This window comes from Mauremys reevesii, unplaced genomic scaffold (genome assembly GCF_016161935.1).
Source record: "Mauremys reevesii isolate NIE-2019 unplaced genomic scaffold, ASM1616193v1 Contig76, whole genome shotgun sequence".
Lineage (NCBI taxonomy): Eukaryota > Metazoa > Chordata > Testudines > Geoemydidae > Mauremys > Mauremys reevesii.
In genome coordinates, this window is record NW_024100891.1 from 2,939 (window position 1) to 74,003 (window position 71,065).

The 71,065-nt window shown below is 47.8% G+C and overlaps 1 protein-coding gene and 1 pseudogene across 1 annotated transcript; both read left to right on the top strand.

Annotated features, from left to right (window-relative positions):
- The first annotated feature begins 4,540 nt into the window (after positions 1 to 4,540).
- LOC120394733 lies at positions 4,541 to 37,422 on the top strand (annotated as a pseudogene).
- Positions 37,423 to 52,617: 15,195 nt separating this feature from the next.
- On the top strand, positions 52,618 to 66,756 carry LOC120394725 (maestro heat-like repeat-containing protein family member 2A). Its single transcript, XM_039518928.1, has 14 exons — positions 52,618 to 52,740; positions 54,416 to 54,538; positions 55,428 to 55,590; positions 56,130 to 56,228; positions 58,242 to 58,327; positions 61,314 to 61,406; positions 61,878 to 61,947; positions 62,064 to 62,177; positions 63,219 to 63,292; positions 63,555 to 63,677; positions 64,955 to 65,038; positions 65,412 to 65,556; positions 66,023 to 66,063; positions 66,387 to 66,756. The coding sequence occupies exons 1-14, from the start codon at positions 52,618 to 52,620 to the stop codon at positions 66,567 to 66,569; spliced, it is 1,521 nt and encodes a 506-aa protein (XP_039374862.1). The 3' UTR covers positions 66,570 to 66,756.
- Positions 66,757 to 71,065: the final 4,309 nt, after the last annotated feature.

A 71,065-nucleotide genomic window follows, 5' to 3' on the forward strand; every position in this document is an offset into this window, starting at 1 on the left:
ACTTTTAATGGCTTTGAATTGACCCATAGCATCCAACCAACTCCCAAGTCATATTTAAACTGTCCAATAGCATCTGCAAATTCCTGAAGTTTTATTTCATTTCATATTAATCAGAACTCACCCACCCACCTCCCTTACCATGGGTGCACACCAATCAAATTTATCCCTATGGCAACAACGATAAGTAGTCACAGTTAGCTTCGCTATTCAGTGGGGGTGTGGTTAAAACCATTCAGGTCAACAGGATTAGTCAACTCTATTGTACTCAAACACATGTCTGAACCATCCCTGTTTGTTTTACTGTTGTAAGCAGAGTCAGGATGAGATCTACCCTGACATTTGGTGGTGAGTTGTGGAAAAGAACGTCAGGGGTTGATCTCGTTTGCACAGGCACACGCACCCCGCCTAGCATGAGCCCACAGTAGCCCAAATGGTCACTTTGGCTGCTGTGGGAACCCCAGTTTCTCTGTTACTGAGGCAGAAAGAATAAAGTGTTGTTATCCTGATTATGTGAATCAAGGACAGTGGACCTGTACTTGGCCTTTTATGGCAGAGGGACTCGCCATCAACTAAGTAGCACTCGCTAGGCAGGGGACGTGGGTTCCAAAACTCAGCAAATTGAGAGAGGCTGGGGAGAGGTATTTGTACCTGGTGAGCCCCAGACACTAATTCTATCTCTTCTTCCTGTCTCCACTGTGAAATGTTAGTGCTAATTTTGATTCCATGCAGAGTCTGATTACAGACTGCAGAGCTGAATTCACTTTGGGCTAATGGTGAACCAGCACTGAGTCCTCCCTACTACTTAACACAGTAAGTGGTGATTTTGGCTTGTAGTAGGGGAGCCTCAGTGCCCACTGGCTGAGGGCTTGAGCCAGTTTTGCATTGTGTTATTGGAATGGAGTTCCTAGCAACTGAACGCAGCTCTTGTTGCTGCCAACTCTGATGGGCAGAATGGTTACACTATAAACACATTTTTAGGATTTTTCTCCTCCCACAACATACATTTCAGCGTTTTGCTGTAAATGGGTCTTTTTTTACACAAAACCACAAAAGTTAGATTCTCACAAACCATTTTTATTTAAAGACATACAGCTCCTTGAAAACAAACCAAGAGGCTCCATTAAAACTTTTAGCTCACTTAGGGCCAGAGACCTACTAACAGAAATGCAGATAGTCACAAAGCCCTTTTCAATAGATGTTTTTTAAATTTACATATTTAAATTGACAAATTTACATATAAAGTTGAAGTCTAAATCACACAGTCATGGTGCCGTTGGGCTGGGGCATCTATGACATAGCCCTCACAATCTTCAAAAAGCTTTTCCCTAAGACAGTTATTAAGAACAGCATAAATAGCAATGCATACAATAGTCCACATAAATTTTACACTCACAATGTGGCACTGGCTCAGCGAGTTCCATGCCAAACCTTCTCTTAAACTCCTTATAACCTTCATCCTCGAAGTCCTCTTCAACAATTTTTAGCGGCGTTCAGCAAAAACAAGGCGGGCCAGTTCATCTTTGCTGCTTGATACAACGTTGTCCAGGGCCTCCGGGTCCTCTAGAAAGGCATCATCGAGCTGTCTCAGACAAGAAACAAGTGTAAGTTCTCACTGCTTGTTTTTTACATTTACACAACCCCAGGTTCCTAACCTCATTACACCTCATCATCAACTGTCACTTCTTAATCATTCATTTACCTGAGCGATGTCTTTTCCATTCAGCTTGTCCGCCGGTAACTCCCCCAAGCAATGATCGCCTTCCTCCTCCAGGATGGTGGACAACGAGAGGCCACCATGCTCATTGGTGTGTCTCGTGAATGGTTGGGCTTTGGGTTCAGGTTCTGGCGTATCCATCAATGGCTGGGCCAAAGGAATCCCCTTGGCTGTTCCCTCATCCTCTTTGGAACTGTTGCTGCTGTAGCACTTTCTCCACACAAGTCCTAAGGTCCGCGGGGCTAAAACAAAGTCTGAAGTTCTCAGGGGGGTGGTAAAGGAGTCCACGTTTCCTCTCAGCCTTTCCACAATTTCTGAAACATGTCGTCTTGGTAAGAGATAGCCTCCTCTGTCCAGCTCTGGGACTTGTGCGGTGATGGTGCGGCACTCTGATTGGCAGAGGGCATTGGGAGGAGTTCTTAGAGGGGTCACACAACCCTCTTCTGGGTGGTCACCCCATCCCAGAACCTGCCCTGTTTTGGTCAAATCTCCTTTCAGGGCAGTCCTCTGCAGCCGACTGGTAGAGGGTGGTGGGACGAGTTCCTAGAGGGGTCACACGAACCACTTCTGGATGGTCACCCAGCCCCAGAATTCCCCCCAATTGGTCTAATCTCCTCTCAGGGTGCTCTCTAGTGGCTGAAGCCCCTCCTGATTGGTAGAGGGCAGTGGGAGAAGTTCTTAGAGGGGTCACACAAACCCCGGAACTCCCCCTGGTTGGTTAAATCTTCTCTCGGGGCGTTCCTATCGGGGCAAAATCTATCCTGATTGGTATAGTGGAAGGAGTTCTTAGAGGGGTCACATGACACACCTTGCTTCCGGTCATGTGTCCGCCTTGACGCCTAAGTAATACCCCCATGCGGTGAGGCTTCTGATGACCAGTGGGCAGGGCTTATTGGGTCAAGAGGTGGGGTTAAGTTTTGATTGACAGTAGGGCCCTTATACTCCTCGCTCCCGCTACCCAAAATTGGAAGAAGACAGAGACAACTATAATCCTGGGCAGTATTCGCCGTTGTCCTACTGCTCAGATGCTGTAAGTGAGAGAAGGATCAGGCCCTGTAAAGTAGCCTGGGTTGATTTTTATTACTCAAAGCGTTTTTATTACACATCAGGACATCTAGTCATTCTGATGGACATGCAGCCTCTGGACAAGCTCATTGATAAGCATGTACATTATACTGCTTGCTCAGGGGTCATTGCTATAGTAACAGCCAAGTACTGGCCCAGATCCTCAAATACACCTGAGCTCTAGACTCTGGGCTGTTCTAAATTACGCTGTCTTGTAACAGCCATTGCTGCACTGGAGATAGCTGTAGCACAACGCACACTGTGTGTGCCATCTTCTGTTCCCAGCTCACACACCATATACTTGGGTAGGAAGCTAGGAGTTGGTGACATACAGCCAGCTACACTGGCTGTGAACTCTCTGTGCTGGTTCTCTGGGTGTTAGGGATTTGCACATGCTGGGGAATTCCTAGCTGCCTCTTAGGGCAGCTTTATGGCTACTTTGCCCTGCTCCACTGCAACATAGGGCAGCAAAAGGGTGACTTTACAACTAACCCCACCCCTATTGATGCACCTACCCGTGGTTGTTAGGAGTCTGTGTTCAGGTATCCGGGTTTGGAAAACCCACTCCCCTGGCATAAAGTTGTCTAATGGCAACCAAAGGCCAAATATGCCTTTAAACATCAGTCCCCTTGTTTTTCAAATATCTATTTGAAACACCACAAAGCTGATAGAGATTTAAGTGCCCTAATCAGCACCTCTGCAGGTGGCTATAATGGGTATTTAGGCTTCTACCTGCAGATTTTAGTGCTTAACTTTAGTCACCCAAGGCCTTTGTATTTGTCTTGCCCAAGCCTATGAGTTGCTGAGTGTTCTCAAACTCCCACTGATGTTATTGGGAGATAAGGATGCTCTGCCCTTCAGAGAAGGCGCTCAGCAGATATAACTCATCCTCCAAAGTTAGCTACTATGATCCTTCACCTCATATAAAAAGGTCACTGAATGGTCAGGTTTCTAGTCTCCATCACCACCTCATTCCCCAGTTTACTGTCCCCTTGGGTGCAGGGCTTGTGAGGATTCACCAGGCAGCAGTTAGCATAGGAGGGCGAAAGGCAGAGGGAGTCTGGGATGTTATTGCTTATAGTTCTCAATGGGGAGACAACGTTCCTGTAACAGTTGAATATTGGAAGGAAATCAATAGAGAGCCCTGTTGAATTGACACATTCTGCTAATTCAAAAGTGACTATATTAAGTAAGATGGGTTCCCCTAATCTTGTAGTGTTTCCTGTTTTGGTGATTGTTTTCTATACCGCATCCAGCAGCTTATTCCCAGTCCATGTTTTCATTTTGTTATTCCCTAGTATTCTGCACTCTGTTTATGTGTATTAAGGGGCACTGGACAAATACTGATGACTCTTCACATTTCTTTTCAGGTGCTGGCCATGTATCTCACAAACAAGATCATATGTAAATAACTCCAGCTCTGGATTTTGTATATACTGTGTACATATTTCCTATTAAACTGTTTGAAGTATCTGTTTCCAATTGCTCAGAGGCCTGATTTCGTCTTTCAGAGAATTGGGGCTTCCTCAATGTCCTCTGTAACCATGATGTGGGGGCTTCCTCCTTTGCCCTTTCTCCGTGGAGCTGGACGAAGACCTCAGCTCAGCGCCTCTCTGGGGTCTCTAACCACTCTTCCGCAGTCCCCACAAAGCTAGCTCTAATCCCTGTAGTTAGTGGCCTGGGGTTTGGTTCTTAATCATATTCTCATCTTTGTTTTTCTGGGAGTTCAGTGTTGCTGATGAATTCTGGGTTGTAAGTGGGATGGACTGTGTTCTGGTGAGTTATCCTCCATCCTGTCTAGCCTATTTGTGGGTCAGAAGGCTATCTGTGAACAGCGTCTGTTTACTTACAGCCTTAGGCTCAGTGCCTGTAATAGTGCGTGAGGGAAGGCATCTCTGCTTTTCTACGCCAAGTCCCTGTTTGTGAACTGCAAGACTTTATCGGAGAGGAACCATTGGATTCCCTAGCTTCCCCCACTGCACTACAAGGGAACGACTGTCATTGGGTATCTCTGACAGGGTATGTCCTGCTGTGCTCACTGGTCTTGTGGCTTCTTAAGGGCCAGCTCCTTTTGTTAATAATTCACATTGGACTAGAGCTGGGTGAAGGCTGATGGGGCATTCACTGAGGGGCTCACCAGTTAAACTCCACAGTTCAGAGAATCCTAGAAATGTAGGGCTGGGAGGGTCCTAGAAATATCATCCCAGCCAGCACTATACTTAGACCGTCCCTGACAGCTCTTTGTCCAATGGGTTCTTAAAAACCTCCAATCATGGGGATTCCACAACCTCCCTTTGAAGCCTATTCCAGAACTGAACTATCTTTATAGTGAGAAAGTTTTTCCTAATATCTAACCTAAATCTCCCTTGCTGCAGATTAAGCTGATTCCTACTTCTCCTACGTCCAGTGCAAATGGAGAACAGTTGAGCGGGGTCCTCTTTATAACAGTCCTTAACATATTTGAACATGGTTTGAACATATTTGAGGGTTGGCTAAGATAAAGAGGCCCCTGGAGGAGAGAAAGCAGGTTACAGGGGTATGTGTGCAGCTTTCTTGGGGTGCCCAGGCTCTGAGTCACCTTGTTACTCATCCGGCGAGAGGAAGATTTTCTCAGGGAGCTGATATCTAGTCAAGCATAACACCACCGGTCTGTTAGCCAGCCTACCAATCTCCACAGGGCTCTGCCAGCCCTTGCTCTGCCTTGCATGGTAACAGTTGTTGCACCGCAGCCACGAAGTCCCTCTGAAAGTGTCCCCCAGAAGCATCAGGTTACTGTCACAGGACACTCACAGAAATTACCGGGGAACAGAATCTAAACAGCTTGATTGGTACAGCTCAGGATCAGATCTTTATAACCTCACAGCACTGAGACATATGTATAGTGGAATAATCTTAAATTCATTATCAAAGATTAAGATTTAAGAGGTACTGAGTCAAGATCATGGAAACAGAACTGGTTACATATAAAATGAAAATCATAACATGCTCCTTAGAATCTAAAATCAATTATTACAGCAGTTTTTCACCTAAAGCAATCTCCCAGCAGCATTAACCAACATATCTGGGATCCAACTTTCCTGAGGAAGGAAAAGGGCTTTTTGCACACTGTTCCCAGATGTGCCCGTTACTTTGGGGGTAGGCTCATTTATCAGGGTTACTCTTCTGGGGGAGGGGCTTCTGTAATTCAATTAACGTGCTGTGAAAGTCACTTGTGTGTTCACATGGAGCTCTGCTCCTTCCTCCTGCAAGTCCCCTCCCAATGGAGCTCTCCTGCAGGACCTAGGTTCCTCCAGCCCTAGAACTAGATGAACATGTGCACACACACACTAGCAGAGCAAGTCTGAGAGGACCAGGTCAATCAGCACTCTCCAGCTGATCCCCTCATGTGTTCCTGTACTCAATGGGCTGGGTTAAGCAGCACTTTCAAGATGGTACCTTTATGTGCTCCTGGTCTCAATAGGCTGGATTGAGCCGCACTTTCAGCTGCTCTCCCCCCACCAATGTTCCCCAAGTTTAACACATCCCTATCACAATTGTACTGGTAGTAACCCACTTGATGAGCAAACCCCACAGTATTTTGGGGCACTACAGGGATCTTTAGCTTAGGTACAAGAAGCGTCGCTGCAGAGTAAATGGGGGAAGCTAAAAAGAGTAAAATTCAGAGAGAAAAGCAACCAGCTGAACCATAACAGTTATTGATTGAATCATAGTGATAACCACACCAGGAGGGCTAAACAAACATAACAGTTACATTTTAAAGGTTAATACCTGAGGTAGGAAAGAAAACAGAGAGAGAGATGGATCTCACCCACTCCATGAGGCTTGAACTGGTCAGGGTTCCCAGATGATGGTGGTAGCTCAGGGTCCTGAGTGCTGAAGACAGGCAGAGCCCCCAGCACGATCAGTCAGGAGATAGAATCCTGGAAAAATCCTGATCCTGGAAAAGCAGAAACTGGATGGGGGTCTTCCAAGAAGATGCCCCCGAAATCCGCGGAGAGATGGTTGTACGTGTTTCCTTTGACTTTTACACACCAGTCACTACCCACTTCAATCATCACAGCAATTTGTTGGTTCATAATTCAAAGGGACGTCTTACTGGGCTACATCCCAAAGTCTGTGCTCACGCAGCCTGATCTCCTCTTTCTCTCCCGGTGCAGTTACATGGGCAGCAGTGAATGGAGATTCAGGTCCAATGGGCCAGATTGTATCTATTTAGTCCTTAGTGGACTTCATGGAGTCTTTGGCACTTCTCCCTTTTTGGGGGTAAACATTCTGCTGGGGGGTAGATCATTTTTGGTTTTGTTGTTGTTCGGGGTTTAGGACTGAAAGGGGGGGTCATTGTTGGAGTTAGGGGTGTCAGGGTTGGGATTAGGGGTGCCAGGGTTTAGAGCATGTCAGTGTTAGGGTTTATTAGGTAAAAGAGGGTGTCAGTGTCAGGATTTAGGGGTCTCAGTGTTAGGGTTTAGGGTAGAAGGGGTTGTCAGTGTCAAGGCTTGGGGGTTTCAGTGTCAGGGTTTAAGGTGTAGAAGGGGGTGTTGGTGTCAGGATTTAGGGGGCATCAGTGTTGGATTTTAGGGGTCTCAGGGTGGGGTTTAGGGATCTCAGTGTTAGGGTTTAGGGATTGAAGGGGTGTCAGGGTTTAGCAGAGGTGCTGGAACTAGGGGTGCCTGGGGTGCTGCAACAACCCCTGGCTTGAAGTGGTTTCCATTATATACAGGGTTACAGTTTGGTTCAATGGCTCTCAGCATCCCCACTATAAAAATTGTTCCAGCACCCCTGGGGTTTAGGGATGTCAGTGTCTGGGTTTAAGGGGTCTCTGTGTTAGGGATCTCAGTGTTAGGGTTTAGGGCAGAAGGCAGTGTCCATGCCTGGGTTTAGGAGGTGTCTATATCAGGGTTTATTAGATAGAAGGGGGTGGGGTTAGTGCCATGACTGTTGTTCTCATGATTGAAAGACATCTCCGAAGGGGATAGTTTTGAGCATTTACTAAAGATGCTTAGACTCTGGGCTGGCCTGATCTCCCCGGGCATTGGTTCCCCAGCCAGCTCCCCTCAACTGAGAATGCCTTGTCCACACCTCTCATGCGCTTCGTCCTGGGCTTAGTGACTTGCATTGCCTCAGAGGAGCGCAGCTGTCTTGGTGCTTCACAGGCCAAAGTTTGGTTTTTGATGTCACTGGGGCTTGATCCATTAACGCACGGGAAGCTGCCTGGGAGCTAGTGGCAGGACCTGAGCACCGGCCTGGTGTGCTAAATTCTCTCACACTGGTTTAATACGAAGCATCTCTATTGACTTGGATGGAGTTCCTCCACACTGATAAAGGAGTAACAGTAACTGAGATCAGAACCTGGCCCAGTTATAGGTCTGGCCATGACTGAGAGTCCATTCTTGGGTAGCTTTCTAGGAAGCATGTGTTCTGCTATACTATCCTATGCTGATGTCCTGGGATTAATTCTTCCTTTTCATGGTACTCGGGCGACTTTCTTATCCCAAATCTGTCCTTTGCTCCCCTTTAGGGAGGGTACAAGGGGGCTGAGCCTGATGTCTCTTTAACGGCTTTTGTGCTGATTGCATTGGAAGAGGCCAAGGACATCTGCAAGGATCAAGTCAACGTGAGTATCTCTGCACCGTAGAGTCACTTCTACGTTCATACCCAGGTTTTCCCATCTTTCCATCCCCTATGAACCATGCCCCATGGTGTTATGCTTATAAGAAGCACATGAGATCTTTTTCAGGGGAAAAGGCAGTACGCCACGTTTATTAAAGATACAACAATTAACATACGCATTCAATCACACACCACACACACACTATCCCACCAGTCAATGTTATAGTTATCAGTCCAGACTCTGGATCAATCTAGTGGCCAGCTCCGCGGAAGTCTTGGAAGAACGAACCCAGAGTTTCATGGCACCCCATTTATATAGTGATTTTCCTTCATTGGGATCAATGAATTCTTCTTTGAGTGCTTGCTGATATCAATTCCAGTTAGGTGTGCGCATGCGCTGCATGCACGGCTGTCAGAAACTTTTCCCTAGCAGCTACCCGTCAGACCAGCTGGGGAGCCCCCTGGAGTGGCACCGGTATGGCGCTCTATATATGACCCTGCTGGCCCAACCTCCCTTCAGTTCCCTCTTACTGCCTGTGATGGTTGTTCGAACAGTGGTTTCTTGCTTGCAAGTGGTCCACTAATCCCTGGCTCTTCTGCTTATCTTTGTATATAGTTACCCATTGTTAGTTAATTGTTCTCTTCTAGTTGTTAATTGCAGTCTTTAGTGGTTGGTGGGGGGGGGTTCCCCTTCAATGAGTGCCCCTTGGGGCTCCAGGGCATGCAGTCCCAGGGCTTCAAACCCTATAGCTCCTGCCAAGCCTATGCCTACGGGCAACCCCCATGACTCCTGTCTCTGGTGTCTGGGAGAAGCCCATCAGGCAGATAAGTGCAAGATCTGCAAGGCCTTCAAACCTCACGCTAGAAAGGAGAGGAACACTCATTTAAAACAACTCCTCATGGAGTCAGCCCTCTGTCTGCAGCAGGACCCGGCCCCGAGTGCTTCGTTGCGGAGCACCCCTCCAGCGGTGCCGCCAGCAGCACTCCCAGGGGTCAGCGGTCTCCCAGGGCCCAGAAGTGTTCCGCTCTGCACCGCTCCCACTCGCCAATTGCCCACAAGAAGCAGGCCAAGGACAAACCTCCACAATGGCCTGATTCAGGAACCGTAGCCTCGGCAGGGCACGCTGCAGTGCATGGGCCTACAGCCGACAGACCCTCTGGTTAGGCTCAACCCCCATGGGCTCCCATCTCCCCAGGAAGCCCAGCACTCCTGGACTCCCCACAGCTGCAGGTGGAGGAGGTGATGCCACCCTCCACCAGACACTTCTGAGGCCGCTAGGGGGCTTATAGAAATGATGGCTCCCAAGTCTCCAGTCTCGAGGCCTCCATTACCCCAAAGCCAAGCACCTTCAAGAGGCAAACCCACTATGTTTGGGCCATCTACCCCCCGACCAGGATCTCTGCATCGCTCCGAGTCCCGGCGCCGCTCCGAGTCCCGGTGCCGTACATATGCCCCGTGCCTGTCTGACTCGTGGCACTGGTCTGACTCGCGGCACCAGTTTCTCAGCCCCGACCCTTGGAGCTGTTTCCGTTTGAGGTGGTCATCAGCTAACAAGTCATGGATCCTGCTCAAGGTTCAGATCCCAATCTGTGACCTCGCAGCAGCGCTCGCATCGACCTCAGACTGCATTCCCCAGTCGTCGCTCGACGGACCAGCACTGCTCTACATAGCAGTACCACTCTATGTCGTGGCACCGCACCCCATCTCGGCACTGCTCCACCTCAGGATCCCTTGCAAAACCCAGATCCAACCCCACCCCCAGTGGAGGTTACACCTGGGGCTCGGGATGAACCAGTCCCGGAAAATCCAGAAGCTGCCATGGAACCACTCCTGCCGGTAGCGTCTTCCTCATCCTCTCCTGACCAGGAGCCACCCAGATGATGGGGCAAGTGGGGCAATTTGCCCAAGGCCCTGCAGGGCCCCTGGCCCCACATCTGCCTTCCCCCATCGCCTCAGCGCACCACATCAGGAGCGGCCCAGGACAGCGCTGCAGCGGTGTGGCTCCGGCAGGGCCTGAGCTCCTCCCACTGAGTCAGAACCGCATGGTAAGGGGGCGGGGCTGCGAGCCCCGGTCCCGCTGGAGCCACGCCACTGCAGCGCCGTCCAGGAGCCAGGGCAGCCTTCATGACGTGTATTTACACTTGTTATGACTTGGCAAAGGTTCCTCCATCTACTATTATGGCTCACTCCACCAGGGCTGTTCCCTCTCTTTTATAGTGAGGGGGAGCCAGCTGACTGAGGCTGTAGCAGTACAGCATGAGGACAGAGGCAGTCATCTGTAGGGTGAGGGAAGCAGGGCCTAGTGGGCAGAGCACTGGACTAGGTTTCAGGAGACTTGAGTTCTCATCCCACAACAGCTGAGGGATCTCAGGCAAATAACTTTCCTACTCTGTGCCTCAGTTTCCTTTTCTGTAATTTGGGGCTAAAAAGACTGACCTCCTTTGTAAAGCGCTGAGGAAAAGTGTGATATAAGAGTTTGGTATTATTAGATCTTGGATCCCGGTCAAACCAGCATGAGTGGCACATGGGGACGATACTACCCTCTCTCATCCCAGGGAGGCTTGCTCAGCCACTGTACCATTCGTGGGGCTAAACGGAGGACATCCTCCAGAATTGCCTCCATCTTTCTTCTTCAGGCTTGCCAGTCCTACATTTTCTCCATATGCACTTTGTCCTCCTGGCCACTGTCTTGCCACTATTTTCTTGGTCGTCTTCTTGCTTTCTGCCTGTAAACGTTACTCTCAAACGCCTCCCTAACAAAATTCCCTTCACAAGTGCTGAGTTTTATTTTTCCCAATGGGTGCTCCACCCCTGCTCTGCCCTGAGGCCCTGTCCCCACTCTGCCCCCTCCCCTGAGGCCCCATCTTTGGTCCGCCTCTTCCTGCCCCCGCTCCCACCCCCTCTCTCAAAGTCCCCCCCACCAGCCTGCCACTCCCTCATCTCCGTCCCCTCCCCCAAGCGCCTCCCAACAGCTGCTTGCTAATCAGCGGCCAGCCCTGGGGGCTTGATCGGCGGCCAGCTGGGGCAGAACCACTGTGGCTGGTGGGTGCTGAGCACCCCCTATTTTTTTCCATGGGTGCTTGAGCCCCAGAGCACACACGGAGTCGGCACCTATGACTCTCTTCATCCCCTCTTTGTACGTGCCCACCACGTCACCTCATCCTCCTCTCTTGCAGCTTCTGTCTGATACCACAGACCAGGGCCAGATTTTGAGGCAGGCAATCCAAGAAACTGCCTCAGGTGCTGGACTTGGGGGTGGTGCTGGGCTCAGGGTGCTGTTTTTGTTGTTAGAGACAAAAAGGACAATTGATGTTTCCGGTATTCTGTACGTGGATTCATTTTTCACTAACCTACTAGAATGTTCTGGATGTATAAGCTTTGTTTCTATAAGCTTAGAGGAAACTTTTTATTTGCTTATATATGGCATGAATAAATACAGACTTACAGCTCCTAGCGTGCAAATTTATCATCTTGTACAACAGGGATAAATCATACATGCTAATCATGCAGCGAAATCGCGAAATGAGCTACAAATGCAATAAAAATAAGGTATTCAAAAATTTAACAAATAGAGGGGGGGACACCAAAGATGCTCTAGGGCGCCATTTGGGCTAGGGCCGGTCCTGCCACAGACATTGGTCTCACTCCTGCTGACATTCTGCATGTGGTCCAGAAATGTCCCCTTTTGCTGCCCTCAAATATCTCACTTCCATGTCTTCAGCCTCCTCTGTCTTTCACCAGCACAAAATTCACTGTGAAATTAAATAAAGCTGGAAGCCACTTGAATTCGTAATGTGTTAATGTAACCCACACACCTCCTGGTGTGGTGTTCTGTCCCATCTAGTGGCACTGAGACCATGTAGAGAGAGCTTAATGAGCCTGCTCTAGAGTCTTCAGGCTTTTAGTTCATGCAGTAGAGGCTCATGCATTTAGCTCCAGAGGTCCCATGTTCAATCCTGCACCCCTCCTCGGCATTAACACTACTCAAAACCTCAGCCTAACCAACGAGTTTGATTTTCTTCCGTTTTCTTTGTCACCTCCTAGAGTTTGGAAGTCAGCATCAGCAAAGCCGCTGAATACTTAGCCCAAAGGTACCAGTCTCTAACCAGACCGTACACTGTGGCTCTTGCATCCTATGCCTTAGCCATGGTGGGGACACTGGACACTGAGAAGACGCTCATGAGAGCTTCGACAGGTAAATGAGTGCGTCTTATCAAGTACTGGAAAGATGTGGCCAAGTCAGGATGGGGTTCAGGGAAGAGAAGCAAAGGAGGTTGAAGAGGGATTAATTTATGAGGAACGAATAATGGGCATAGATTTGCTCCTTTTAGCCAGATTTGAGATTGATCAGACTGGGTATAAATCCAGAGTAACTCTCCTGGGTTGAGTGGAGTTACTCCAGATTTACACCAATGTGTCTGAGATCTGGATGTGGCAGAGATGTATGGTATTACTTGACCTCAGGAGGAATCTGAGAGCTCTGTACGTATATCTAAAAGATGTAAACCCCAAAGAGAAAAAGAGAAAACGGTGGCTCAAGAGGATGTAACTGGATGAAACTGAGCAAAGGATATAGAATAATATTACCCGCAAAGAAAATGGAGTTTGCCCCATTGTTTGGGATAGTTAAAACAGGGCAGGACAAAGCTGCTGTCTAGATATAACAATGTTGTGTTGAAAGGTGCCAGGTGGGTCTTTGATCCCCAAACAGTCACAGACCTTGGCCATGTCTACAATGCAGGGACTAGAGCGGCAAAGCTATGGTGCTGCAGCTATCCTGGTATCACCCCCTATTGTAGACGCAGACTGCACCGATGGAAGGGGTTTTCCATCTCTGTAGGAACTGCACCACCATGATCAACGGTAGCTAGATCAACTGAAGCATTTTTCCATTGACTTAGCTGTGTCTGCACTAGGCGTTAGTTTGACATAGCTATAGCAAGTGTGTGTGTGTGCAGATGTTTCACATGCCCTGAGTATCACAGCTATCACAATCTAAGTTTTAAGTGTAGACCAGGCCCTTGTTCAAGTTAATGGGTGTGCCAGGCACTCTTTCAGACTCAGTGGAAGGAGAAATCAAGACTCTTTCTGTAGTAGACACAGCTAAAAACAATGCAGGGACTGCCCAAGGCACACAGCAGGTCAAGAGCTCAGGCATGTGGGCTGAGGGGTTTCCCTGATGGCAAACACAGAGGCTAGCATGTTGGTTTTGCACCCTGTGCGTTAGAGGCAGAAACCAGCTGAAAGCCTGGAGAAGTGTTATGAAACAAGCAGAGAGACATTGCTTGTTGGGCCTAGAACTCACTTCAGAGGCAGAGTTGGGGATTTCTCAGCAATGAAGTTGCCTGCTGTTGGTTTCTCTCAAGCTCAGGGAAAACGGGGCTTTCTGTGCATTTTCATAAGCAATCAGGTTTACACCAGAGAACGTACCAGAGGCCTATCACCAATTCCTCATCCTAATTGAAACAATCCTCCCAAGACCCCAAATATTGGGTAGCTGCTCACCCCTAAAAGGGGCAACAATCAGTTCGACTTACTGATCCTCCATGCGGAAAGTTGGGGAAGGAGTCAGGCGATGGTATGGTCCAGTCAGATCTGCTCAGAATGAGTGGATCTCCTTGAGGAGAGTCCTTTAGCTCACCTTCTTTGCTGCTGCCTAGAGGGAAATCGCTGGGAAGAGCCAAACGCCCACACCTTCAACATTGAGGGCACCTCGTACGCCTTGCTGAAAATGAAGAAGTATGAGTTGACTGGTCCCATAGTCAGATGGCTGAGAGAGCAGAACTACTATGGAGGAGAATATGGATCTACCCAAGTGAGTATGATCCTTATAGTCCCGGGTATCCTTCCAAGACCGTGTTTTGTGGGCAGGTCTCCCATCGGAAGGAATGGGATCCGATCACTTGAGTCATTGTAGAAAGCCCTGGGGAATGCCCAGTAGAGAACAGTCCTGCATTGCCTGGGAGATGGGCAACGTGACCTATCAGGTCTTTGCCATTGTTAACCTAAGGCAGAGACCAGCACAGGGCATGACTGAATCGTCTCACTAAAGGCTCCATCCCGCCAAGGTGATGGGTGTGAGCACATGCTTCTCTTTAAGATAATGAGTTGTCCTGGGGAGTGAATGAGCCTTCTCTTCCCATGGGCAGAAACACACATGCATCTGGACTCATTCTAGCATTTGTTGTTTTTTGGCCATTGGTCTGGAGAGAGGGTACCAGGTGTGCAGGACCAACGGACTGAGTCCAAATGACAAAGCCATGGTAGATCATGACTAATCTGAATCAATTGGGCTTTATCCACCTCTAAGTAAAACTGTAAGCTTATGTATTTTAGATTCTTTTTTTAAAACTGTGCTTACACGAAGCACTGGAGAGGATGAAAGCCCTACTGCTAGTGACAGCTAAATAAAGATGGAGTGTCCTCAGATATCCCTCCCTTCCCTGGAATACAGGGGCCACCAGGAACTATAGGGTCTGTCTGTGTCCAGCAGCCGCAGTAGAGAGGCCCCTTTACATTCCTTGCTACTGAGTCTTGTCTTTTCTCTACCTAAAATGATGCTACAAGCTTGGTTGGGAGTGGTCTGTATTTCTGAGTCACAGGCCATGTGTTCTATCCCTAACATTGTTCTTTGTGTGGCATAGATGTCTCTATATAAGTAACCTACACACCTCCTGGGTATGGTGCTATGTTCCCTGTAGTGGCACCGAGACCACTTAGAGAGAGATTAATGTGTCTGCTACAGACTTAGCTAAGGGCCACATGGCTTTTAGCTCATGCAGGAGAGGCTCATGCATTTAGCAAGAGGTCCTGCATTTGAGTCCCAGACAAGCCCCAGTTGTAATACCTATAGACCTCTGGTGTGGGTGGGTGGGATCTAACTAATTAAACTCTCTAAGTGGTCTCAGTGCCACTAGAGGGGACAGAGCACCACACCCTGTGGAGGTGTGTGGTTTACATATACATAGAAGGAGCCACTTGCTGTGCTCTGTCCAGCTGACAATTGGCCCCTGTTAATAGCTAGGCGAAGGAAGCTAATTAACCATGCACAATATATTTATTGACCATGGGTTCTAGTCCTGGCTTGGCCACTGGCTTCCTGGGTGACCCTGGGAAAGTTACTTCCTGCCCTGTGCCTCCGTTTCCCCATCTGCAACATGGGAATAAAGATCTTGTACTGCTTTGTAAAGTGCTTGGAGATCTACTGATGAAACACATTACAGAGGAACCAGGTAATATTATTATATAACCCTTTGCCTGCGTGACACCCAGTGGACCCTTGGTGTTTTCTTTCATTGTATTTTTGGTTCCTCTTCCTTAAGAGTCAGTTTAAAAGCTGTCAGATGTTCAGTGCAATAGGACAATAAGGTGTATCTCTCTTGTCTTTTCCTGGTGTTCTAGGCGACCATCATGGTGTTCAGGCTCTTGCGCAGTACCAGATAGACATCCCCCTACACAAGGAGCTGAATTTGATTGTTTCTATTTTCCTGTCACATCATTCTAGGCCTATAAAGTACAGAATCTCAAATGAGGATGCTCTAGTGGCCAGAACAGCAGAGGTATCGTGCTTCTCTATGTGATTAGTACAGATCACTGATTATAGAGAAAGAAGATTTGACTAGAACCTCCTATCCAAACCATTTTGGGAAAGGGAGGGGCATTCATATTCCCGGCACCAGATCCAAATGCATCCACACTTTTGACTCAGATTTTTAAGACCAGAAGGGACCATTGTGATCATCTCGTCTGACCTTCGGCATGACACAGGCCAGAGAACCTCACCTACTAATTTCGGCATCAAGCCCGTAACTTCTAGCTGACCTGTGAGATGTCTCTTAGGTAGATATCCAGTCTTGACTTAAAGACTTGAAGTGATGGAGAATCCATCACATCCTGTCAGGCCCTAGGTTCTAGGCAGTCAGGCCTGGTGGTTGGAGCCGGCTGGAGCGTCAGGACTGGGCCAAGGGCAATGCTGAAATCAGGGTCTGGGGACAGGCCGTGGGTCAGAATCCACAGACAAGCCAAATCAGGATTGAAGTCAGAGTTCGGATGCAGGCCAATGGTCAAAGTCAGGTTGGAATCAGTCCGAGGGCCTGGGGGGCCAGGAGGCGGATGCAGGCTGGAGCGGGACTGGAGCAAGGTCAGAGCAGGGCACAGAGGAAGCTGAAGTGGGCTGGAACAAGACTCGGGCATGGCTGGGGCAGGAACAGGAACTGGATCAAGGGCAGGCCAGAAGCCTGGGGAGTCTGTAACACTGCAAGGCCGGAGGAAGGTCCCTGGCCGTCTAGTGCTGTTGTGCACTCAGCTCTGATGGGGACAGTGAAATACTTGTGCCTGGGGATCATCTGGCCTGAGCCCTGACCAGGGATAGTCACTGCAGGCTCCGTTGCAGGAGTGAGTCACCGCAGCTGGGTGAGCAGCCCTGGGCTGGGTGGGGTTTGCCTCACACATCCTGAGGTAAATTGTTCCAGGGTCAGTGGCCTGGAGTGTGTGGTTTTGAGCTGAATCCAGAAGTAGGAGGGGTTTGGGTTGCTGTTTAGGTTTGGCTCTGGAGAAGCAATACGTCTGAAGATCAAAGAGCTACTGCCTCGGAAGTAACCTTTTTTCTCCTTCATGCTATTGTCTCTGCAGAGTCCCCCCAGCCCCTCCGGGTGAGTGACTGTCAATCTCACCAGCTTCATTTTCTTCATTAGCTTCATTTGCCCTGTCTTTTAAATTAATAATAATAATAATAATAAAAATGAAGTACAAAAGAAAATTAACCCTGGATTAATTTTACAGCTCAAATGGAATGAAGACTTCACTGTGAAGGCAGAAGGAACTGGACAAGCAACAGTAACAGTAACGATAATTTATAACGCAAAGCGAAAGGAAGATGAATCTCAGTGTAAGAAGTTTGACCTGAGGGTATCGGTTGAAGAAGCCCAGGGTGGTAAGTAACCACCTGTCTTTTCTCTTCTGAAGCTTGCTGTCAATCCTCAGATCATGGACAGCAGTGGATTTACACCAACCAAGCACCATCTCTGCAATCACATTCTTAACTTTGGAAAGTATTTTTGTGAAGCTTCTACAAACTCTCCCAGTTCCCAAGTCCTAAAAATTATACCCATAGGGCAGGCACTAAATAATATTTCCAGCTGCTACATGTTCTAAGTTGCAACCAATGCAGGGTCCTTCTAGATGCGGGAGCAGATGCTGCCTTCTCTCATCCTGGCACTTGTTAGCAGCATAGTTGGAGCATTGGATGTGGATGGGAACACAGGCCAGCTACTCTGGGTATTGTCTCCCTCTAAAGCAGAGATGAGCCCATGCCAGGAAGTCTGGTTACAGACCCAAACTTCCAGGGCACACATTTCCAGACAGCATGGGTGTGAAATCAGCATGGGACAGAGGTCAGGATCTTCAGCACCCAAAACACAAGCCTCTGTGGCTTGGTCTAAAGGAGCAACTTCCTTTACCTGGGAGTAGCTGATTGTTATAATTGCTAGGGCTGGCCAGTAGCGGGAGATATGCTGGTCTAATGCGTGGTCATATGATAGAGGGATCCAGGATTTTGGCACTGCTTTTACAGAAACAGGAGCCAGCTGTAAATTGTTCTTAACTTTCCCAGCTGCCCAAATTCACACCCACGAGTTCCCATTGTTTCAGTCTCCTCTTTCTGCTAACCCTAGACCGAAGGCAGCACATGAGCTGATATTCAGTGGCACTCACACCACCCACCTCCTGGCCACTGGTCCAGGGCTCTGCATTTTAATTTAATTTTAATTGAAGCATCTTAAACATTTTAAAAACCTTATTTACTTTACATACAATAGTTTAGTTATATGTTACAGAAAGAGACCTTCTGAAAATGTTAAAATGTATGACTGGCACACCAAACCTTAAATTAGAGACAATAAATGAATACTTGGCCCACCACTTCTGAAAGGTTGCTAACCCCTGCCCTAGACTGTATTTCATTTGTGCCACTCAGCTGGGAGAGGCTTTTTAGTTTGCGTGCCAGGGATGGGAAGAATTTTTTATGGATTGCTGGAGGGGAGGGGAGGTTTATTGAGGGATTTTTCACATCTACTCTAGGACCTGTTTGATTACTAAGCGATATTAGTACACCTAAAAAACAAAAGAGGGTTTATCTGGCATGAAATTTACACTGAGATATTAATTTCTTTTGTCTTCTGCAATGTTTCCAGTTAAGAAGCCGGATGGAGCGATGCGTTCAGTCTATATATTAAAATCTGCATCAGGTGAGAACAATGCCCTTTAATGATAGATGACAAATAGATGGACCGATGCAGGGGGTAGCTGGAGAATCCTGGGCTATGATTTTTTTCTATGGAATGGGCAAAAAAGTTATAATTAAGCAACAGGAGCTGGTGGAGCGATCGCAAAAATCAATGTTCAAGTGATGAATTCTGATCAAAAGGGTATTTTCTCTTCTCCTCGTTAGGTTCCTCGGTGTGGTTGATGCCACAATGTCTATCATCGATGTCTCCATGCTCACTGGCTTCTCACCAGACATGGAGGATCTTAAGAGAGTACGTCAGTGTAATCTGAGAACAGGGAACGTAATAAACAATGCAGTGGCTCGACTGGGGCTTTCAGATAAGAAAATCCAATGCAGCAGATGAATAGTCAGACTCCAGAGTTAAACCTGGAGGGAGACCAGACAGCTCTAAGGATTGGTAACAGCTTTAGGAAACCACAACCAGTTGTCTCCAGGTCGGGGATGGCAGTTTTGGGGCATTCATAGAGGAGATTCCAGGGGATGAATAAGCCATGAGCGCAATGTCCAAATTCACAGAAACAAACAGGGCCCTGGGCAAATTTTGCAGGTTGTGCAGGCTACTTTGAAAATCTGGCCATACAAGTTCAGGTCAGTTCAATCCTGCTTTATTGGATAGCAAATTGAGAGGCTGCTGTCATTTGACTAACAGATGTTTTGCAGCATGAGCTTTCGTGGGTGAATACCCACTTCTTCGGATGCAAGCAGGATTCCACAGGATTCTTTGCTGCTTCTACAGAACCAGACTAACACGGCTACTCCTCTGATACTTGTCATTTGACTGTGCATGCCAGAGCAGAATGCATTTGATACAGTCTCTTGTACAGTGGGGCCACAGTTTAAAAAAAAAATGATTTCCCTTTTGATCCTCTGACCTACATAGTGCAGTTATTTGGGCCTGAAGAACTGTGGATACAAAAAAAAAAAAAAAGAGGCTGCACAAAAAAATCCAGGTCCTGAAGGATTCATTGCAGTGAATTGCTGCCCGGGTATAAAATGAAGGTGAAGTTTAGCAAACAAACCCAGGGATGTTTCCAGCATTGGTGCTGGTGAACAGGGGCCGCTAACAGAGGAGTTTTGAGAGGGAGTTTGGAAAGGGAGTGATGTACAGTCGCCATTCTTGTTGGGCAAAAGTCAACATGGTTTCTGTAAAGGGAAATCTTGTTTTACTAATCTATTAGAGTTCTTTGAAGGGTCAACAAACATGTTGACAAGGGAGATCCAGTGGACATAGTGTACTTAGATTTCCACAAAGCCTTTGACAACGTCCTCGCCAAAGGTTCTTACATAAATAAGTTGTCATGGGATTAGATGGAAGATCCTTTCATGGATTGAGAACTGGTTAAAAACAGGGAAGAAAGGGTAGGAATTAATGGTATATTCTCAGAATGGAGAGGAGTAACTGGTGGTGTTCCTCCAGGGTCAGTCCTAGGACCAATTGTCCTGGTCTGCACCCTCACTTGAAACTGGGCGGTTTCAAAGTGAGGACCAGCATGTCTTCCCCCACCCCAAAATCCTAGGGTAGGTCTCCTTCGGCTGCCACCACCCGGTCAATTCCGTGGGCAGGACACCCTGTTTCCCCCTTGGGAACACAGATCAATTCACAGAGGAGGAACCTTCCCCTCCCCTCTCTTCCCTCTCTCCAGCCTGCTCTGAAGAGGGATACCTGGATTCAAACGCCTTGAATCTCTACACACAGGAAGCAGCCCACTTCCCCTCCTTCCCCTGAATTTCCCCAAGGAAGGAATTAACCAAGTCCAAAGAAAAGAAAAGAATTTATTAAGAGAACAAAAAGAAAATACAGAATCTCTATGAATCCAAGCTGGGCACTCATAGGGTATAACCTTGCTAAGTTCTGGAGAGAATCCTCTCTCTTTCTCAGTACAACCAGTACAAGCAGAATTAAGAATAATCAATAACAAACACACAGAATTGCAAACATAGGATTATTAGATAAGGACACAAAGTATCTTTCTAATACTCACTATCTTGACTAGAAGAAATTAGTTCAGAAAGGTGGAACTTGTAGGGACTTGCTTAACTCGTCTGGTCTCTTGAACTCCAAACGGCCAAAGACAAAGACCCCCCCAAACAGAGAGAAAAAGTTCCCTCCTAGGAGTTTCAAAATCTCTTCCCTGATTGGTCCTCCGGTCAGGTGCCCACCAGGTACTATGCTTTAACCCTTTACTAACTATTCATGACACGCCCCCCAAATCGTCACAGTGGGATCCACTGGCAGCGATTTCTTCCTAGAACTGTAAAACAACCAGAGTGATAAAACACATGCACTATTACATCGACTACTAAGCATGAAAACATATTAAGAACAGTGTTTAGCCACTTGATTCTGGGAAACTTTCACGAGAGAGTGCATCAGCAACTTTGTTGGAAGCTCCTGAAATGTGTTGAATGTCAAAGTCAAAGTCTTGGAGAGCTAAGCTCCAGCGGAAGTTTCTTGTTGTTTCCCTTGTTGGTGTGAAGCCACTGTAGCGCAGCATGGTCAGTTTGTAGCTGGAACTGCCGGCCCCAAAGCGTATGGGCGTAGCTTTTCCAAGGCATACACAATGGCGTAACATTCTTTTCACTGATGGACCTGTGGCTTTCCCTCTCAGACAGTTTCTTGCTGAGAAGCACGACAGGATGGAAGTTGTGATCCGGTCCTTCCTGCATTAGTACCGCTCCTACCCCACGTTCAGATGCATCAGTGGTAACTAGGAAGGGTTTGTCAAAGTCTGGGGCCCTTAATACAGGGTCCGACATGAGCATCGCCTTAAGCTGGGTAAAGGCTTCCTGACACTCATCAGTCCACTTAACTGCATTTGGCTGGGTTTTTCTGGTCAGATCAGTTAGTGGAGCAGCGATTTGGCTGTAGTGTGGTACAAATCGCCTGTAATATCCGGCCAACCCTAAGAAGGATTGGACCTGTTTCTTTGATCTTGGGACAGGCCACTGTTGGATAGCCTCCACCTTGGCCTGTAGGGGGTTGATGGTTCCTTGACCCACCTGGTGTCCTAGGTAAGTCACTCTGTTTTGGCCTATTTGACACTTTCTGGCCTTAACAGTAAGTCCTGCCTGCTTGATGCGCTCAAAAACCATTTTCAAATGTTCTAGGTGTTCGGGCCATGAATCAGAAAAAATGGCCACATCATCGAGGTATGCAACTGCACAGTCTCCCAATCCCGCTAGTAGACCATCCACCAGCCTTTGGAAGGTGGCAGGTGCATTCCGCAGTCCGAATGGAAGCACATTAAATTCATACACCCCTGCATGGGTGATGAAGGCAGATTTTTCCTTGGCAGGTTCATCCAGTGGTACCTGCCAGTATCCCTTGGTTAAATCAATGGTAGAAATGAACTGGGCATGTCCCAACTTTTCCAATAGCTCATCAGTGCATGGCATTGGATAGTTGTCTGGACGAGTTACAGCATTTAGCTTACGGTAGTCCACACAAAAGCGTATTTCCCCATCTGGCTTGGGAACCAGAACCACTGGAGATGCCCATGCACTGGTAGAAGGGCGGATGATACCCATCTCCAACATGTTGTCAATCTCCTTTTTAATAGCAACTTTGGCATGAGGTGACACCCGGTAGGGTGGTGTTCTAATTGGGTGAGCATTACCTGTGTCAATGGAGTGGCAGGTTTGCTCAGTCCGTCCTGGGTTGGCTGAGAACAAGGTGTCGAAGTGAGTGTACAGCTCCTTGATCTGTTGCCGCTGTTGACATTGCAGGGTTGTGGAGAGGGTCACCTCTTCCACACCACCATTTCGTTTACCTTCGTAGTAGACACCTGCAGGCCACTCGGTGTCATCTCCTTCCTGAACTGTAAAGTGACAGACCTGTAATTCTCTGGGATAAAGGGCTTTAGAGAGTTAACATGAAACACTTTAGGCTTTAAAGAGGAATCCGGGAATGCTATGAGGTAGTTAACAGCTCCCAGGCGCTCCTGGACCACGTATGGTCCTTCCCAGGATGCTTCCATCTTATGGGCCTGTTGCGCCTTCAAGACCATGACCTGGTCTCCAACCTTGAAGGAATGCTCTCTAGTGTGTCTATCATACCAGACCTTTTGCTCCGCTTGAGCATCCTTTAAGAACTCTCGAGCAAGGGCCCAAGAGTCTCTGAGGGTGTTTTGAAGGTTGCTTACAAAGTCCAGGATGTTAGTTCCTGGAGGAGGCGTAAACCCCTCCCATTGCTGTTTCACCAGCTGTAATAGCCCCTTAACCTCATGGCCATACACCAGCTCGAATGGTGAGAAACCTAAACTGGGATGTGGAACAGCCCTGTAGGCAAACAGCAACTGCTGTAACACTAGATCCCAAGTATTGGAATGTTCATGTACGAATTTACGGATCATGGCCCCAAAGTTCCATTGAACCTTTCCACTAGGCCATTAGTTTGGTGATGGTACGGGGTGGCAACCAAGTGATGCACCCCATGAGTTTCCCACAGGTCTTTCATGGTCCCTGATAGGAAATTTGTTCCCGAATCTGTAAGAATTTCAGAGGGCCAACCCACCCTGGTAAAAATGTCAGTTAAGGCCTGGCACACAGTGTTAGCCCTGGTGTTGCCTAGAGCTGCTGCTTCCGGCCATCTGGTAGCAAAGTCCACAAAAGTCAGTATGTACTGCTTTCCTCTGGGGTCTTCTTTGGGAAAGGACCCATAATATCTACAGCTACTCGCTGAAATGGGACCTCCACTATGGGAAGTGGTTGGAGGGGCCTTGACCTGGTCTTGGGGTTTTCCTACTGTTTGGCATACCTTACAAGACCGGACGTACGTGGCTACCGCCTTGCCCATCCCCTCCCAGTCAAAGGACCTTCCCAACCTGTCTTTGCTTCGCTTCACCCCAGAATGGCCACTAGGGTGATCATGGGCTAAGCTTAAGAGCTTTTCCCGGTACTTGGTCGGAACTAGCAACCGTTTTTGAGGATGCCAGCCCTCCTGGTGTCCACCAGAAAGAAATTCCTTGTATAACAGTCCTTGCTCCACAACGAACCGGATCGGTTAGTAGAGCTGAGAGGCGGTGGGTTGCTGCGTGCCGCCGCTCATGCTTTCTTGAGGCTGTCATCGGCTTCCTGCTCTGCTTGGAACTGTTTCCTTGAGGCGGAGACACCAGTTCCTCTGGGAGCGATGTAGGTGATGAGGTTGTTTCCGTTGACTGTGAACCGCTCTCCGCTGGTGCACAAGGCGTCATTTCAGGCTCGGCTGAGCCTCTTGGGTAGGGTTGTCTGCTGGTTTTTCCAGTTCAGGCCCGTTGTCGCCCTCTGGCGGTGGAGTTGTAATAGCTGGCGCCGGTGCTGGCGCTGGGTGCCCTTCCAGTTCCGGTTCTGGGACTGGATGTACTATGGCTGCTGTCGGTGTTGGCCTGGGATCCGGTTCCACCACCTCTGTCTGGGTCTCTGGTAACACAGACGGGGTCCTGGTGGATGGCTCAGGAACAGGGATGGGTGCAGCAGCTCGTCTGGCTTGGCTGCGTGTAACCACTCCCTCTGTTTCTGGCGGCTCAACGTGATGGGCCAAGTGGTTGCCCAGGATCATGGGGACAGAATAATTGTCATAGACAGCAAAAGTCCACGTCCCTGACCAGCCCTTGTACTGGACAGGTAAACGCACTGTAGGCAATGTTACAGGTTTTGACATGAAGGGGCGGACTGTCACTTTGGTTTTCTGGTTGATGAATTTGGAGTCCACGAAGGTTCGGTGGATAGCTGACACATGTGCTGCACTGTCTCTCCATGCGATAACTTCCTTTCCGTCCACTCTCAAAGTTTCCCTAAAGCAGACGGGTATTTGAGAGATATCTAATTCCGGGGTTCCTTGGTGTGCAGGTGCAAGGAGTTGGACCCGGTTCAGGTTCTTTGGGCATTTGGCTTTGATGTGCCCCAGTTCATTGCATCCAAAACATCGCCCACTTGATGGGTCACAGGGTTGTGTTGGTTTACTGGAAACTGGTGAGGTAGAAGAAGAGGTAGGGTGTGACTGTGCTTGGGTTGTAGGTGTGGGCTTGATTGGCCCTCGATGGTAAGGTTTAGTCTCGGTGGGTACCTTGTGTGATTCGCTCCCTTTGGCAGTAGCTTTCGTGTTGTCTACCGATGCCATCCATCTGGCTCCAATCTCTCCTGCGATAACTGTCTCTCCAGTGAGAGTTTTTGGTTTACCATCTTGGATGTAGCGTCTAATGTTCTCAGGAACACCATCTAGGAACTGTTCCATCAATATCAGGAGGTGTAGGTCGTCTAGCTCCTTAACCATGGATCCTGATATCCAGGAGAAATAGTGTTTTTCCAGGTAAGCGGCGTGCTCTGGAAATGACATCTCTGGTTTCCATTTCTGGACTCTGAAACGCTGACGGGCGTGATCAGGGGTGATGCCCATTCTGAGTCTGGCCTTGGTTAGGAACAGTGGAAAGTCATCCATCTGTCCTCTAGGCATTTCAGCTGCCACCAGGTATAATGGTCCTCTGAGCTTTGACATCAGCTCCAGCATGTATTGATCTTCAGGAAGATGGTATCCAATACAGGCCCTCTCAAAGTTTTCTAAGAAGGCCTCAACATCATCCCCTGCCCTGTAGGCGGGAAATTTTCTCCGAGAAGGTTGATCAGTAGGTTGAAGAGGGGTTGGATTGGTTGGCTCCTGCTGCTTAGTCTTTGCTAATTCCAGAGCCTGCTGGTGGGTCTCCCTCAGGATTTCCATTTGTCTCTTGTGCTCAGCCTCTTGTTTCTCCAGCTCCCTCTTGTGGTTAGCTTCTTCCCTGGCCCTTTCTGCAATAATTAGTTCCATCTGTCTTTGATGTTCTTTTGTTTTTCTTCAGCCTGCAGCCTGGCCAGGTCGAGTTTGCTAATTGTTTCACCAGTACTCATGATTGTGTGCCTTCTGGTGCTGGCCACACCCCTATGCAGTCAGTGAACTGTCTCTGGTGTTTGACAGTCCCTAACCCTGGCTATGATAACTTGAGTAAAGAAAGAGAAATCAATCCTTTGTATAGCAAATTGTGGTTTGTGGACTGTCACTGTTTTGTACTGAGATAGAGGGAAAGATTAAAAAAATTCTCTGTCTCCCTCTGCTCTGAGTTGCTGTATTCAGCAGCCCAGCTGAAAGGCTGCTGCTAACAATACCCCTGAGAAAAATCTCGTCTATTTCCTCAGGGATCTGTTCTCCTGTCTCCTGATCCTTTCAAAAGACACAGGGAGAAAAAAAACCTGGCTGGAGGGTTTCTGTCTCCCCCCCAAAACCTGTTTTTCCTGCTGGATGGGAATGTACTTTGTGGAGCACATCCCCCCACCTCAGGAATCCTGAGTGGTATCTCGTCTCACAATGGACGAAAACACCGCTCCACAGGGGGGCTTTGTAACAGAAAGCCCTGGAAGAAACTGAAAATCTTCCAACCCTGCAACTGCTACAAAGCTGCCTGTCCAAGCAACAAGAAAGAAAAGAGAATAGCTCCCTTCAGCGTAGCCCAGCTGAAAAAAAAACTCCTTGTAACAATGGGTTCAAACTCCGCTGCCACCATGTCCTGGTCTGCACCCTCACTTGAAACTGGCCGGTTTCAAAGTGAGGACCAGCATGTCTTCCCCCCACCCCAAAATCCTAGGGTAGGTCTCCCCTTCGGCTGCCACCACCCGGTCAATTCCGTGGGCCGGGACACCCCTGTTCCCCCCTTGGGAACACAGATCAATTCACAGAGGAGGAACCTTCCCCCTCCCCCCTCTTCCCTCTCTCCAGCCTGCTCTGAAGAGGGATACCTGGATTCAAACGCCTTGAATCTCTACACACAGGGAAGCAGCCCACTTCCCCCTCCCCTTCCCCTGAATTTCCCCAAGGGAAGGAATTAACCAAGTCCAAAGAAAAGAAAAGAATTTATTAAGAGAACAAAAAGAAAATACAGAATCTCTATGAATCCAAGCTGGGCACTCATAGGGTATAACCTTGCTAAGTTCTGGAGAGAATCCTCTCTCTTTCTCAGTACAACCAGTACAAGCAGAATTAAGAATAATCAATAACAAACACACAGAATTGCAAACATAGGATTATTAGATAAGGACACAAAGTATCTTTCTAATACTCACTATCTTGACTAGAAGAAATTAGTTCAGAAAGGTGGAACTTGTAGGGACTTGCTTAACTCGTCTGGTCTCTTGAACTCCAAACGGCCAAAGACAAAGACCCCCCCAAACAGAGAGAAAAAGTTCCCTCCTAGGAGTTTCAAAATCTCTTCCCTGATTGGTCCTCCAGTCAGGTGCCCACCAGGTACTATGCTTTAACCCTTTACTAACTATTCATGACACCAATCCTATTCAACTTATTCATAAATGATCTGGAGAAAGGGGTAAAAAGTGAAGTGGCAAAGTTTGCAGATGATACTAAACTGCTCAAGATAGTTAAGACCAAAGCAGACTGTGAAGAACTTTAAAAGGATCTCACAAAACTAAGTGATTGGGCAACAAATTGGCAAATGAAATGTAATGTGGATAAATGTAAAGTAACGCACATTGGAAAAAATAACCCCAACTATACATACAATATGATCGGGGCTAATTTAGCTATAACTAATCAGGAAAGATCTTGCAGTCATCATGGATAGTTCTCTGAAGACGTCCACACTGTGCAGCGGCAGTCAAAAAAGCAAACAGGATGTTAGGAATCATTAAAAGTGAGATCCAGAATAAGATGGAGAATATCTTATTGCCCTTATATAAATCCATGGTATGCCCACATCTTGAATACTGTGTACAGATGTGGTCTCCTCATCTCAAAAGAAGATATACTGGCATTGAAAAAGGTTCAGAGAAGGGCAACTAAAATGATTAGGGGTTTGGAACGGGTCCCCTATGAGGAGAGATTAAAGAGGCTAGGCCTTTTCAGCTTGGAAAAGGGGAGTCTAAGGGGGGGATATGATAGAGGTATAGAAAATCATGAGTGGTGTGGAGAAAGTGAATAAGAAAAAGTTATTTACTTGTTCCCATAATATAAGAACTAGGGCCACCAAATGAAGTTAATGGACAGCAGGTTTAAAACAAATAAAAGGAAGTTCTTCTTCATGCAGCGCACAGTCAACCTGTGGAACTCCTTGCCTGAGAAGGTTGTGAACGCTAGGACTATAAGAGGGTTTAAAAGAGAACTGGGGCCAAGGGCTCTGGCTGGGGGTGCCAGATCTGGGGTGGGACCACAAATGAAGCCTGCAGGGTGCAGGAGGAGGTTCCAGGCTGGGGCATGAGGTTGGGGTGCAGGGAGCAGGCTAGGGCTCTGGCTGGGGATGTGGGCTCTAGGGTGGGGCCAGGGATGAGGATTTTGGGGTGCAGGAGGGAGTTCTGGGCTGGGGCTACAGGTTGACATTCAGGAGGGGGTAAGGGTGCGGGGTCTGTTAGGGAGTTAGGTTGTGTGAGGGGGTTCTGACCTGGGGCAGGAGCTTGGGATGCAGGAGGGGGGTCATGGTGCAGGCTCCAGCCAGGCAGCACTTATCTCAGGTGGCTCCTAGAAGTGGTGACATGTCCCTCCGGCTCCTAGGCAGAGGGAGCAGGGGGCTCTGTGTGCTGCTCACGCCCGCAGGCACGGCCCATGCAGCTCCCATTGGCTGCAGTTCCTGGCCAATGGGAGCTGCGGAGCTGTCACTCGGGGTGGGATCAGTGCGCAGAGCCCCTGTGGCCACTCCTGCGCCTAGGAGTTGGACATACTGGCCGCTTCCGGGACCTGTGCAGAGCCAGGACAGGCAGGGAGCCTGCCTTAGCTGCGCTGTGCTGCTGACTGGAGTTGTCAGGGTCCCTTTTCAACCAGGTGTTCTGCTCAAAAAACAATCTCCTGGCAACCCTAGGTGTGGAGTAAGTAGCAGGCTAGTAACTTCCATGATACAATCTGCATGGGAGACGTGATCACAAGCATGAGCTGCAGGACTTTCATAGAGACGCTGCCTTACCCACAATGCCTCTTGCTTTTTCTTATTCACATTTAGCTTTCCCAAGGGGTCAACAGATACATTTCCAAGTTTGAAATCAACAAAGCCCCATCCGACAGAAGCAACCTCATAATCTATGTGGACAAGGTAAAGACTCAACAAGCGGCTTCTCTGATCTTGTGTTAATTTCATGGGCTCCTGCTGAGCCAAACTGCACTCCCAGATATACCCTGGCATCCCCACAGACGTCAGCAGGTTGACAAACTGCAACCCACGGCCAAATTTGATTCACTGGTCCAGATTCAGTCTTTCCACTAGGAGTAACTGAATGGGCCAGATCCTCAGCTGGTGTATGTGGATGTAGGTCCATTGACTTTAATGGGAAATGCAATATCTGATATTAAGGTTGAATTTGCTTCTCTGTGCCATTCACTTCTTCTTTCCTTGTTCCTTTCACTTCTCTAGTTCTTCTTTCCCCCACCTGCCTCACTTTTCTTTCCCCAACATCTCCCTTTCTTTTATTCTTTTTCATTCTCTCTTCCATCCAGCCACCCTTCAACCTAAGCAATCCTATTATTTCCCCCGCACCCAGGTTTCTCACAGAGAGGAGGAATGCCTGCAGTTTAAAGCTCACCAGTTTTTCGAAGTGGGGCTCATTCAGCCGGCATCCGTCACAGTCTACGACTATTACAGCATAGGTAACAGATCGCAGCTCTCCTCACCATTCAAGGCACCTGGCTTCAAATTCTGCTCTGGGTCACATTGGTATCATTACCTCTTGCAGTCTTTTGCTGCAGTATTTAGGTATTATTGCCCCGTGTAACAGAGGGGATGCACTGGAAATAGAACCCAGGTGTCCTGAATCCCAGTCTTCTGCTCTACACAAGCTCACTCTCCCTTCAACTTTTCCAGATTACTGTGCCCCTTTCAGGAGTCTGATTTGTCGTGCATCCCCCAAGTTTACCTCACTTAAAAACGACTTGCTTACAAAATCAGACATAAAAATACAAAAGTGTCCCAGCCACACTAGTACTGGCAAATTGCCGACTTCCTCATTTTTTAACATGTAAGTATAAAATAAATCAATTAGAATATAAATATTGGACTTATATTTCAGTGCGAGCCATGAGCCTGTTTTCACTCATGAGTCGTGTCATTCAGTGGCTGGAGAGCGGCAGCTGCTGGCCAGGTTCCCAGCTCTCAAGGCAGCACCCCGCCAGCAGCAGCGCAGGAGTTAAGGTGGCATGACCTGCTGATGGTAGGAGCGCTGCCTTCAGAGCTGGGAGGCCAGAGAGCGGGGGTTGCTGGCTGGGGCGTTCATATTTTTGGCGGCGAATGAGGACTATTTTTTTCAATCCTGCTCCCATCCCGACCCACAATATCTACTCCCACCTGCTCCTGCATTGTTTGTTGAATTTTTATCCCACTATTATAGCAATGGGCCCTGCGGGATCCCAGTCCCACTGCAGGGCTCTAGAATCTTTTGTAAAACTAGGCAAATATCTACATAAGTTAACATACCCCCTGGGTATCCCTAGGGTATGTGTCCCCCTGGTTGAGAACTACTGGATTAGAACACAGGGGGTTTAGACTCAGACTTTAAGGCCAGACGGGACCATCCTGATCATCTAGTCTGGTTTACTGCCCACCTCCCAGTTCCTCCTGTTCCAACATTACTCCATGCTGGAAATATATGGTCACACTCATCACCTTAACACACCCAAGCAAAGGTAGACAAAATAATAAGGGGAACCTCTGACTACAGGCAATAATTATCCTACTTGCCCTCTCCTCCTGTTTTACCTCCAGAGGTGAATTTGCTGCTAGCATGATTAAGAGAGTGTCTCCAACAAGCACCAGCCCGTCATTTCAAGCTGATGGTTTCCTATAGCTAAGAAAGTCGTTCCCACAGACTGCTGCTCCCTTCCCCAGGGTCACCCAGTGGGGCTTCTGCTTGAGTAAGGGCTTCAGGGTTGTCTCCTAGGTGCTGTAAACTGTAGCCGTTGTTCTACGGGAGGGGGAATGATCCATGTCTCTGATCTTTCTCTAGATGGCCGGTGCACCAAGTTCTACCACCCGTCTAACCAGAGCGGGCTCTTCAATATGATCTGTCACAGGGGCATCTGCCGGTGTGCAGAAGGTAAGGAGAGTCCTGTCTCTGCTTACATCTCGGGTGAAGGCTCCCCTGTCAGCGTTACCAGCAAACATGCAGTCCCAGCCCCCCCCCCCCCCCAGCAACCAATCAGGGCCTTCTTTCCCTGTGGTGTCTGGGTGATTTTCACGTGCGATACAGGCTCATGGCAGCTGGAGACAGGATGGTCCCTGGGTCTGTCCCCCAGCCTGGAACTCTGACTCTTGGCCGGCTGTGTCCCTGCTACACACCACCACATACAGCAATAGGGGAATGAGGGTTGGGATGAGGGTACCCTCAGTGGGAATATGAGAGGGATGCACCCCCACATGAACTCATGCACGCCTGGGGAGCGGAGGCAAAAGAAGATCCAGAAGGGACTGCAGGGCCTGGGATTGGGCCAGGGAACGGAACCTAGAGGGGCTGGAATGGGCCTTCGAGGAGGTAGTAACCCCCAGAACCCACCCCTCACCCCCACAGAGGTCTCAATATCTTCCTTCACTCCCTCTCTGGTCCCTCCTCCCCTGCAGTCACAGAGGGTTTCCACTCTCCCTGACTACCTGCCCTCACCTGGGTTCCCTCCCTTCTCCAATGGCAACCCCACCCACCAATCACAGGAGAGCTGGCAGCAGGACGTAGAAGCAGAATTTCTCTAACCAGCTGGGTCACCAGGAGGGAGCGGGTATAGGAAACATCAGTTTCTCCTCTCTGGCCATCAGGGCCTTGGGGGCTGGACCAAGCCAGCTGATCCATGGAGTCCAGTTGGGGGGGCGCATGGTGACACAAAGTCAGGCACTTCTTTACAATATCTGGGTTCTCTCATTCCAGGATGCCCACAGCTGGCACCCCTCAGCCCCCCACTGTCAGTTTCAGCCCAGAGGCCAAATATTGAATGAGCCATGGAGGCTCCACTCCCCGCTGACTCTTAGAAAGGGATCCTCTAGAAGAGGGTAGAGACCCATTGGTGGGGCCGTTGTTCAGTGGGGAACTTGCTGTAGCCCTGCTGTCTGCCGGGCATACAGAGAGGCGCTCAGTCTCCGGATCTGTCCTTCCCATCACCTTTGATTCCCCATCTGGAGCTCCACTAAGTCCAGTGACCAGGCTCCTCCTGGCACTGACCCAGGCAGAGATCCATCAGTGCAGAGAGGGAAGTTAGCTGGGATTGCCAGGCCTACTTATGGTCCTTGGTTATTTCATACACCCAGGCAGAGTTCCTCTGGGCAACATCTACCGATTCCTTTGCAGAGCTGTCTGAGTCTGTCTGCTCAGGATCATTTGGATCCTGCAACCTACCCCTCCATCCCTTGTTTTCTTCTTTTACTGTGTCCCATAACATAGGCGCTGACTTTTATTTTTCCTGGTGGCTGCTCCACCCTGACTCCACCCCTTCCCCTGAGACCCCACCCTCGCTCTGCCACTTCCTGTACCCGATCTGCCCTCCCCGAGGCCCCGCCACCTGCTCTCCGCCAAATGCCTCCTGCCAGCCGCCAAACAGCTGTGGCTGGTAGGTGCTGAGCACCCCTATTTTTCCCCATGGGTGCTTGAGCCCTGGAGCACCCATGGTATCAGCACCTATGTCCTATAATGTGACGGGTGGTTGGCTTCATGGCCACTCCCTTGTCAGAGGAGGTGAGCCTGTCACTGTGCGGGTTAGCGCGGCTCACCCAGGATTCAAATAGGTGGGCACCTATGGGTCACTAATAACAGAGCTGAAACTAGGGTCTCCCTTGGTGATTCTCTACCCATCTTCCTTCCCCATAGAAAGCTGCTTCATGCAGCAGAAGATAGAGGGTCCAATCACCCAGAACAGACGAATGGAGGAAGCCTGCAAACCTGGAGTGGATTATGGTAAATCTGTGATTTGGATCTGCTGAGTCTTTTTCCATGAGGAGAGCACAGAGACAGGGTTCAGAATTCGATTTGGATTGTAAAGTTTGCCTTTGAGGCTGAATCGGGGTAAGGTCTGGATCTGCTGGGACAGAAACCTGATGAGATTTTGGGGCCATAAGTGCCCAGAAATGAACAAGATCAGATGACTGTTTAAGATTCAATCTAACCCTAAGAATTTATCTGCCCCCCTGTCACGGTGCACAACTCACCCCTGTGGCACCTCCTGCTGGTTCTCTCAGGGAATTAGTGTTTCCAGCCTCCGGAGCACCCTCTGCAGGCTGGTGTCCCGCCTGCTTGGCCCAAGTCCTCCTAGACCCCAGTGCCCTTTTCAGGCCAGGGTGCTGCCTCCTTGCAATACCCCCACAATCTCAGGGTCTCCCCACCCAGGGGAACCCACAACCCTCTAGCCCCACCTTGCTTCAGTCCTGGGTTACTGCCAGTCACCATCTAGCCCCCACTCACTGGGGCAGACTGCAGTGCAAAAGCCACTCATCATAGGCAAGGGGGGTTTGGACCTGCTGCCCCTACAACCCCAGTACCTAATTCGCCTTCCACTAGGCCACAGCCTGGGGGATTTCCAGGCCGGAGCTGCCCAGCTCCCTTGGCCTTCCCCCAGTGCTGCTCCAGTCTAGGTACCTTCTCTCAGCTCTCTACAGCCAGATCCCTCCCTCTCAAAGCTAGAGAGAGTCTGTCTTGGTTTCTGGCCCCCAGCCCTCTTATAAGGGCCAGCTGGGCCCTTATTAAGCCAGCCACAGCTGTGGCTCCTTTCCAATCAGCAGGAGTGGGGTAACTATCCTGCTATGCCCCCATTCACGAGTGGCAGGTTTGTAGAAATTTTGGTGGTGTCCACAACCCACCCACTCCCAAACTCTGCCCCCCACCTGCCTATGGCTATGGGAGAGAGTTTGGGTGGGGGGAGGAGGTCTGGGGTGCAGGCCCTGGGCTGGGGATTAGGGTGCAAGAGGGGTGCAGGCTCTGGGAGGGAGTTTGGGTGCTGGGTGCAGGCTCTGGGCTGGGACAGGGGGTGGGTGTGCAGGAGGGGATGAGGGGTGTAGGCTCTGGGATGGAGTTTGGGTGCAGGGTCTGGACTGGGGGTGGGGGTGTAGGAGGGGTGAGGGTGTAGGGTCTGGGAGGGAGTTTGGGGTTGGAGGGGTGCAGAGGGAGGGAGTTTGGGGCAGGGGAGATGTGCGTGAAGGGGGGAGGGGTTCATGCTCTGGGAGGGAGTTTGGGGATAGGAGGGAGGGAGTTTGGGGGCAGGGGAGGTGTGTGTGTGAAGGGGAGGGGGTGCATGCAGGGGTGAGGGCTGTGGGGCTGAGGATGAAGGTTTGGGGTGTGTGAGGGGGCTCAGGGCTAGGGCAGAGGGTTGGGGTGTGGGGTGCGGGCTCTGCCTGGGACTGAGAGGTTCATGATGCAGGAGGGGGCTCAGGGCTGGGGCAGAGGATTGGGGGGATGAGGGCTGGGGTTGAGGGGTTTGGAGTGTTGATGAGGCTCAGGGCTAGGGCGGAAGGGCAGCCTGCCCTGCCAATAGTGGATGGGGGGCACTCGGACCCTGTGGCAGCAGTTGATGCCAGGAGCCGGCAGAGCAGACTCAGTGAGAGCTGCAGGCTCTGGGGCCCAGGGGAGGTGAGCAGGGGCAGCAAGTGGGGGCCAGGGGAAACCGGGGGAGAGCCCCGGCCCCAAACATTGGTGGAGCCGAGCCCCCGGGCCCTGAATATTGCTGGAGCCCAGGCACCATGAGTGTATATAACTCCCCGCCCCTGCCCCCTTTTCCCTAGTATCTGAGCACTTCACAATCTTTAACACGTTTATTCTCACAACCTCCTGTGAGGCAGGGCAGTGCTATTATCCCCACGGTACAAAAGGGGAAACTGAGGCATGGAGTGACTAAGTGACTTGCCCAAGGTCATGCAGCAAGTCTGTGGTGGAGCAGGAAATGAACCCGGTCTCCAGTTATTGCCCTCACCACGGCACCAGCTTTCTCACAGCCAGTTTGGGAGTCAGTTACACAGTGAATTCTCTACAGAAAATACTGCAGACCTTCAACTGGTGTTTTGTATGTCTTCCTTTTTTTTAAGTGTATAAAACCAGGCTTGTTAGAATTCAACAAGTGGATAGTTCTGACTACTACATCATGGAAATTGTGGAACTCATTAAGGCAGGTAAGAGCTCCCCTTCTACAATCAGGGTGCAATTTCTCTGAATGGCCTTTGGGATAAAGGCCGGCATAAGAGCTATTTCTCTTAGCCAGAGGAAGTGCTAAAGCCCCAAGGCTAATCTAGTCTCATGCTCCAGGGCATTAATTTATCGCCACAAGGGGACAAGAAAGAATTTGCTCAACCCACCTAGGCAGCCATGCCACGAAGAGGCAGACAAAATAACAGGGGGAACCTCTCCCTGTGGTCAGCCTGGCATAATTGGCCAGTCTCATTATGGGCTTTTTCAAGCTTCCTCTGAAGCAATTGGCATTGGCCATTGTGGAGTCAAGATCCCAGACTTGGTGGCCCTTTGGCCCAAGCTGCTATAGGGGAGGTGGAGTCTCTCTTCCTCAGTGCTGACTTTTATAAATCAATATAAAGGCAAAGGAAGCAGGGATCTAACTGAGCTCAAAGCGGCTTCACTCACTGGGAGCTGATTTGACTGTTCTAATTATTTGAATTACCTGAGATTAGGGGCCCCTTGTGCTAAGCACTGGACATATCCAGATACAACCCCTGCCTTGACGAGGTTACAATCTAAATCGACACTGGGTGGCTTTATTAGCCCCGTTTCACAGGTGGGGAATTGAGTCCCAGGGAGATCGAGTGACTTGTGCAAGGTCACACCAGGAGTCTGTTGCAGAAACATGAGCTGAGGCCTGAACTCTTCAGGCCCAACCCGGTGCCACAACCACAAGACGGTCCTTCCTGTCTCTAATGACTGCTGGAGCTTCAGTGATTGGTTATCGTTGCAGTCACTCTGGGGCTGAATTTGTACTGAAACCTCAAGAGAACACCTAGGAGTCTCCTCTTCTCTGTTCCTTTCATCTTCATCTGTCTCCACCCCGTACTATCTCCTCCTCACTCTGCTCTTATGTGTGACATCTTTTTTCACCCCCGCCCTAGGGACTGATGAAGATCCACAAGGAAAAACCCGCCCATTCATCAGCCACATAAAATGCAGGGAGTCTCTGAGGCTGGAGCGTAACAAAGACTACTTGATCTGGGGACTCAGCACCGACTTGTGGCCCAGGGAAGCTGAGTAAGTAGCCTCCTGTGGTTACCCTGCGTTAGTCACTTTCAAGAACACACGCCCTTAACTAATTACCCTATCTATTTTAGGTACCTATCAGGCCCCCATTACTGTACTTTCTGAGAGCCTCACAATATCAAATGGTTTTTATTCTCACTACGGGAGGCAGGGCAGCGTTATTACCCTCATTTAACGGATTGGTAAACTGAGGCACAGACAGCCTACGGTCCAGGTCCTCAATGGTATTGAGGCTCCTAACTCCCACTGACTGGCCTTAGGTGACATCTTCAAAGTACCAAAAGGAAGTTTCTGGAGTTGCAGAGAATTGAATCCAGATTCGCCTCGTAGTCTAACCATGGACCACCATTCCTCACAGGGGCCACCCAACTATTTCACCAGCACAAATCACTTTGTCAGTGCAATTTCATGGTCCTGCATCCAGCCACAGTTGTTCCGAAATCACTTCGGTTTCAACTGGGTGGAACTATAATTAATTAGAGTAAAAACAACACCTAAAAATGAGCTTTACCAAAAAGATGCAGCTCACAGAGGCTAAAAGTTCCATCCTCATGCTGTATCTGGAGCATTGCATGCTGGGATCTGTAGTCTCTCTGGACCTATGAGACGGGAGGCAACCCACTGTTTCTCTGCAAGTCAGATGTGGCTCTTAGGCACAGGTGGAGTGTGAGCTGCCTGTTTGGGGAGGCTAGACCCCAGCCCTGCCTGTCTCCCTTTCCCACCAGAGCCCCGAGCCCACCACCGTGGCTGCCAGCTCCCCGGCCCCAGTTCTGGGCCGCTCCAGCTGGCCAACCTGAGCTCCCCCAGCCCTGAAGCATTGGGTGCTGCAGCCCCAGTGCCCTCAGCCCTGGAGCACCAGGTGCCGCAGCCCAAGTGCCCCCAGCCCTGGAGCACTGTGTGCTCAGTCCCCAGCGCTTCAAGCGCCACCAGCTCCGGAGCGCCAGGGAGCACCAGAGCTGGGGGGCCCCAGCACCAGGGGCACCCAACTGCCTCAAGTCCCGAGCCGCAGGCCAGCCCATGCTAGCCCTAGCCCTAGCCCTATGTGGGCTGTGGCCAGGGGGAAGCAGGATAGGGCTTGTGGAGGAGCATGAGTGGGGCCACGCCTGGCTGTTTGAGGACGCTCAGCCTCCCCTGGCCTGCCATACCCGCTGCCCATGCCCTTAGGCAAACCCGGCTGCCCTTGAGGAACTGAGCAAACAAATTGAACACATTTTGTGCTTCATTGCTCACCCTTCTGCCTGTCTGTCCCAGGCTATCCTACATCATTGGCAAGGACACCTGGATCGAGAAGTGGCCCAACGAGGACGAATGCCGGAAGCCGGATTTCCAGAACCTCTGCCAGGAATTCCTTGAGTTCTCTGAAGCCATGACCATGTTTGGCTGCCCAGTCTAAACTTGGACCCAGCTTTCCCAGCAGCCCCAAGGGGACAGTTTGAGCTGAGATGGAGCATAACCCTCAAGGTGGAGACATCTCCACTCAGAGTCCCAGTGCTGCTGACACTCGCCACTAGCCCTGTCCTCTTCGGGGGTTTCACTCTCTTTTCTTCTTATTTTTTTCCATATATATATATAAATAAATAAAAGGCTGATTTCTTACCCTGGCCTGCTGTGTGACTTTTTACCAATCTTTACATAGTCTGCAATAGAGCTGTATAAGTAACCAGCTACTAGGATCATGGGTGCATGAGAAACACCTTAAATTAGATTAGGATGGACAAGCATGAATGGGTGGCTAGATACGCATGGATGGATATTTGGGAGAGAGTCTTCTGTACCACTGTGTGCCTAGGGTGACCACACAACCGGTTTTGGCCGGGACAGTCCCTTTTTTCAGCCCTGTCCTGGCCATCCCAACTTTTTGTCAAAAAAGTGGGGTTTTGAGGAATGTGCAGGGAGAGGAGCGGCGATGTCACTCTTCAGTCTAGAAGATACCATCAGAGATGCTTAGTTTTGCAGGTCTCAAACTGTGGATTTGTGTCTCCAGAGATAATATGCTTGTTAACAGTAAAGATGTTTTTAAATAAATACATAAATATATAAAAGTGAGAAATAACAGGCCTCAACCCTATTGTCCCTCTGCAAATTTGTGTACACAGAGTCAATCCCTAACGTCTCTCTAAAAATGCAAAGTTTCAAAAAGTTCAGTGAATAGAACAGGGGTTGGCAACCTTTCAGAAGTGCTGTGCCGAGTCTTCATTTATTCACTCTGATTTAAGGTTCCACATGCCAGTAATACATTTTAATGTTTTTAGAAAGTCTCTTTCTAGAAGTCTATAATATATAACTAAACTATTGTTTTATGTAAGGTAAATAAGGTTTTTTAAATGTTTAAGAATTTTCATTTAAAATTAAATTAAAATGCAGAGCCCCCCAGACTAGTGGCCAGGACCCGGGCAGTGTGAGTGCCGCTGAAAATCATCTCGCATGCTGCCTTCGGCACCCATGCCATAGGTTGCCTACCCCTGGAATAGAAGATTCTTGGCGGCAGAATAGATCTGGACAAGGAGAAGTCTGGGACAGGCAGTAGAAACAAAAGTGAAACTGTTTGAGCAGCATATTCCGGAAGTCTTGAGGACTTTGAGTGTAGCCTTCACTGATTTGAGATCTACCATACCATTCTCGTACTAGAAGGGAATATGTATAATGGCAGCAGGCTGTAACAGAGACCCAGTTTGGGAATAAGAACCATTCAAGAAATATGTTTGTGGATGTTTTAAAGAAAGTCATACCAGTGAACTGGTGGGAGTCACTTAAGCACTTGGATTCAGAGACTGTTGAGGTGATACTCTCACTTTTAACAGAAATAGGTATATTTTCTTCCTTTGGATTAATTCATTCAAAATTGAGAAATTGTTTGGGACCTGAGAAAGAAGGAAAGCTTGTTTTTCTTTTCCAGATTATGAAGAAACAGGAAAATGAAGGTGAAGACAACTGAGTTAGCTGCAGAAGCCAATATTTTAATTTTCTCATGTTGACCTGGCTGACATAGTCGATTTAATTTTTTTTATAATATTTCATTACACTATTTTAGTTAAACAATTTTAACAAAAACAAACCTGATTTTAAAAAATGTGAATGTTTAACTAAATTCAAAAATTCATATGCTGTTTTGTTAAAATATTATATGTTTGTTGTTGAAGAAAAAAATCCAGAATACGTAATGTTGTTGTTGTTGTTTTAGTTAAATAAAACAATTTAAATGTCTGTCTGGTGATGTTCTCCTAATACAGCACAGCAAGAAAATCCTCCAACTATTAATGATTAACCTGTCGAATTGGAGATAGTTCACCTCCCAATGACTTCATTAACATCTGCTTCAATTACCTTTGGTAAATGAAATAACCAAACAGTCATTCATTTTCTGATATAGCTGTAAAACTAATCTGAAAAGTTTTCAAAATAAATCACTTAAAAAATGTATAGTGTGTACCTTCTAAAAATGAAACCTACATCTATCTCTGAGTTGTGAAGAATATGTATTAAGGTTATAACAACCAACAAGAATACAGTGTTATGTAGAAAACCATGATTAAATTGAGTCTGGCTCCTGGCATGACACTATCCTGCCCAGTTTTCAGAGTAGCAGCCGTGTTAGTCTGTATCCGCAAAAAAAACAGGAGTACTTGTGGCACCTTAGAGACTAACAAATTTATTTCAGCATGAGCTTTCGTGAGCTAAAGCTCACTTCTTCGGATGCATAGAATGGAACACACAGACAGGAGATATTTATACATACAGAGAACATGAAAAGGTGGAAGTATGCATACCAACAGGCAGAGTGTAATCAATTGAGATGAGCTATCGTTAGCAGGAGGAAAAAAAACTTTTTGAAGTGATAATTAAGATGGCCCATAGAAGGTGTGAGGAGAACTTAACATAGGGAAATAGATTCAATTGGTGTAATGACCCAACCATTCCCAGTCTTTGTTTAAACCACAGTTAATTGTATCTAGTTTGCATATTAATTCAAGTTCAGCAGTCTCTCTTTGGAGTCTGTTTTTGAAGTTTTTTTGTTGCAAAATTGCCACCTTCAAGTCTGTCACTGAGTGGTTAGAAAGGTTGAAGTGTTCTCCCACTGGTTTTTGAATGTTATGATTCCTGATGTCAGATTTGTGTCCATTTATTCTTTGCGTAGAGACTGTCCGGTTTGGCCAATGTACATGGCAGAGGGGCATTGCTGGCACATGATGGCATATATCACGTTGGTAGATGTGCAGGTGTACGAGCCCTGATGGTGTGTCTGATGTGATTAGGTCCTGTGATGGTGTCACTTGAATGGATATGTGGACAGAGCTGGCATCGGGCTTTATTGCAAGGATAGGTTCCTGGGTTAGTGTTTATGTTGTATGGTGTGCGGTTGCTGGTGAGTATTTGCTTCAGGTTGGGAGGCTGTCTATAAGCGAGGACTGGCCTGTCTCCCAAGATCTGTGAGAGTGAGGATCATCTTTAAGGATAGGTTGTAAATCTTTGATGATGCGCTGGAGAGGTTTTAGTTGGGGGCTGTAGGTGATGGCTAGTGGTGTTCTGTTATTTTCTTTTTTAGGCCTGTCCTGTAGTAGGTGGCTTCTGGGTACTCTTCTGGCTCTGTCAATCTGTTTTTTCACTTCAGCAGGTGGGTATTGTAGGTTTAAGAATGCTTGATAGAGATCTTGTAGGTGTTTATCTCTGTCCGAGGGATTGGAGCAAATACGGTTGTATCTTAGAGCTTGGCTGTAGACAATGGATCGTGTGGTGTGTCCGGGATGGAAGCTGGAGGCATGTAAGTAAGTATAGCGGTCAGTGGGTTTCCGGTATAGGGTGGTATTTATGTGACCATCGTTTATTAGCACAGTAGTGTCTAGGAAATGGACCGCTTGTGTGGATTGGTCTAGGCTGAGGTTGATGGTGGGATGGAAATTGTTAAAATCTCGGTGGAATTCCTCGAGGGCTTCTTTTCCATGAGTCCAGATGATGAAGATGTCATCAATGTAGCGCAAGTAGAGTAGGGGTGTTAGGGAACGAGAGTTAAGGAAGCGTTGTTCTAAGTCAGCCATAAAGATGTTGGCATACTGAGGGGCCATGCGGGTACCCATAGCAGTGCCACTGACTTGAAGATATATATTGTCCCCAAATGTGAAATAGTTGTGGGTGAGGACAAAGTCACAAAGTTCAGCCACCAGGTTAGCCGTGATATTATCGGGGATACTGTTCCTGATGGCTTGTAGTCCATCTTCGTGTGGAATGTTAGTGTAGAGGGCTTCCACATCCATAGTGGCCAGAATGGTGTTTTCTGGAAGATCACTGATGGATTGTAGTTTCCTCAGGAAGTCAGTGGTGTCTCGAAGATAGCTGGGAGTGCTGGTGGCATAGGGCCTGAGGAGAGAGTCCACATAGCCAGACAATCCTGCTGTTAAAGTACCAATGCTTGAGATGATGGGCGTCCAGGATTTCCAGGTTTATGGATCTTGGGTAGCAAATAGAATACACCTGGTCGGGGTTCCAGGCATGTGTCTGTATAGATCTGTTCCTGTGCTTTCTCAGGGAGTTTTTTGAGCAGATGGTGTAGTTTCTTTTGGTAATCATCAGTGGGATCAGAGGGTAATGGCTTGTAGAATGTGGAGTTAGAGAGTTGCCTGGCAGCCTCTTGTTCATATTCCGACCTATTCATGATGACAACAGCACCTCCTTTGTCAGCCTGTTTGATTATGATGTCAGAGTTGTTCTTGAGGCTGTTGATGGCATTGTGTTCAGCACGGCTTAGGTTATGGGGCAAGTGATGTTGCTTTTCCACAATTTCAGCCCGTGCACGGTGACGGAAGCAATCTATGTAGAAGTCTAGTCTGTTGTTTCGACCCTCTGGAGGAGTCCATGCAGAATCCTTTTTATTATAGCGGTGGTAGGAAGGATTCTGTGGGTTAGTATGTAGTTCAGAGGTGTGTTGTGTATCCTGCCCAGACTCTGGTAAGTTCAGCCCTTAAAGGCCTGTTTCCCCATACATAGGGTGACCAGACATCCCATTTTTAAAGGGACAGGCCTGTATTTAAGCCCTCCTGCGGGTGTCCTGACTTTTTCTTTAAACTGGGCAAATTGTCACATATTTTGTGGTAATATGGTAAAGTGAAAATATGTGTTTTACAGGTCGAGGGCTGCAAACCAATCCCCCTGTTCCAGTGCTGGAATGATTGTAGCTAACATAACCCTCCTGAATCGTTGAGTTCTGACAAATATGTTCAGTTTCCTGAGATCAAGGATGGGTCTCCATCCTCCAGGTTTCTTCTGCGTTAGAAAATAATGGGAATAGAAACCCTTCCCTCTCTGACATACTGGCTCTACCGCTCCCAGTTGTAGGACATGTTCCACTTCCTGTCTCAGGAAGGGCTCCTGAGAGGGGTCCCTGAAGAGGGATGGGGGGTAGATGGGATGGAGAGAAACTGGATAGTGTAGCCAGTCCTGATGATTTCCAGAACCCATCTGTCAGAACTGATAGTTTGCCAGATTGGATAGAACAGCATCAGGCGGTTGGTGAAGAGATGGTTGGTGGGATCTATTGTTGGCAGCAATAGTTGGGGGAGATTTGACAAGCCCTCGACCAAACCTTCAAATCTGCTGTTTGGATGTTGATTGTTGAGACATGGTGGAATGGGAGTTTGGGCCGTGTCTGGTCAGCGTCTGTCTATGTCGCTGCTTAGCATATTGTCTCAGTTGCTTTGTGTATGGGATTTGTCTGGGTCACGCTGATGTATAATACTTGCCTTATTTGCATTTTGCTGTAGGTGTATAAATGCCAAGAGATCTGAGAGTGGCTCTCAAGTCTTTCAACAAGTGGAGTGACGCATTAGTCTTGTCGGCGAACAGTTTTAGACTCTCGAATGGAAGGTCCTCTACCGTGGCTTGGACTTCCTTGGGGAATCCTGAGAGGTGAAGCCAGGAGGCCTGGCGCATTACTATGGCGGTAGTGATGGTCCTTGCCGCTGTGTCAGCAGAGTCCAAAGATGTCTGGAGGGCTGTCCTAGCCAAGAGGTGACCCTCAGAGATGAGCGATGTAAACTGTTCTCTTTTGTCCTCTGGTATTCAGTCGAAAACGTCAGAAAATTTGGAATAGTTTATGTAGTCGTACTTCGCCATGGGGGCTTCATAACTGGCGATGCAGCAGTGAAGTGTTGCTGATGAGCAGGCCTTGTGGCCAAGTAAGTCTAGTCTTTTCCATTCCTTATCAGAAGAGCTGGTTCTGGATACGTGTTGTTTGCCCTTTTTGTTAACTGCATCAACTACCAGTGAATTTGGCTGAGGGTGTGTGAATAGAAATTCCATCCCTTTTGGAGGGCTGTAGCGTTTTTTGTCCGCCGCTTTAGATGTGGGCGGAATGGTAGCTCGGGTCAGCCATATGTTCTTGGCAGGTTCCGTGAGTGCTGAGTTAATCGGAAGGACAATCTCGGAGCAGGTGGACATGTGGGGTTTGTCCAAGAGAGAGACTTCCTCCCAGGTGATCTGGAGCATGTCAGCAATTTGTTTGAAGAGATCCTGGAAGTTCCTGAGATCTTCCCCAGCAGTGGGTAGAGGGGGCATAACATTCTTCTCTGGCGAGGAGTTACAGGTATCAGGAGCTGCCTCCTGATCTAAGATTTCTTCTGCCTCCTCAGAATTCTGTTTGGCAGGGGCGTCTGGTGGCACTGTGCATTTTGGTGGAGATGTGTACCTGTGTACCTGTGCACCTGTGTACCTCCATGGTGCCAGTTCTGGTGTTAGAGCAGAACTGTGTATAAGCTGCCTGTGGGTGCCAGAATGACCGCTGAGGTGGGAAGGGAATAGGTGGGGAGGTGACCAGACCACCCTTGAAATTCAGACCCTAGAGGAGGTGTGGGACGCTCCTGATGTGCAGACCAAACACTGCCTTGCATCAGTGAAGAGTGCTGGGAGAAAAAAGCCTCCCCTTCCTCATCTTCATCCTCCTCATGAGAGGAAGGAGGAGCGGCTGTAGCTGGAGGAGTGAATGGAAGTGAAAGTGCTGAAACAGTGTCCCTACCGAGGAGAGGTGAGCAAGGAACTGTGGATGCTGGGGTGCCAGGGAGGAGGTTTTCTGCCCACTCTCCTTAGCACCTGCCTGCTTAGGGTCTGCGGCTTTGACGTTACCGCCAGTAAGTTGGGGAACGTTTCCACTTGGACGTGGTCTTGGCAGAGGCAGTGTTAGCTCTCCTCTTCCCACGTCCTCTAGGGGACAGGTTCCTTCCCTTCAGGGGCGGGGGTGGGGGAGGGAGGTCTGTAGGAAGCTGCCTGTGGCCACAGGGCAGCAGCAGAAGTTTGCCAGCCCAGGTGTGAAGTGCCACTGAGGGACGTCTCCATGAGGATGAGCTTCAGTTGAGGGGCCTGGGCTTTCTTAGTCCATGCCTCAAGAGATTTTGGCACATGAGTTTTGCCGCAAGCCCCAACCAATGACCAAATTGTGCGCGTCCCTCAGAAAGTGGAATGGCCTCGCAGCGTTTAATGCCAGATGCCCCCGGCATTCTGAGGAAAACAAATGAACCAGCAAATACTGAACTGTGCCTGTATTTGCATCTTAAAGGTAGGCACATCTGGGTTGCCTGTCCACACCCCCACCCACTACTTACCACGGCGCGGGGCAGCCACTTACAGGTAGGAGGTGGTGACGGCTGTTTTCCCCTCTCCCTGCCCCCGGTTGGGAGGGGACAAGCTTGCAAGCTCTGAGTCCGGGAAAGAAACTGAGCAGTGCGTCCCACTGGGTAGACAGAAAAATTAACCTAAATAATCTATTGTCTATTGCCCCAGCCTGTTCCAAACACATTACGCAAGGCCAATTTCACTCTCTTCCTGGAAGTTGGCTTTATTAGCAAACCAATAACCAGATACCAGGCTGCCCAGGGCAGTTTCCGTTTCCCAGGGTTGGCTGTTTCTCAGGTTCCCCGGTAGGATCGCTGTGTCCCAGGTCGCGCCAATAATGGGCTCTGTGGATGCTGAGTCCCTGTGAAACTCAGGCCTTCATAGCTCACACTGGGCACCCCCAAAATCAGAGGCATTCAGAATTAAAGGCTGCTTTTGCTATTTTGGTTCTGAGCATCTTGGCTAATGTCACATAGCAAGCCCATGACAGGAAGAGAACCAGGTGTCCTGCCCCCTCCCCTTCTTCTCTAACCATACTCCCCTAGCGAGGAGTAGAATCCAGAGCCCCAACCACTCAATCTACTCTCCAGCAGCTCTGCCTTGCCATTTTCTGAGCTGTGGGACAGAGGGTTCCTGCTGCCCTGACCTCTCGGGGCAGACCGGCCGCAGGAGCACATGCCAGCATGCAGCGGTCACACACAATGAAGCAACGAAGGACAGCACCGCAAAGACACATTAGTGCCCTAGCTGTTCTGCCATCCCACCCCGCCTCCACCTGGCCATACCATCAGGTCACTAACGTGAGGGGAGGATTGAAATTGGAAAGGAGGTGACGGGAACCACCACCCCATGCACGGGGCTTGGGCCTTCCCCCACGCAGAATACAGCATGGGCTGTTTGTGCGCCAGGAAATCACCCCCATGCGCAGTGAGGGGCAGATGCTGTGTCTCCCCCTCTGCTGGAGGAATGGTCGAGCCTCCACCCGCAGCTGCTCTGAGGAAGTGTGTGCACAAGGCTTGTGTTGTGCAAACCTTGCCCCGTGTAAACACACTCAGAGTCAACCTATGATCCTGCTCTTGTAAAATGCAGCCAATTAACACCACAGTGACCATGGGTGTAAAGCTGTGGCTCCTTTTAAGGGTCTACTATTGCCCAAGATCTAAGTCAAGCTGAGCCAGTGTTCGGGTGATGATGTGCTAATTTCCGAGCTCCTTGATGCCTGCACAGTGTTTGTCATGGCTTCGCCACACATAATGTTGTTCTGTTATTGATCTTAATTTGTTCTGTGGCATTTAATAGTTTATGGTGTTACTTGTCACATGCATGAACACTCTTCCTATCACTGGTCCATCTGTAGTGGACCTATATGTGGATGCCTTGCCCTGATGTTAACAGCTGCAATGAACAAGCGTTATTACAATTACCCGTGCTCCTACACAATGCTGCATTCTTGAAAGGCCGAAGTTTATGGAGCCAGGTGTAGACACTGAGGGGTGCATAACATCAGCAAAGAGACAGGCAAATTCTCTGTGCTGACCATGCCCTTAGCTTCTTATGGAGTGGCCTCCTGTTTATGTACTAAAAATGGGGTAGGCCTCGACTGTGTGCCACTGTATACCTTCCATCTTGTACAAGTCCCCAGTTTACACAATGGTATGGAACAGGGGCTTAGTCACATCAGACCCTGAATCAGGGAGAAAGTTCCCTAAATATGTAGCATTCTATTAGTTACATGCTGGTACCTGGTTCAAAGGGGATTTGTTTGCTTGCTTTATTATCCTCTTGTCTGTTTATTGTGCTGTTACTATGTCTTAATTAATGACAGTTAAGGACTATTTTGTTCTATGTCTGTACAGGTCCTAGCGCAATGGGATCCTGGTCTGTGACTGGGACTATGAGGCAGTGCTGCAATACAAATAATCACATGCCAATCTACAGAAATACTTTTGTACCGTAGCCATTCCCAGTGTCTTAAGAGATTAGTCACTGAAAATGGAAGTATGTGAACTTGACATCTGCAGTTTAACTCAGTCCCTTCATCTCCTGCAGTGAGTGTGCTTTCTGCTCAATACACGCTCAATGGTCCACATAATAGGGTTATGAAGATGGGTCTATGGGAGGGTTTGACTTCCTCTACCATGGGCTGCTATTGCAGGAAGGAGGTTTGCTGGGAAGAGATGGGGTCCATCTGACCAAGAAGGAGAAGAACATCTTCATGTGCCGACTCACCAACCTTATGAGAAGAGCTTAAAACTAAGTTCAGAGGGGGCGGGTGAAAAAAGCCACCAGGTAAAAAAAGGTGACCTTAATAGAGGACTAGATGTTTGGGGAAAAGCAGATGTGGAAAATTGTAGTAGCATTATAGGAATAACAAAAGGGAAATCCATGGGGGTATCTGCTTAACATCTTAGATGTCTATACACAAATGGAAGGAGTAATAATAAAGAGGACTAAACAGTAAAATCTGGGAGTTTTAGTACATAAGTCATAATTGAGCTTCACTGGCATCACAGATACTTGATAGGCTAAATCTCAGGACTAGAATATTGGTATAGAGGGCTATAGCTTGGTCAGGAAGGACAGGCAGGAAAAAAAAAAGAGAGGACGTCTTGCATTGTACACTTGTTCTGAGGTCCAGAAGGAGGTGAGAAGCAGACCAGTTGAAAGTCTCTGAGTAAAGATAAAAGAAGGAAAAAACAGGGGGGATGTCCTGGTAGGGTTCTATTACAGACCACCCAATCAGGAAGAGGAAGGAGATGAAGCGTTTCTAGAACAAAAACCAGAAATATTCAAAACACAAATCCTGATGATAATAATGGGGGATTTTACCTACCTAGATAGCTGTTAAAAAAGAAATATGGCAAAAAACAAAATTATCCAGTAAATTCCTGGAATGTACTGGGGACAATGCTTTGTTTCAGAAAATGGAGGTAGTAACCTGAAGGACAACCATTTTAGACTTTATTTTGACCAACAGGGAGGAGCTGGTTGTGAATGTGAAGGTGGAAGGTGATTTGGGTGAAAGTGATTACGAATGATAGATTTCATGATTCTAAGGAAAGGAAGGAGTGAGAATGACAGAAGGAGGATTACAAAAAGCACACTTCAATATACTCAGAGAATTGGTAGGTAGCCACCCATAAGGAAAATATCTAAGGCATAAAGGAGTTCAGGGAAGCTGGCAGTTTCTCATGGAGACAATATTAAAGGCACAACTGCCGATACAAAGGAAAGATAGGAAGAATAGTAAGTTTTTTAATGACCTGAAAATCAAAAAGAAATCCTACAAAATGTGAAACGGAAGAATTACTAAGGAGGAGTACAAAAGAATAGCAGATACGTGTAAGGATAAAATCAGAAAGGGTAAGGCACAAAAACAGTTATACATAGCAAAGGACAAATGTAATTGGAATTATTTTTCCATATGGTTTACTGCAAAGAGTGTCATCACTCTGAATGCTTTAAAGGCAACATAACTTCCAAAATCAAGAGTTGGCTCTACATATGACACCACACTGTATCAAACACAATAAAAATTAATGTAGTTGATTTGTCTGGCAGGACATGGAAATTAAGTATAAATTTCAATTCATTGTAAAAGAATATAAAATCAATATTTGTAATACAGTTCAATAAGGTTTCATCAGGCTTTTTGATCAACCAAATTAAAAAGCAGAGGGAAACCAACCAACCACACTCAAGGGTCACTGTGCATTCTCCAAGGCAGTTTCTTCTCTTTCTTTGTTTGGTGCTTTTATTTATATAAATTCAACCAGGAGCAGATTTTCAGGTAAAACCAATACTGGAAAGTGTGGTAAACTGAGAGAGGGACCAAACCAAAATTCAAAGTGATGTTGAGAGAATGAGAAATTCTACATTGGAGCAAATGTAGCCATCTATTGAACTGCTTACATGTATGGGTCCAGATATTGAAATGTATTTAGGTTCCTAAAAGCTACTGATTTCAGTGTGAGTTAGGAGCCTAAATACCTTTGAGGATCTTGTCCATGTAATTACAGCACATACCTGGTCAGCAGCAGATTGTGAGGTATGCTACAGTCACACTGATGTCATAATAGTGCTTGCATAATCTGAACTGGCTATCCTGGCCATGACAGACTGAGAGGCCAACTGCCTACCAGGACAGGAGCTCTTTGGAGAAAGGACTGGAGGAAGTGGTGAAAAAAGACTAAAACATGAATAATCTTGTGAGTGAACAGGAGGTAACTGAGAGAGGTAAGGGTCAGCATTGTATTTTCTAGATCCAGTCTATTCACACACACATTCAGAAAGCCTAGGCATACAGATAGATTAGTTGTAATGTTCTCCATTTGTATGACCAGAACCTCAGCTGCTGTAAACCAGTGTTGCTCTGTTGTCTTCCTTGTAGCTGTGTTGATTTACACCGGTTGAGGACTTGGCCTACAGCCTCTGGACCTGGAAACTTTCCTGAGAATCTGAGTTTCTATTGAATGTTATGGGGGAGGTCTGACTAAGCAAAACTCTTAAAGCATGTGCTTAACTTTAGGTCTCTTTGTTGGCTTAGAGTTAAGCATGTGATTAGGATGCTGAATCAGGGTGTAGGTGCCTTAATATGGATTTAGGTGCTTAAGTTTAGGCACCCAGTTTTGAAAATTTGGGCCATAAATTATTATTCTGTATGCTATCAAACCTCATCCATTGATAGTAAAGAGGGAAAGGAAGATTATTTTACATGGGGATCTACTTGAAAGGAGCAAATTTTCTTCATTATGATTTCCTCCCAAACACACTGGGTCCTTCAGCACACAAACCTGGTCATCAGGCGGAAGGAAGAGGATTTACATGATTCCCAGGTCGTCTTCTCCTCACAGTGTTTGGGCACCTGCAGAATCTTTACTGGATAGGGAATTAAAGAAGCCAGCACCAATTCTACTATCAGTGGTAACCAGCCAAATCCTTTTATTAAATTTCAGGTGTTTATAATGAGGTTGTTTCCCTCCTGGCACACATGGATGACCAAGATAAGGACAGAATTGCCCTCAGGATTGCCTCTATAGCTAAGACCAAGCTGGCTAGTGTTGTGAGAGTTCTGCTGGAGAAACTGCAACAGGATAAGGTAGGGCAGTTTCATGAAATTAAATCTGCTTTCTATGTGTCCACACCAAATTCTGCCTGACTTCCTGGGGGAATGCATGGGGGTAATTCAGTATAGAACTTGGCCTGGTGCACCAGCAGCATAATCTGTATTCACCCTTCTATCCTCCATCATGCAAAATGCTGTTATTACAGATCAGGCTGATATAATGCTCTATAAAAAGAGCATTGTCCGTTTTCACACAGTGGAGTACATGGGCTGTATATAGTAAAAGTACACTATAGGACCTGCAGTAATCTCTTCCAATAATACTTTGCCCTTCTTTAGCATCTTCATCCAAAAATCTCAAAGCACTTACCTAACACTAGTGAATTAAGACTCACAGCACCCTTGTGAGAATGGTAAGCATGATCCCCATTTACAGATGATTTGTGTCACAGGGAATTCAGTTACTTGCTCAACACCACTTAGCAAGTTAGTAAAAGAATGTGAATAAAACCCAAGTGAACTGACTCCCTGCTCTTATTCCTAACCAACACTCATGTCATCATAAGAAAGATTATTGAGATTATAGCACTGAAGGGACCTTATCTATATATTTTCCGGGGGGGCGGATTCTGCAACAAAAATATAAAAATGATGTGCACAGTATTTTAACATTTCTGCAAATATACAATATAATTGCACCAGTTCAAATTATTTATTTCAAAATCCCTGTCAGCAAGTATGTCTGTATTAATAGACAACAAAAAGGATTGAGGAAATCTTTTTTGACAAATAGATTCCTTACTATGCATATTAATACAGAACTCTGAGTAACAATTCACTTCAACTCACTACAGAGCCATATTTCTTGCACCCCTCATGGCTTGGTGGAGTCAGGGGTAATGGAGGAGCTGAGGGAGAGGGAGGTGGTGCTGGGAAGGAGCCTGGGTGTGAACTTGGAGGGTTGTTGGGTATGGATGGGAAAGGTATGGAACAGTTTTTTTGGGAGGGGCGGGGAGGAATTGTTAGGGAGCTCTCCCCATGCAGACCCTGGCTGACTCCTAACCTCCCCATTCAGTAAGGCATCTGCCCCTGCCTCCATGTGTTCCTGCACCCTCATGGGTCCTTGCACCCCTTGTCCACATGTGTTCCTCCACCCCCACTCAGATACCCACTCCCCCCATCCCAATGTGGCTCTATGCCCCACCCAACCATTCCCTGTCCCTGTGTAGCTCTGCACCTCCTCCCCCATCACTATGTGGTTCTGAACCTCCCTCCCCCTTGTAACACTGGGTCTCCACTCCCATTCAGCCCCTGCCCCAGTCTGTCCTCCCCCACTAGCCCTTATGAGCAGAACCGAACTGCTTGTCTTGGCCTCCTAGTACTTTAATTATTTGAATTACTTGATTAATGATGAATCTCTTTTGGTTTTAAAGAATAAAATTATTGCCTAATCCAGAGCTACTTGTATTACATAGTGCTTATGTATTCATAAATTATCAGTGACAATTTTCAATTAAACAAATCCTCCAGACATTTAAAAATGAATGGAAGGAGCTTCTCCCCAGTGGAGCTGTGTGTTCTGATTGCAGTTTGCAGAAGCCTCCTTTTCAAGCAGCACCAATGGAATGTTTAGCCAATCGAGAGATCTGATTGGCTCTGAACATTCCAAAGGGCTTTATGACCTTGGCATGCAGGTCACCTAGATATAGAGACTCCCAGGAGACAGAGATGGTAAAGATCTATTGGATCATCCAGTCCATGTCCCTGCGAATGCAGAACCATTCCAAATGGCCATTTCCCACTGGTTTGGCCAAACTAATTTTAAAAGCCCCTAATTACTGAACTTCTGCTATTTTCCTAGGAAGACTATGTCATAACCTTATAGACCCGTCTCACAGGTGAGGCATTTTTTCTGTTATTAAAGTCTAAATTGTATGTCTTTTTTTAGTTTAATCCCATTACTCCTACTTTTACCTAAATGCAGTGATGAGCTGCCAAAATATTAACAACCGGTTCCCTCCTCCTCACCTCAGGAGGGGGTCGTGCCCCCCCCTGGGGTCATGCCCCATCCAACCCCTCATGTTCCTTGACACCCCCCTGGGACCCCTGACCCATCCCTGTCCTCTGACTGCCCCTTGCAGCCCCATCCAATCTCTTCTCTTATTCTTGATGGCCCCCTGGGACCCCTGCCCCATTCAACTACCCCTTCTCTCTGTCCCTGACTGCCCCTGCCACCTCATCCAACCCCTGCTCCTTCCTGACTGCCCCCCGGGACCCTTGTCCCCATTCCATCCCCCTGGTCTCTGCCCTCTGACCATCCTGACCCCCACAACACACGAACACTGCCTGCCTGCCCCCTTACCACACTGCCTGGGTCGGGTCCGCTCTGCCGGGACCTCGACCAGTGCCGTGAGGCCCGACTCCCGGGCCGGGCCGCTCGGCGGCACGGGGCGGGCCATGGGGCCCGACTCCCGGGCGGGCCGCTGGCGGCACGGGGCTGGAGCCGCGGGCCCGACTTGCCGGGCGGGCCGCTCGGCGGCACCGGGGCCGGAGCCGCGGAGCCCGACTTGCCGGCCTGAGCCGCTCGGCCGGCACCGGGGCCGGAGCCGCGGGGCCCGACTTGCCGGGCCTGAGCCGCTCGGCCAGCACCGCGGGGCCCGACTCCCCAGCCTGGGCCGGGCAGGAGCCGCTCGGCTGGCACGGGGCCGGCCGGGCCGCTCGGCGGCGGCGGGCCGCCACGGGCCCCGACTCCCCGGGCCGGGCCGGAGCCGCTCGGCCGGCGCCGGGGCCGGGGCCGCGGGGCCAGACTCCACGGGCCGGGCCGGGGCCGCGGGGCCCCACTCCCCGGGCCGGGCCGGGGCTGGGGCCACTCCCGGGCCGGGCCGGCGGCCGCGGCGGGCACCACGGGCCGGGGCAGGCGCGGGGCCCGGGGCAGCTCGGCGGGCGGGGCCCAGCCTGGGGCCGGGCCGGGCCGGGCCGCTCGGCCGCCGGGCAGCGGGCGCTCCGGGGGCTGGGCGGGGCTGCGGGGCCAGCGGTCCCCAGCTGGGCGGGTCGAGCCGCTCTGCCAGGACCAGCCCCACCCGTGTGGTTGGCTGGGGCGCTCGGCCAGGGCCAGGGGAGCGGACTGGGCCATGCACACCGTCCCCCGCGCCCAGCTTACGTGCCTGCTGCATTTTCAGGCTTCCCACGAACATTTGATTCATGGGAAGCAGGAAGGAGGAGAAGGAGGGTGGAGCATTCAGGGAGAGGGTGAGGTGAGTTGGGGCGGGCCGGGTGGACAGCTGCCCTAGCCTTTGTTAAATTTAAAGCTTTTAGAACCGTTTGTCCTGGAACAACCGGTTCTAAAAGGCTTCTAAATTTTACAACCGGTTCTCGGGAACCGGTGCGAACCAGATGGAGCTCATCACTGCCTAAAAAATTCCTCTTCCTCCTTGATGTTCACAGGCTACATATAGTTGTATGGTATTATCATGTCTCCCTCATAGTTCTCCTTTTGCCGCATCTGCCTTTGGCAGTTCTTTCATTCTGTCTTCAGAAGTAGAGGTCTGCTCAGGCCCAGTTTTGAAGCCCAACCTGAACTGGCCCCAAGCCCACTCACCTCACCTTGAGAGGGTTGAATCATTTTCCATCCTGGTCCCAACCCTTCCCCCCAAACCAGATATTGCCACTGCATCCTGCTCATGGAGCTGGCGCAGCGGCAACGATGTGCATCGATGGCTTCATCCTCTGACACTGCCCCCTGTTGTGCTGATCCCATGAGCTAAAGGAGGAGAGCCGACCTGACCTGAGCCCAAGAGCCAGTTGTTTTTTCATCCAACCTGACCCTGATGCCTGTAGTCAGGTCCCATAGGATTTGGGTCAGGTTGCAGGGCTCTATTCAGAAGTCAGTTCTGCCACCCCCCTGCATTCTTTTTGCTCGCCATGAATTACTTCCAGTTTGTTGATCTCTCTGGGAATGTGGTGCTAGAAAATGCAATAATCCAGATGCAGTCACACCTTAGATGAACAGAGAGGAACTGTCATCTTCCTGCTTTGTGCCATGATCCCTGTGTGAAAAGACTGAACCCACATGGCTCTTTGTGGTAGCCGTCACCCCTTGCATATACATGTTGACTTGGTTTTTCACTGTCACCCCCAGGGCACTTGTTGCTTCCCACTATTCTCCCTCCCATTATGTCAGTTACATCCTTTCCAGATGTGCTAGTTTGCAGTTTTCTGAAAGGAATCTTGTCATCTGCTCAGGTTTTTAATTTCTCTGTGTCCCTCTTTATTTTTTTTCTGTCCCAGCTGATACTAAACTCCCCCATATTTAGTATCATCTGTGAATTTCTACACTGAAGGGCCTCATAAAAGACACCTTTAACTGTGCGACTGTCCATGTAGATCTAACTGCTGAGCTAATTTCCGCTAGGAGCTGTTGAGGACTTACTGCGGGAGTTGGGTATTTTGTAATTACACATTTACCAATTCTGTCTGGAGTGGCTAGAGCAAGGGCAAGGGGCTCCTTTTTATTGTTTGTTTTCAATAAATGAAACTCGAGAAGGGGGCAGTGAAGGAGGCTTCTTCTGGCTTTTTTCTCTGCAGGAAAATTAAAATATGCCAATTGTTCGGCTGCTTCTGAAGTGCTGCTAATATGGTGATTATGGAGGGCATGGCATGTTTTACACCAATTAAGTCAATGGAGTAGTTGTGTGAGCATGCTGGCTGAGGAGTCAGTGTGGCCTAGGGGATAGGACTCTGGATAATGACTCAGGAGATATGGATTCTCTTCCTGGCCATGGACCTGCTCTGTTATGATAAGACTTGGGCTAATCATTTCATGTTTGGATTGGAAGCTCTTTAGGGCAGGGGCTTATTTGTCAAATTACTGTGTGGTCATCAAGAAAAACTTTTCCGAATTTTTTTTTCTCTTTTCTGGTTTGTCCCCAGCAAAACAGAGTAGCCATCTACTATATCCTGGAGGGGGTGTTACAGCAGGACACCGGGGGCCTAGAGATAAGGCTAGTGAAAAACATTGTAAGCCTAGCCTCAGACCAGATGAGAGAGACTCAGGTAAGTTAGTTCTCTTGAGCTACTAATCAAAGGATCCAAAGCTTTAACTAATTAAAACTCTCTTTTGGTGGGGGGGGGAAACTATATACTGAAATGAAAATGTATTCTTCTGTTAGAGGCCCACACCTTCCTCCAGACCAAAGCCCAGGTCCTAGACAGCACTTGTGCCCATGCATAAGATGGGAAAACTCACATGTGAAAGTTACACATGTGCTTAAGTACTTTGTAGGATCAGGACCCGAGACACATGATCTCAGACACAGAGACTTTGGGAAAGCCTGTGGTTTCTTAATGAGCACGTCTTTCCCAAAGTCTACTAGGGATTTCATTTTTGATACTGATGTTATGTGGGAGGCGCTCTGATACTATAGGGATAAGTGGCAGTATAAAGCTCCAAGACAGACAGACAGAATCTGAGCTATCTCCAAAAGCAGCAGCATTGGATTTAGAATCTAGTTTGGCAGCAGGAAAACCCATGGAAAAATCTCTCTCTTCTTCCAAAGGACGTCAGCCTCCTTTTGGGGGACAGTTTATTCCAGGAAAGCTCTCTGAATATCTTGAAGCTGTCTGTGTCTCACTACCTCCTCAGGGCAGGGCAGGGCAAAATATCACGTGACTAAGGTGACCAGTCATCCACCCACAAGGAGCTAATAATGAATAGTCTAACTAAGCAGCTTGCAAGCAACTCGAAGGCTGAAAATTGTTTAGCCAAACGACTCAATGAATATTTATGACTAATGACTGTATCCGCAGAAAGTTGGGTGAGTTCATTCGGAACTTATGCACAGAAATAAGATCTTGACTCATATAAACAACTCTGGCTAGTGCAACCGGCTTCAGTTACTTCAGTCTTTCTCTTTTTTTTTGTTTTGTTTTGTTTTTTTTGTAGGAAGCAACAACTGAAGTAAAAGTGGCAGCTAGCAACACGTTAGTGACTCTGGCAAGCTGCTATTTTGATCATGTCATGTATGAGCTACACTGTCATCTGAAACCACCGAAGCTGCCTGAAGAGTTTATTTTAGTTACGCTGGCCAACCTGTCATCAGCCTATGGTATGGTAACTTCCATCTTTTGTTTCAAAGTTATCGTCTTTCATTTAAGGACAGGGGATTACTCTCTCTACCTAAAAATGTTGCAGCTAAACAGAGCTCTGCTTGAGTGTGTGCGTGCGTGTGTGGAGAGACAAAGGATTCACTGCTCTTGCTAGTTCTGGCTTCCAGATCATGAGCTGTCCAGACGGCAGTGGAAGCTCTAACTTCTGCCCCCAACTGAAGTTCCTTAAGGATGGGAATGAGTGGAAGATCAGGTCTAGTGGAGCTCTTCTCCACCCCACTTCCCATCCGGCCCCAGTGCTCTCTCCCCTTATGCTGGGAGTGAGTTGAGCATCGGGCACAGCTGTGCACTGGTGCAGGATTCCTCTCTTCAGGGTGAATCCCCCACTGGCTTTCAATGGCTCCTTTAAAGCCAGTCTGCTCTGCTTACGCAGCGCAAAATGACCCAGGAGCCCATAGTATCCTGCCCCTCAGTGTTTCTAAGTGTGTTCTAAGAAGGCAGAGAGCAGCCGATTATCTATCTTCCTTCTCTTCTGCAGCACGTAAGTGTATCCCTTTTGTGAGAGTGACCCTGAACACCATGTTCTCCATGCTGGAGTTCGTCAAGGACGGCAGGCTGAGACAAGCATTTTGCGGTGGTAAGTGCCAGCAGGTGCCCCAAATGGATATTTAGGAGTCTTGGTACAGATTGGAGTGACTGACCAAGTTTGCAAACATGCCCTGAACTGTGCTCCCTGCCTGGATTGCACCAGGTGGTGCGTTCCTTGGCTCCCGCAGCACTCAGTGAAGTTGAGAGTGCTCTGTACTTTGCAGGAGGCACTGAGCATTTGTAAGTTCAAGCCCTTTATGACTCATGGATATAATTTAAAATAAACAGACACAAAGGCTGAAGCTGCCCATCTGCCGGCAGTCTCCTGGGGGAGGAGGTGAAGGGAACAGATTTCAATACTGTACATTTAAAAATCCCATTTCCCACTCCTTCACCCATTCTCTCCTCTTAGTTTCTTTATCATCATCTCCTTTCACCCTCTTTCTCTGTCTTCTCTTCCTCTCCACTTCTCTCTTCCTTTGCTTTTCAGGTGATGCTCAGTAAGGGGTTAATCCTGTGCCTTTGAGGTAAATGGGAATTTTGCCATCGACTTCATAGACAACAGGATTGGGCCCTAATTCTTCTTAGCAAGGACACTAGATACACCTACCTTTAGGGCAAAGTGCTCCCCACTACCTTCAAATCCCAGTAAAGCCAATGGCAGTTAGGGGCACTGAACATCTTTCAGACAAACTGTAACTCGAGATAAAATCATCCAGTGTTAGAGTTAAATAAACAATAACTGCAGAGGACACGAGTCGTTCAGAGGAGAGCTTGCTGAAATATATTGATATTTAAATATATTTTACAAAAATATACACCCAAATTTGATGAAAAACAAATGTGAAAAATGTCAGTGACAAGTCTGATCAGGAAGTGTGCATCCAGTGTTTCTGAGTATCTAAAGAGGTGGCTGGATTTTTTTGATTTTTGAAAAATAGAAATGATTTTTAAACTTTGCAATTTTGAAAGAAAAAATCACCATCAGTAAAGATTTGTAATTTAATTTAAACTTTTTTTTTCAATCATATATAATTAATAGTTAACAAGTAAGGGATAAAAAATTGTCTTCAGATGCTGGTAATTGAAAAAAGATTGAGAGATCTGCAAATTAAAAAGCCTTTTGAGAAACAAGACACGGAATGGGGGGAAGAGAAATAGCTCAAAATTGATGTTGGATTTCAGCGTCTAGTCCTGAACAGAGCAGTAGCTGCCATGGAATTGTAGTAAACTTTTGGCCTGGGTGTCTTCATGGATAAAGCAACTTCTCCTCGTTACTAATGTGTCCTTTTCACATTGCCTGTCTTCTCTCCGTCCATGCAGTTCTGGAACAATGGTCAAGGGCAGTACGTCTCTTTTTGGCTAACTGGGAAAAGTGCTCATTCCCCAAAGTGGGCCAATTGCGACTCTGCAATCATTTTCTTCCCGTCTACACTCATGTGACCAGCAACTGGCTGACCTGTGAGGAGCCGGAGGTGAGAATTGCTGGTTCTCTAAACCTTTAGCAGAAATTGTAACGTTAAATTCTATGTGTCTGACACTCATTGTGATGATGGCATTTAGTGGTAGGTCCTTTTGGATGGAACAGAGTGTCATGTAAAACATCTAAAACCCAAACATTTATAATGTCACCACATCATGGAAATTCTGTCAGTACGCAGTGTACATGGATTCTAGTTTTATGCACCTAACGTGCAGATAAACATGGGATAGTGGCTTAAATTAATTCCTCCATTCAGCCCCAGTGGAGTTCCAGCAGGGATGAGTTGGCCTAGAATGCATACTAATCTGGGGAATATTTTACCTGGTATAGTTGTGAGGTGCATTAGGATATAATCCTGAAACCAACCCTACGAGTCCCGGTTCTTTACCAGGAAATATTGAGATAGGCCCATTCCTAGAGTGGAACAAGGGAAGTTGCAGGCATTGGAAGTAGAAAAGGTGTGCCCATTGGATGATACTGAATGAATTAGTAGGAACATAAATTCTGTGTCTCATCTATGCAGCTCAAGCAGGCTATCATCAAAGCCCTTGGTCCCATGATGAGCCTCCTGCTACAAAGAGGAGTATCAAGATCAGATATTTGAACACCTCTCATGGCTCCTTGAGCAATATAATGAAAACACTGATGTTTTTCACGTCACCAAGGTGAGGTACCACTCCTTAAGGTAACTGTCTATGTGTGTGCATGTATGAACTGCACAAGGAATTTGCTGCCAGTGGGGTTTCCTGGTTGAGACAGTGACTTGTTAGAAAATAAATATCCACACGAGTTCTGGGTTTATACACATGGTGAGCCAGGCAAGAAGATTTGTAGGTAAATGCCTCTTATGAAAAGCATCCTCTGTTTCCTGGGGAGGATGATAAGGAAATAAAAAACAAAACACCTGCCCCCCTCCCCAACAAGATCCTCCCTCATGATTTCCCAGTACATCCTGTCAACTCTGCGTCTCTCTTTTAGTTCATAAGCTCCTCAGAGCATGGTCTGCCATATGTTGTCTCTGGTCAGTACCAAGCCAATGGTCAATGGCTGAAAATTAATACTAAGGAGGCTTGAGGGTGATTGCTTTGGATTATGTAACTAGATGGATCTAAAAGCATTGCCTGTCTATTTCACCTCCCGTTCTATGCAGTGTTGTTGTAGCCATGTTGGTCCCAACAGCGCCAAGGTGGGTGAGATAATCTAATTAAAGATATTGTCTCACTCCCTTCTCTCTCTATTTCATCTACCCTGAGTACCACATGAGCAAGAATTAACGGGCCATATTCTGTCTTCAGTGCGGCTACACTGTTGTAAATGAACTCACGAGACAGCTATAACTTCTTGGTAGTGATATTTACTCACCATCTCTGTTGGTTGAAGCTTTCTGGTACAGTATGTGGTCACTTTTGGGGTTGAAATACCCATGATTTGGAGGGAACCAACGCATGATGGACTTGTTTGATAGCATCAGAGCACTACAGAACTGCTTCAATACAGTAAAATCTGTAGATGGCATCAGAGACATTCTGGAAGCTTGAAGCAGCAAAGGAGAATTCGATTGTCACCTTTTATCAATAACCTGGCAGAGGACATAAAAACATCTCTGATAAAGTTGGGAGATGAGATAAAAATTGGGAAGTGGTAAAAATGGCGAGGACAGATTCACAGAGATCTAGATCACTTGGTAAACTGGGTGCAAACAAAGGTGCATTTAAATATGGCTGAATGTAAATGTGAGCATCTAGGCACAAAGAATTTAGGCCATACATACATGATGGGGGATGCTGTCCTGGGAAGCAGTGACTCTGAAAAAGATTGTTCATCATGATCACCACAATCAGCTGAACATGAGCTCATGCTGTGGCCAAAAAAGCATAAAAAGGGGAATCTCTAGGAGGAGTACAGTGGTTATTTTACCTCTAAATCTGGCACTTGTGTGACTACTGTTGGAATACGGTGTCCAGTTCTAGTGCCCACAACTCAAAAAGGGTGTTGATAAATTGGAGAGGAGATTGAGAGAAGAGCCACAGTGATTAATGGATTAGAAAACATGCCTTACAGTGGTAGAATCAAGGAACTCAATCTATTTAGTTTAACAAACAGAAAGTAAAAGGGTGTGTGATTGGGTTTAGCTACCCAACATTGGTTCAACACGGGATAATCATACTTTATGGGTTAAGGAGGCCATGGCCCTCATCTCTGCTGGGCATGCTTCAGCTGGAACCAGGATATTAAAGAGAGCCACTCAGCTCAGTCTGGGATGGCTGCCGAAGAGCAGAGGTGCATTCAGGAGCAGTGCCAGGGTTTTTGGCACCCTAGGCGCAGGGCCGGCTCTACCCATTTTGCCGCCGGTCCCGCGGCTCCGTGGACCTCCCGCAGGCGTTCCTGCGGAGGGTCCGTCCCACGGCTCCGGTGGACCTGCCGCAGGCGTGCCTGCGGATGCTCCACGAGAGCCGCTGGACCAGCGGACCCTCCACAGGCACATCTGCAGGAGGTCCACCGGAACCACCTGCCGCCCTCCAGGCAAAATGCCGCCCCCCCCCCCAAATCCTGGCGCCCTAGGCGACTGCCTAGCTCGCCTAAATGGAAGCGCCGGCCCTGGGTGCATTGGAGGCTCCTGCAGAGAGACTGCCAGTGCTCCAGGATTCAGAGATCAGCCAGACTGTGGCTGCAACCGACCCCCAGCCGCCCAATGCCAGAGATGGAGGAGAGACCACAGAATTCCTGAGTGGAAAGTATCCTAGGTAGACTAAGCATTGATCCAGTTGAGGCACTGGGCTTTGACTTGGTGTGTTTTGGAAGGATCCCGCTGATTTGGTGGCAGATACCCCTGCGGCAAGACAGGGCCCTGGCCTGGGACCTGTGGAATACGTAGGACCCAGTGGAGAAGGGCTGGCCACTAGGCAACACTTCCCTCCTGCAAAAGGTGGTTCTAATGACTCTGGCCACTAGGCCGCATTGCTCTGCTGCCAAGGGTGGTTCCATTGACTTTGGCCACTAGGCCGCACTGCTATACCTAGAAGGGGAGCCCTACAGACTCAGGCTGTTTGGCCGTGGAACCTCACTGAAGGGCTGCTGCGCTGATCCCAACCATTAGGCTATGCTGCCATAGGAGTCAGGACTGCTGCGGTGGCTAAGGAGACTAGGCCAGCTGGGCCGCCGAGATCTACTTCATTTCCTCCACAACCTGGTACCACCCTGACGGGGTGGACCTATCCTGTGACAGGTGACTTCATGACAGTCTATAATATCTTACATGAGGGAGTCATGTTTTATAACGGGCTCTTCAGTCTAGCAGAGAAAGGGGTAACTTGATCCAGTGGCTAGAAACTGAAGCAAGACACATTCAGACTGGAAATGTGGTGTCCATTTTTAATGGTGAGATAATTAACCATTACAACCATTTACCAAGGGCCGAGGCAGATTCTCCCTCACTGACAGTTTTTAAATAGAGATTGGGATGTTTTTCTAAAAGCTCTGCTCTGGGAATTATTCTGGGCAAGGTCTGTGGCCTGTGTTATACCGGAGGTCAGACTAGATGATGGCAATAATCCGTTTCGGCCTTGGAATCCATGAATCCCCTGAATCTGCTTCAGTCACTACATATTGCTCCTGTGTGTGCCACCATCTGACTTTCACCCTCTGTTGCAGAGTCTGAGCCAGCTCTTGGAGGTCTCTGGTGAATATAAGATCCCTCTCCCTGACGGGAAGTTTCAAGCCATCTGCAGTGCTCTGCACAACCAGGTGAGGGGTGGTTTTGCTTGGATCCCTTGAGCTTAGGCACAGCAGATCTGAAGCATATTAACAATCCAAATCTATGAAATGATAGTGCAGAGCCTGGGGACTGCCTCATGCCTTACTGATTTCTGCAGGCTCAAGAGTAAGCAGGTAGTGGTCTCACTTTCTTGGCTAATATCCAGCTCAGTTTGTAAAGCAATTTTACCATAAGCCGTTTATCAGGGGGAGTCAGAGTTGTACAGTAAACACTGTGGCTGTGTCTTGATTCGATGAGCTCTGCCGTTCAAAACACTCTAGCTTCTCTCATCTAATGTATTGGACATTGTGTTTGATTCTTGCTGTGCATTCAGTACCATCCACCTGGGGTTCAGACCTCTAGTTGGACAAGTAGGAAGTGGAAGCTTAGAAATTAATTGAACATTTTCTTTTCAATTGCTTCTGATTAGTTTTTCTTTGACCATTTCCTTCTTCCCACAGATCTGTTCTCAAGCTAAGCCGCTCAGCATGGAAAATCACACAGAGCTGGTCCATTGTGTAGTTCAACTAGGTAAGGGAAGAAACTCTGAGTTACACAGTAGTTTCCTTGTAACTTCCTTACCTTTGTAAGGTATGGTAACAATAAGAGTTCTGTCATCAGCGAGGACGTGATTTCTTGCCTTGCAGCCCGTTCTTCTCCTGATGATCTGATAGCCTTTCTGCACTCGCAGCTGGAGATTGAGAATGAGGCTGTTCGTGTGGCATCTCTGAATCTGCTCAGAGCTATTGTTGGTGCTGACTGTAAGTAACACAGGAGCAACTGTGCCAGTTGCCCTCTTGGCCGACATGCTGAGGGTTGAGTTGGGGACGTCCAGGGCAGGGCCGGCTTTAGGAAGTGCGGGGCCTGATTTGTGGGGCTTGTACTCACCGGGCGGTGCCCTGAGACTTCGGCTGCACTTCGGCGGGTCCTTCACTCGCTCTGAGTTCGGTGGAACTTCAGCAGCGGGTCCTTCACGTGCTGCCAAGACCCGGAGCGAGTGAAGGACCCGCCACTGAAGTGCCGCCAAGACCCATAGCGCTGCCGGGTGAGTAAAAATTTAAAAGGTCACTGGGCGTGGGGTCCAGTTATGTGCAGGGCCCTGTCAGGCACGGGGCCCAATTCAGGAGAATCAGGGGAATCGGCCTAAAGCCAGCCCTGATCCAGAGCTAAAAGCATGAGCTACTATAGATTGAGCTAAAGAACCAAGGCTCTGTAGGCCCGGCAGGGCTGTAACAGACTCATCACCTCTGCAAATGGGGCACAGAATCTCTATAACACACAGTCACCAGTGGTCTGGATATCCACTACGGGGCAATATGCTGCCCTAAGTTACCCCCCTATGGCCACACAGAAATCAACAGGTTCAACTAAGAGCTGAATGTAGCCCAAGGTATTTTTCAACTTCAGATACAGAAGTTGACTTGGGGCTAATGCACATTAACGATAATCAAAAATAAAATAATACCCCTGACTCGATAATCGTCAGTATTAGACACTGTAGACTAGATTCTGAGTTCTGTTAGACTGTGTTAAACACAGATTGACCTCAGTCTATCTAATTCTTTTATACTATTTCCATCATGGCAGCATGATGGCACTATTTATAGAACTGGAATTACTTTCGATTTACACTAGTGTAACTCAGACCAGAGTCTGGTCCTATGTTTTCCCCATTGATTCTGTGTATGAGAGAAGCTTGGTATTACTCTTAAATAGGGCCTTTTGAAATCCGGGATTCATTCCAATGTGGAAAGTGAGTGTGTGGAACAAAGAAGTACTGTACACCTCTCCTTATCTTTCAGTGCCCGAGACAAGACCGAAAAAGTGTCTGATTGTGAAGGCAGTGAAATCCACTTTCAGTGATCAGAATGCTACGGTAAGATTGTGTGGAGCAGTGAAATATTTCAATTTTTTTTCAATGATATGGGATGAATGGACATCTGGGTGGAGCTTTCATTCAGATCCAGAGGAGAGACTGCAGACTAGAGAAGGCATGTCATTATCCTGACTGTGTTAAATGGATCCATGTTTATAAGCCAAGGAGATCAAATCAAAAGCATAAGGACTCTCATATCCTATCTCCTATTTCAGGCAGAAGGGATAACAATAACTCATGTGTGTCATCTCTGCCCTTGCAGGTGAGGAAGGCAGTTCTTCATTTCATCCAGAGGCTGCTCAGCTTACAAAGTGTGGAGAACTGTGCAGCTTGGGATATGGTAGCACATGTTTTCACGGAGTTCAGCGTGTCCACCAGCAAACTAGTAAGGAGACTTCTTAACACTTAAGACTCGGTCCTACCATTCTTGCATGCTGACTGCTCCTTGCCTTCAGTGGGAGTTTTGACTCAAGGACAACTGGACTGAAGGATTAGAGCCAGAATCTGATCAGTTATATTGGTGTAAAGTCAAGGTAACTCCACTGACTTTAGTGGCGTCACTCTGGATTTATACTAGTGTAACAGATCAGACTCTCACACTGGGTATTTACATCTAACAGAGTCATCTAGGTTCTCAACCCTCTGATGAGTCATTGAAAATTCTGAAAACACCATTTTTCAGTGAAATGTTCTTGTACAAGAAAGCACATCTCTTTGTTTTCAATAGACTCTCCAGAGAACATAATGGTGCCCAATTCGGTGGCTGTTGAAGCAAACATAAACTATCAGCAAAATACCGAGGTTATGCAGGTTGCATCCCAGACTGTCAAGAGCCTGGAAAAGCTTGCTGCATATTTCCTCACTACATGCTCTAATCTACATGTACTAGTTTAAAAATGTCTTCAATCCGTATTTCTATCCATGGACACAGCCAGGGGCTCCAGACACTTTGTGCTCCATGATTGGATCCATGATCTGTATTAACATAAACAGTTCAACTTTACAGTAAGTTGTTGAAGATCTTAGCTCTGCCTGGCCCCTTTTCTTCAAAGTTGGAGCTTGTGGCAATACTCCAAGGGCCTTTTTCCACACACACACGCACACACCCCCATCTTAAGGAAGGCTGCTTTTTCTCCTCGAGCCAGTTTTGCTCTCCTTTACACTGAAATCAGTAGAGTCAATCAATATTTAGTCCAGTGTAAGTAAGAGCAGAATTAGGTCCGTTGATAGAATCACACTCACTACACCCAGAATGACCAAGCTGGTTGGGGCATCAGAACAAACAGAGTGGATCCCCCTGGTTCTGCATATTGATTTCCACTGGGCAGAGTCTGAATGTTTTTCCTCAGAGATAAAAAGATGAAACAGTTTTTCAAATTTAAAGAAAATTAACCCTGTTGGGGAAACTCTTGTGTTCAGAGAATCATTCCCTTCACTTTAGGGTTTTCCTAAGCCTGGGATCTGACCCACCAGTTAAGAGTTTCCATTATTCTCTTCCCTTCAGATGTCTGTGCACTTCCAGTGCAATATAAAAGCAGGCATAGGTCAATGTTCATGATGGCTTTGTAAGAGAAGGACACTGATTCTCTAGCCAGTGTCTTGCTACTAGCTAATAAGTTCTATAGAGCTGTCTCACAGCAGGGTACAACACTTCTCACCCAGGCTATTCCGGAAGAAAACACGATCCAAACCCTGTGCACTGACATCCTGCAATGTCTGGACACCTCGGTCACTGGAATGACCCAAGTAAGTGACCTGTTGCTACTGCTTCTTGAAATAGGGACGTTCTTCCTTATCTTCCTTGTACCTCCCCACAAGGAAGCTTTTTGCACAGTCAGCATAATGGAGGAACAGCATGTCAGATTCATGTCAGGATGTGACCCTTCATCATGGAGTAAGTGGTTCACATTAGAGAAAAGATAGAAAGCAACTGAACTGGAAGGAATCATGTTGCAGAGATCTTCTCTTCATTCTTTCCACTGTCTGAGTGCAACTGCCCTTAGGTCCCCCAGGGGGCTAAGCTACAAGCTACATGAGAGGGAGGGATTCCGACAGCAGGATATTGGAGGTGGGGGGATGGAAATAGCTGCGTACTGAACAGTCTCGCTCTTCTCTGCAGGTGTTATGGCCAAGGCTTCTCGAATATGTGGTGCCAGTTCAGTACACTGGTACTTTGAAGACTCTCTGCAGATGCCTTAGGGAGCTGGCTGAGAAAAAGCAGCAGGAAGGAGAAGAAGCTGCTTGCCTTGACTACGGTGGACCAGGTTTATAACAGAAACTCTTTCATTTATTCTCTCCAGGCACACTACGCAATGAACAGGTTCAGTCTGCTCCAGTTCTCTCATCTGCAATGAGAAGGCTAAAATGAGGGATGGTCTTGTGATTACAACATGGCCATGGGATGGAGCTAGGAAATGTGGGTTCTGTTCCCAGCTTGCCACCAAAATTCTGATGTGACCTTGGGGAAATCACCTGATCTTTCTCTCTCAGCTTCCCCACTTGTGAAATGAAGGAGTAATTAATGGCAATCTCCTAGAGGTGCTGTGAGATGGAATTCATTCATGGCTGTAAAGCATTTTGAGAAGCTCAGACTGAAAGCACTATGGAAATGCAAATTATGATCAGCTGCATTCAACATTGGTGGGCACGTTGGAAATGGCTAGGTGAATAACATCAGCAGGACTCTCTGAAAGTCTGGCAGAATTCATGATATTCTCTTTCTTTCCCTAGTGAAACTCCCTACACCCCAGGGGCTGCTGGCACGACTCCTGGTGAGTAGACCATGAGAATAGGTTTTCTGTGGAATGTGAAGTGGGACAGTTAACTATAAAAATGGGTTTTCTAGCTAGATGCTTGTAGACAGGCTGAGGAATGTGTATGATTTGGATCTCTCTGTCTCTGCCCTCTCCTGAGACGCACTGTTCTGCATCCTCGTACTAGCTAGAATGCTTTCTTCTTCAGGAAGGCACTGCAGTAGAATCAACAACTCTGTTGTATGGTCTCCACAATGAGAGAGTCTGAACTATTCCCTCCTTCAGGACCACACTGGTATTGTGCTGACCAAACTTAGCCTGTTCTTCTCTCTCGCTGACAGGTAGTAGCCTCGTCCCCTTATGCAGGAGAAGGACACGGATGTGCTGCCTTGCAGTTACTACAGGCCCTGCACCAAAATATCCATGTAGCAGTGGGTGAGATGTGGGGAGTAAAGATCCCATCTCTGCTGCAGTACATTGAAGGTAAAGTGCTAGTTAGGAGGAGTGCGGTCCATGGAGCATAGAAGGGAAGCCAGAAAATGCAGCTTCGTATCGACACGTGTGTGCCATTCCTGTTGCAGTATGTGGGAACAGTGGGGAATTGAAATTGGGCTTCTAGGCCCTCACTTTTCCTTCATCTGGATAACTGTGAACCACTGGGCTAAATCTAGAGTTAAACCACTGAAGCCAATTCAATCCGGGCAGAATCAGGCCAGGAAGGTTTCAGCTGAATGGAAATTTTACAGCAGTTCCCCCCACACCTTTGCTAGGTTAATGTTTGGGAAGGTGAATTACACATGAAGTTGGAGGTTAGTGAAATATTTTGGGGTTCCATATATAGTCTGATTTTGCAAACTGAATGTTTCTGAAAATTAAACCCCATGTTTACTTTCAAGGGTGATTCAATTAAAAACCCAGAGTTTTTCTTTCTGTAAGGAAGCCTGAGCCATAAAAGCTAGGTTGGCCAAGTGGGTGCCCATGTAGACTCTAGGTATTATGGGCCTAATAATGTCTTTCAGCAATTTTACAGTGGTATGAATCTATTGACCTCCTCAGTCAGTGTAGCTGCATCTACACTATGGGGTTATGCCAGCAGAACTCCAATGACGTGGTTGTGCCAGTGTAGTCTCTGTGGAGTATGACAGACCCTACGTGGAGCCCAAACCCGATATGTTTCTGATGAAGGTCAGACCCCACAATGTTCAAGTGGGTTTGATAGTCAAAAAAAGATTTTAAAAATGAGCTGTATCTTCTCTATTTGTTGCTGTACAGTGTCCCCATTACTGCCTTGTGCCTACATTAAAGAAGGGTAGGTTAGAGCTGGAGATTCAGTAACGGGGCCAGATTTCAGCTGATGTAAATCAGTATAATTCCATTGACTTCAATGAAGCTACACCGATTTACATCAAGTTAGGATCAAGTCCAGAATCTTTTATTATGCCGGAAAAGTTTGTATTCACATTAAACCCAGTCTTCTGATGTGCTGAACAGTTTTCTGAGATGCTAAGTACCCTCAGCTCCCATTAAAGTCAAAAGGAATTGGGAGTGCTCAGCATCTCACTCCTGGTGGGTTGACTGACCCTGAATAGAAATGCCAGCAGGGTACATAACATGATACTTTCTGTGGGTCCAACAAAGAACGTTGGCGTAGGTCCCATTTAGCCTTGAAAGCGCAGGCATGTTACAGCTTGGCAGAGCAGGGGTTTTCAAGGACTGATTGCAAAGGAGATTCCTGGGACGACTCTTCTTGCTAACCTAGCTGACATTATTGTTTTGCCTCCTGCTTCATAGGAAACACAGAGAATTCCTGACCACGTGCAGTGGGAGCACATGCTGCTTCAGGTACAAGATGGCTTTCAGCTGTATTGTCACAGCCCTCCCTCCCCCCTCCAAATGTATCAGCTGGGGAAAATATTAATGATAAACTATTCGTTCTAAGCAGAGCTGGTCAAACCATTTCATTTGCAACTTTTGTTCAGTGAAAACTGGCCTTTTTTATTTTCATGGGACACTTTCAAATTTTTTTTTTTAACACAAAACAAAACAAAACCCAACCCAACTGGAAAATGTTCAGTTTTTTTTTTAACTGAAGTTGATTTTTTGGGGTTTTTTTTCATTTGCTTTCCTGTTTGTCTCCTTCCCCCTGCCTCCCCTCCCCCCGCCCCGGCTTTTTCAGTCACAAAGTGGAAGAGGGGAGGAAAGGCCTGGGGACGAGGGATAAAGGGAAGGAAAGGGGGAAAACAAAGAACTGAATAATGGTCATTTTTTATTTTGAAAAGCAAAATATTTTTGTTTCTTTCACTTTTCATGTGTGTGTTGAAAATCAAGAAAACAAAAACTCCCACTTGCTTTGTGAAATGGACTTACCATTGTTCAACCAGCGCTAGTTATAAATAACTCATGCTACCACTGGGAACAACACACAACATAACCAGAAAACTAGCATGCTCATGGTGCTAATGCACCACTGGGGACATTGAAAGGATTCTTTTTTTCTCTTTGCCACTCAAAAGAAAATTTGCTGTGAGAAACCCCAAAAGGAAAAGAGACAAGACAGGGTTTGGTGACTGTATCTCAGGGAGAAGCCTTTCTGCTCAGAAAGAGCTCTTTGCAGCCTCATGTAAATCCAGACAAGGAACACTTTGATGGCGAGTGCTGAAAATGAAAGGAAGGGACCTAGTGACAAATACGCCCAGAAGGTTTGCAGTTCCATTTGGGGTTGGATTACACTCTGGAGTTCCCATTCCAGATCCAGCCTCCTTTGAAATTCTTTGGGCTAAAAAATCAACTAAGATTAGGTTTTCTTGTGAGGTTTCTGAGATTTCCTGGCTGCTGTTCAAAATTAGGGCCTGAAACAGCAAAGTGCTGAAAGTTACTAACCTCTGGCTGACTTCAATGGGAGATGAGGGTGTGACTCCTGGTCCTTTGGGTGTCCACTGACTTAGGCTACAGGATTGGGGAAGGATAGCTCAGTGGTTTGAGCATGGCCTGCTAAACACAGGGTTGTGAGTTCAATCCTTGAGGGGGCCACTTAGGGGTCTGGGGCAAAAATTGGTCCTGCTAGTGAAGGCAGGGGGCTGGACTCAATGACCTTTCCAGGTCCCTTCCAGTTCTAGGAGATCGGTACATCTCCAATTATTACCTTTTATTCCCTGGATCTGATCTCTATATAATCAAAGGGTGTCATGTAAAGCCTTTACTGGATACCTGTGTCACACGGCTCATCATAAGCATTGCACAGTGATTGGATGGATAATATATAAGGTGCTATGGTTCTATACTGAAATTGATGCTTTTAAGGTCTGTGAGTTGGGGCTGCTCACCAGAAAGTGATAAACAAGTTTCTTTCAGGCAGGAGACGCTTATCTGCCTGTGAGTAATTATTCACAGTGGATGCTAATCAACAGAGGAAAATTCTAATCAAGTGATTGTGAAGTCTCCAGAGGAGATTTGATACAAGAAAAACAAGCAAACAATAGGGGGTACCCTGTTTTCAAATGAAGACAATGGATGCGTGGAACTATATCTGGAGGTCCAGAGGTATCTGGCCCCAGGTATCCTTCATCTATTGGACGAACTGACAGCTCCTTGTCTTATGAATGGAGGATGATCTTTGGTCTGGGTGTTTCATGCTGGGAGAGAGATTTGGGGGAGCTATCCTTTGTGAGACAGGGGAATATTTGGTTATCTAAGTTCAAGCTCTAGAAGTGTGTTAGGATTTTATTTTTACGTAACCATTTGTTTACATTAATTTTACTTGCTGCTTCCCAACTCTCTGATCTTTGTCAATTGAACTCTGCTTGTTTTCACTATAAATGTATCTAAGTCCATGGAGCGGTGATGCTGAGGTGAAACTGGTAAGGTGATGTGTAGCAAACCTATGAATTCTGTGAGTGTCCAGTGGAACAGGGGCTGGACGTTGTGGGGCTGCAGAGAGGGCTCGGCGGTTGGACTGTACCGATTGCTTATCTGTAGAAGGAGAGTGGAACCTGGATGGGGTGAGAAGGGCGTGCTTGTGTTTCCTGTGGCTGGCTGAGTCAGGAGCTGACACCTGGCAGGCACAGAGAAGGTTTTCTCATGCTAAGGGCAGGGGTAGTGAGGTACCTCACAACCCTGGGGACCCTCAGGAGGTGGCAGAATGGGTTCATAGCACTTCAGAGAAGGTGCCTGGTCCTTCGTAGTCCAGGGCCCTTTGCTCAAAGTTTACTAGACCCATCCTCCATCCACTATAAAATCACTCCTCAATGGTCAGATTTCTTGGCTCCATCTCATTCTCCAATTCACTGTTCATCTGGATTTGGGGACTGAGAGGAATCATCACACAAAGGTTAAAGAACGACAGCAGAGGAAATCTGGGTTGTCGATGTTTATAGTTCTCAATAGGGAAATAACCTTCCCATGACACCTGAATATTGGAAAGTTTACAAGAGAGAACAAGGAAGAAAAAAAAACACCAAACAAATAAACAAACAAACCCCCACAACAACCCCCAAATTCTTGCAATTAACCATCTGCTTTAACTCTCTTCTTTTACACTCAGTTCCTAAGAACATCTCTGGGGATGATAGACGACAGTGCCTGGAGCAGCCAGATAAGCCTTGAGTTGAACCAGCAGATGGCCAGCTATACCAGCCCCTCCCGTGAAAAGGTTTGTTCTCTGTTAAGGCTTAGTTTCTAGTTAATTTCCCTTGAAATTTGATTGGGGCTGCATAAGGCTTCTCTCAAGGCTTCATTACTTTATATTTTATTCTGCATATAAAATTTGTTTTTACTTGTTCCCTGCTCTCTTGCCCCCCTGCCCTTCCAATATTTGCTTGGACAGGCTGCTTGTCTGTGCTGCATTGTTGGTTCTCTGGCTGGGCTAGATGATGGGATGTTTCTGCAGTATGGGTGCTTGGACTTGGCTATCTTGTTCTTTCCTGAGTGTTGCTGAGCTGGCTCTGTACTGACTGGCACGTTCTGTTACTGGTATCTCAGTGCCGGTCTCTTTCTTTCAGAGTTTCCTGTATAAGGCGCTAGG

Excerpts from the sequence above, each read along its gene's own strand:
- LOC120394725 (XM_039518928.1), top strand. The coding sequence starts at position 52,618 with ATGCACACCGTCCCCCGCGCCCAGCTTACGTGCCTGCTGCATTTTCAG. Across the intron at positions 65,039-65,411 it reads CGGTCACTGGAATGACCCAA|GTGTTATGGCCAAGGCTTCT; the intron begins GTAAGTGACCTG and ends TCTTCTCTGCAG. Across the intron at positions 65,557-66,022 it reads CCTTGACTACGGTGGACCAG|TGAAACTCCCTACACCCCAG; the intron begins GTTTATAACAGA and ends TTCTTTCCCTAG.